This window comes from Saccopteryx leptura, chromosome 13 (assembly GCF_036850995.1).
Source record: "Saccopteryx leptura isolate mSacLep1 chromosome 13, mSacLep1_pri_phased_curated, whole genome shotgun sequence".
NCBI lineage: Eukaryota > Metazoa > Chordata > Mammalia > Chiroptera > Emballonuridae > Saccopteryx > Saccopteryx leptura.
The window spans coordinates 1,260,403-1,327,918 of record NC_089515.1 but is presented as its reverse complement, the minus strand read 5'-3'; the positions used below and the strand labels follow the sequence as shown (position 1 = coordinate 1,327,918).

At 52.8% G+C, this 67,516-nt stretch overlaps 5 protein-coding genes across 12 annotated transcripts; 2 read left to right on the top strand and 3 right to left on the bottom strand.

Annotated features, from left to right (window-relative positions):
• Window positions 1–9,415: 9,415 nt before the first annotated feature.
• LOC136384833 (uncharacterized) lies at window positions 9,416–13,666 on the top strand. The gene is made up of 2 exons (XM_066355458.1): window positions 9,416–9,957; window positions 11,588–13,666. The coding sequence occupies exon 2, from the start codon at window positions 11,632–11,634 to the stop codon at window positions 12,853–12,855; it is 1,224 nt and encodes a 407-aa protein (XP_066211555.1). The 5' UTR covers window positions 9,416–9,957; window positions 11,588–11,631; the 3' UTR covers window positions 12,856–13,666.
• Window positions 13,667–19,325: 5,659 nt separating this feature from the next.
• On the bottom strand, window positions 19,326–30,765 carry CALY (calcyon neuron specific vesicular protein). Of its 3 annotated transcripts, none has more exons than XM_066355495.1 (6): window positions 30,662–30,765; window positions 23,149–23,303; window positions 21,978–22,091; window positions 21,189–21,302; window positions 19,844–20,158; window positions 19,326–19,571 (listed from the first exon to the last, which is right to left on the bottom strand). In XM_066355495.1, the coding sequence occupies exons 2-5, from the start codon at window positions 23,281–23,283 to the stop codon at window positions 19,844–19,846; spliced, it is 678 nt and encodes a 225-aa protein (XP_066211592.1). In that variant the 5' UTR covers window positions 23,284–23,303; window positions 30,662–30,765; the 3' UTR covers window positions 19,326–19,571. The 3 variants fall into 3 exon arrangements, with proteins under 3 accessions (XP_066211592.1, XP_066211593.1, XP_066211594.1); XM_066355496.1 differs by having other exon boundaries at window positions 30,627–30,743; XM_066355497.1 differs by lacking the exon at window positions 30,662–30,765 and adding an exon at window positions 29,505–29,644.
• A 752-nt stretch (window positions 30,766–31,517) lies between these two features.
• FUOM (fucose mutarotase) lies at window positions 31,518–38,238 on the bottom strand. Of its 5 annotated transcripts, none has more exons than XM_066355194.1 (7): window positions 38,139–38,238; window positions 37,519–37,574; window positions 37,065–37,141; window positions 35,486–35,556; window positions 35,214–35,312; window positions 34,494–34,567; window positions 31,518–34,239 (listed from the first exon to the last, which is right to left on the bottom strand). In XM_066355194.1, exons 2-7 carry the CDS (start codon window positions 37,548–37,550, stop codon window positions 34,173–34,175), a joined length of 420 nt encoding a protein of 139 aa, XP_066211291.1. In that variant the 5' UTR covers window positions 37,551–37,574; window positions 38,139–38,238; the 3' UTR covers window positions 31,518–34,172. The 5 variants fall into 5 exon arrangements, with proteins under 5 accessions (XP_066211291.1, XP_066211289.1, XP_066211290.1 ...); XM_066355192.1 differs by lacking the exon at window positions 38,139–38,238 and adding an exon at window positions 37,703–37,923; XM_066355193.1 differs by lacking the exon at window positions 37,519–37,574 and having other exon boundaries at window positions 37,065–37,133; window positions 38,139–38,237.
• A 3,983-nt stretch (window positions 38,239–42,221) lies between these two features.
• On the bottom strand, window positions 42,222–49,438 carry ECHS1 (enoyl-CoA hydratase, short chain 1). The gene is made up of 8 exons (XM_066355179.1): window positions 49,268–49,438; window positions 48,193–48,390; window positions 47,562–47,689; window positions 46,671–46,770; window positions 45,329–45,433; window positions 44,742–44,861; window positions 43,413–43,480; window positions 42,222–42,368 (listed from the first exon to the last, which is right to left on the bottom strand). Exons 1-8 carry the CDS (start codon window positions 49,353–49,355, stop codon window positions 42,303–42,305), a joined length of 873 nt encoding a protein of 290 aa, XP_066211276.1. The 5' UTR covers window positions 49,356–49,438; the 3' UTR covers window positions 42,222–42,302.
• A 3,051-nt stretch (window positions 49,439–52,489) lies between these two features.
• On the top strand, window positions 52,490–66,015 carry PAOX (polyamine oxidase). Of its 2 annotated transcripts, XM_066355608.1 has the most exons (7): window positions 52,490–52,755; window positions 53,281–53,767; window positions 54,491–54,690; window positions 56,697–56,949; window positions 61,747–61,859; window positions 62,405–62,562; window positions 65,646–66,015. In XM_066355608.1, exons 1-7 carry the CDS (start codon window positions 52,572–52,574, stop codon window positions 65,787–65,789), a joined length of 1,539 nt encoding a protein of 512 aa, XP_066211705.1. In that variant the 5' UTR covers window positions 52,490–52,571; the 3' UTR covers window positions 65,790–66,015. The 2 variants fall into 2 exon arrangements, with proteins under 2 accessions (XP_066211705.1, XP_066211706.1); XM_066355609.1 differs by lacking the exons at window positions 56,697–56,949; window positions 62,405–62,562; window positions 65,646–66,015 and having other exon boundaries at window positions 61,747–61,854.
• Window positions 66,016–67,516: the final 1,501 nt, after the last annotated feature.

Genomic DNA, 67,516 nt, shown 5'->3' with positions numbered 1-67,516 from the left:
ATGAATCCTGCCTCGAGAAGTATGTGTAAAGAACAATGGTGTTGGTTCCTGAAAGTGGCAAAGTTGGAGGCAGTAACTTAATATTGGGAGCCAAACAGGCCAGCCCCATAGGGGGCAGCCTCTTCCCCAGGCCTGGTCACGGGGAAGGAGGCTTTGTGCTTCTTGGGCCCTGTCCACCCTCCACAGCGGCTGCTGAGTAAATGCCTCCACCTCTCCAGGGACAGAGTAAATGAAGGCAGGGGTGGGTGGATAGCCACACTAGTGCACTGCCCACACTTCGGGAAACACTAGGGTAGGGGAACTCAAACAGTAAAATCTGAGGAGAGACTCTAATGCCAGGAGGGTTTGTGGGGTCAGGGATGCCACATGCCACATGTCGGGAGGGGATGAGGCCAGAGGGCAAACGGGAGCACAGGGTCATGAAAACTATGGTTGGGACTTTGAGTTTTGTCCTACATGTGTGTGTGTTGGGCAGAGGTGGCGGTGGGTGGGGAGTCAGTGATCACTCTGGTGCTCAGATCAGAGGGCTGTTATCTGCTCCTGCCTGAGAGATCACTCCAGCAATTGGCTAAGACTTGGCCCAGAGCCCTGTCCCACCCCCTCCCTCAGTGGGTGGGAGGAGGGGGCTGCAATCAAGATTTCCTCAGGGAAGTAGGGGCCAATTAGGGCCTGATGGGGTCCTGCGGAATCCCTCTTGATCAAAGAGACCAGGCAGTGGTGTGTGTCTGCAGATGGTTCGTGGCCCAAGTCTTGTTACATTTGAAAACAATCTAAGATACAGGGACATTTACAGTCGAGTATCTAATTTAATTCTGGTCTAAAAGACCACTTAAGACTGAGCAGTCAGGGAACATTTCAGCCCTGGGTCTGCCTGCCCACTGCTTTTCTTCCCCAGTCCTGGGGCAGGGATGCTGCTGGGTGCCTGTGCAGGCAGGAGCTGGGGACAGGCACACTGTGGTGCACCCAGACTCCAGTGGGGATGGGGTGACAGGCACTTCATGGGGAGAGCTCACTGCCAGGCAGCATGAAAGGTGGCATCTGTCTGCCAAGAGTGTTTAGGCTCCAGGTGCCATCCCGTGTTCCGGACCCCTGACAGACCTTGTGGTCTCTGTGTAGCTAGCACCCAGCGGCTGGCAGTACCTTTGCATGTTGGGCCAACTGTGGACTGAGCCTTGTCTAGAGTCTAGGGTCTGAATCATTCTTCACTCCCTTGGTGGCCAACCCTGAGCTGGGGTCCCATTCCTTGTGCCCCTGTTAAACCGTTGCCCCTGGCCTGGTACCAACTCACTGGACTAACTCTGGGGCACACTTGAAATCCCCAAGGTGCTCATCTAATTGAAGGCTGGCAGTGAGGAGCCCAGGATGCTGGGGGTGGCAAGGCCAAGGCCAAGGGCTCCCTGTGCTTTGAGGGGGGGAGACTTGCTGGGGACCAGGGGCAGGGGCAAGGCCTTCAGCTGAGGTATTTGAGGTTCAAAAAGGGACTGAGGCTTAAGCTGAGGGATGTCCCAAGGCCAAGGCTCTTGCTGCCAAGCATGTCCCACTCACCCTGCCAGGACAGGGCTGGGTGGTCTGCGGTCACCCATGACCCAAGGAAGGACCCAGGTTCTTGTCTGTGAGGCAGGCTGACAACAGGTATGTTGCCAACAGGCAGACAGCCACATCCTCTGCACCTCCATGCTCGTGGGGCACCCCACCTGAGCAGAATATGGTGAGTATGGGGGACAGAGAGCCCAGCTCAGGGAGCAAGCTGAGGCTGGGTCCCAAATCCTGGGGGAGGAGCACAAGCTCAGGTATCCCTCCCCAGGGAGCCCCCTCTCATGTCCCCAGTGAGGACACTTTGGTGAGAAGCATTTCCACTGTCTTGCTCTCCCCAGAGCCTCCAGGCCAGTCCTGGTCCTCCTCCACAGGGTGTGGGGCTAGGAGGCAGTGGTGCTGAGCTGTGGGAGGTAAGCCCCTTCAGGTCCTGCATACCCGGCTCTACTAAGTGTGTTGGGGAGAAGGGTTGCTTTCCTGGCCCTCAGGCTCAAGTTGCAGAAAAGCTTCGGCACTTTGGGCCTTGGGAGGCCCAGGACTGACTGGCTTCTGAGGACAGTCAGTTTCAGGAAACAGAAGAACCAGGCTCCCTGCTTCAGGGCACTTGTGGCCACCAATTTCAAATTCTCCGTTGTGATTACTAAACACGCAGTTCTAGTTTGGGCAAAGACTGGGACAGTGACTCTGGAACCGCACTGGCCTGCTGTGGCCCGGGACTGCGCTGGGCCTCTTTCGCCGCTTCCCGAGGGAGGCAGGAGCCCGGAACTGTTGGCTTCCCGGCAGGAGCGCCCTGGAGTGTGGGGATCGGAGAAGCACCCGGACAGGCCCGGGTCATGGCCGGGCACAGGGCCGGGCTCCACCTTGGGATGGACCCGCCACACTTGAGCGCACCACCGCCAGGCCGGGACTGTTGCCTCACGGCCCGCGCCCGCGGCCCCTTTGTCATGCACATGAGGACGTCGCGGCTGAGAAAGGGTCCCCTTCAAACACTGAGTCACCGATGAAGAGCACTTTTCTTTCCCAGCCTGCGGGCTTGGCACAAGCCTGCTGTTTCCAAGTGGCCTCTCATTCATTGTCCCACTAGGTGCCCCGCCGACAGCCCCTGGCAGCTGCTGCACTTTCAAAGGCTCTATAGAGCCTCTCTGCAGGTGAGCCCTCCTGCCAGGGCGCGCCCCGTCAAAGGCTCTTTGAGACGTCACCAGGCAGCGGGCTCTGAGCGTGTCGCCGCTCACAGCGCCGGCACAATGGCAGCGCCACTCAACAGGCGACCCGGCGAGCCCTGGCCGCGCGTGCTTCGGTGGGGAGGGCGGGCAGTCGGGTGGAGGGCTCTGGGCCTCCCCCTCCCCGCGCCCCCGGTCTCGCCCCACCGCGCCCCGCCCACCTCGCCGCCTGCCGGGGTAATTGCTACTTTGAAGCCCTTGTCGGCGTCGCGGCGCCCGGAGTGCTCCCACCCTGCGCGCGGGGCTGCCGTCAGGCCGCTTGGTTTCAGCTCCTTTTCATCCTTTCCTTTTCAAGTTTATTAAAACCAGTCCAGGCCTGACCTGTGGTGGCGCAGTGGATAAAGCGTCAACCTGGAAATGCTGAGGTCGCCGGTTTGAAACCCTGGGCTTGCCTGGTCAAGGCACATATGGGAGTTGATGCTTCCTGATCCTCCCCCCTTCTCTCTCTCTGTCTCTCTGTCTCTCTTCTCTCTCTCTTTCTCTCCTTTCTAAAATGAATAATAAAAAACAAACAAACAAACAAAAACCAGTCTAAGGTCCGGGCCTGCCGCTCTGCCCAGCTGGGCGCTCGCTGGAGGGATGGGCGGGGCCGGGGAGGGGACAGGACGCGGGCAGAGCCAGTGGCTAGGAGAGGCGGGCCCCTCCCGGCCCCTCCCAGTCCGCGAGTCGGGGCGCGGTCCATGGACTGCAAGGTGACCAGATGACCCTCCCAGGACTCACTGTCCAGAAGCAGCGTGAAATCACACTGTTCTGATCCTCCTAGTTGTTTTCTTTTTTGTTTGTTTGTTTGCTGAAAGAGTCAGAAGGGGAAGGCAAGAGAAAATTCCAAGAGCTTTTGGAGACAATCTCACCAAGACCCCCACCCCAATTGTTCTGGATGGGATCTCAGGCCTCAGAAGCTGTGCTAGACCCACCTGGAGGGGATGGGTGTGAAGGACCCTATAGTTTCTGCCCTTGGGACGTGAGCTGGTGGCTGAAGGGGGGTTACCTCCTTATCCCCTCAGCACCCAGCTCTGTCCTCTGGGGAGAGGTCTGGTCAGCAGAGACGAGGTGGGGGGAGACGAGGAGGGGTGGCATTTGCTGCTGCACGCATGTTCATATCTGTGTAGCTGGAACAAGTCAGTTCTTCCTGCAAGTGGACCGAGTGTGTAAGTACGTGCTGAAAAACCTGTCTTCCACTCACTCATTAGCCAACAAACACCTGTGAGACCTCTGCCTGGGTGTGTCCAGGCCCTAGAATGCAGCCCTGGACAAAGGGCTTGGTCCTGGCCCTGGCCCTTGGGGAACCCGGGAATGGCTCTGGACAAGAGCAACCCTTTGGGGCTTTGCCCTCGCCTCAGCTGTATGTGAGGTTCTCCTGCCCTGTGGTTTTGGGGTGAGGATCAGTCTTGGGCCTCTGAGAGCTCAGGTGCCACTGTCCAGGGACTGTGTCCCATGGTGAAGACTACTCCCTGCGCCTGAGTGGGTAGTTCAGATGTTGCTGCTGCAAGCCCAGTGGCCACTTGTAAAAAATGCATCCTCTTAGCCCTGACCGAATAGCTCTCAGTTGGTTAGAGCATCATCCCAAAGTGTAGAGGTTGCTGGTTCAATTCCTGGTCAGGGCACATACAACAACATGGTCCTGTCTTTCTTCTGCTCTCTTTCTCTCTCTAAAATCAATAAAATAAGCATTTAAAAAAAGGGAGAAGGAAGGCAAAAGGAAGGTTTTGGTGAGCACTGAGCAGATGTGAGCTATCTGGAGGTTCAGACCTGCGTGCAGGCCGGTGAGATGCTCTGGGGCTTTGGACCTATGCAGCCCAAGCAGGAGTTTCATATAAGACTTAAAATCTCCTGGCTCGGGGAGGAGACGGAGAGTCTGTAGCTGCCGGCTGCAGCAAACACAGCCAGCAAGGAAGGAGGTGCTGGCCTTGGCCACGGGGTAAGACGGACACACACCTGGCCTTTGGGCTTTTGACCTCTTGAGAGCACATCAGGGACCAAATCTGGGCTAGGGTGCAAGGCAGGTGACTTGGTATAGTGGCGTTCTGCAGGGCCGTTGACAGAAGCTGTCCCTGGGCAGTGGTGGTAGAGGTTATCCCTGCATGGGGGAATGCGCCAGAACCAGGCCCACCCTCATGTCTGGCTGGGCCCCTATCACAGGAGGTGGACGTGCCCTGTCGCTGGCATTGGGAAAGGGGCACTGGGCCTCACCGAGGGCACTGACAAGCCCGGCTTCCCACAGGCCCGCATTCCTTGTTTGCAGCTGACGCTCCCCCAGGTGGAGCAGCGTGAACCCCCCCTCCCCCCCCAGCAGCTGCTGCAGGCTGGCTCTCGGAGCCCGGCCTTTTCTCTTCAGCTTTTCTAATCGCGCTCAGACTCGACATCCTGCTCTGCCACTAACCTGGTAGGTACCAACCTGCCCAGCAGTGCGTCAGGACAGTGCTGCAGCCTCTGACAAAGAGCCCTTCACATCTTTCCTGCCTTCTGACCTCAGGGCCAGGCCTGGCCTGCCCCCTACTGGCCCCACACTCAGACACAGGGCCACCGGGGCCCTGGTCGGGCAGTAGATGTCCTTGAAGACTTGGAGCAAATCCTTGGAGAGGCTTCCCCAATAGGAAAGACCAGGGACCACTGCCAAAAGGGACATCCCAATCATGGGCCTCCCACTCTTGCCCAGGGCTCTCCCTTTGCCCCTGTAGCTAGAAAGGACACCCAGCCCCCTGAGTGACCTGACGACCTTGGCCACACTCTACCCACCGCTGGAGGAGAGCCCAGTGCCCAACATCCCAGCTTGGCAGAATGCTGACTGGTGCTGCCCTCCAGGAAATGCCAGACCTGGGTTTGGGAGCAGCATCCTGCTGTGCCCTTGAAAACAGGAAATGAGTACCCGACTACCAACAGCGAGAGCTCTTTCAAAGCAGAAAAGTGAGAGGCAGTGCTCTTGGGGGGTGGGGGAGGGCCAGGCTGGGCTGGGATGCAACACCCATGCTGCGGACAGGGTGAAATACTGTGGGACCAAACCCAGAGACTGAACCAGGTATCTGGAAGCAAAAAGAGAAAGGGCAGAGGGAACAGAGGCTTGGCAGAATGGGTGGACCTGAGGACAGAGAATTTGGTGTGGCTGCAGCCCTGGGAGTGAAGAGTGTGGAGGAGGAGGGGCCACCGGACCCCCGGGAGCCCAGGAGGAGCCAGTTCTGGGTCCTGTAGGCCCACTACTCACCTGCCATGGTGCCCTTGGCTGTCCAGATGCTGGTCAAAAGAGTTTCAGAGAGCAGTGAGCTAAGGCCATCCATTCCTGCCTTAATGAGCTGGAAGGAAAAGTAACCATAAATCTTGGGAGGGTGTGGTCAAGAGAAATTCAAAGCCAGGATGGAACAGGAGAGACAGGCTGGTGGGTGGCAGGCCAAGCCCGTGGGGTGGTGATTTTTCACGTCCAGAGGGTCAGGGGTGGAGGAGGAGAATTGTGACCCTGCCAGCAACAGAAAAGCCCCAGCCCACCTGAAGTGAAGCCCTCTTGGCTCTGTTTTAAGAAAACATGCAAAGCCCCAGAAGGACCAGCTGGCTGGGCTCCAGCAAATGATACTTTCTCTCTCTGTATTCTGGAGACATCTGCATGGTCAGCATCTTGGAGGCCCTGTGTGTGACCAGAGTTGGCATTCAAGATTCTGATATGTCTTCTTGTTTTATTGGGGTTTTTTTTTGGGGGGGGGGCGGTTCGGTTGAGATCTAACACACATAAAATTTACTACTTTAAACTACACACTTTAGTGGTTTTGCGTGTATCAGCAAAGCTGTGCTAGTATCACAATGATCTAATTCCACAATTATCTTCTTGTGTCTAGGAAGGAGGGGGCATTCCCCAGTTCTGGGGCCTGTTCCCCATGCCCCTGCCCTTCCAGATGCCCCTTGCCTGGCCCCAGCTCCTCGTCTATTGCCTGACTGCTTAGTACCATCCCGATGTGGGCCCCAAGGCTCTTGGACGAGTGTCCAGACCAGTGCCATTTAATAGCAATACAATGCTAACCCTGCAGGTGAGCCTCTTTTCTTTCTTTCTTTCTTTCTTTCTTTCTTTCTTTCTTTCTTTCTTTCTTTCTTTCTTTCTTTTTCTTTCTTTCTTTCTTTCTTTCTTTCTTTCTTTCTTTCTTTCTTTCTTTCTTTTCTTTAGAGAGAGAGAGAGAGAGAGGGATAGATAGGGACAGACAGACAGGAACAGAGAGAGATGAGAAGCATCAATCATCAGTTTTTCGTTTTGACACTATAGTTGTTCATTGATTGCTCTCTAATATGTGCCTTGACTGTGGGCCTTCAGCAGACCGAGTAACCCCTTGCTCAAGCCAGCGACCTTGGGTCCAAGATGGTGAGCTTTGCTCAAACCAGATGAGCCGAGCTCAAGCTGGCGACCTCGAGGTCTCGAACCTGGGTCCTCCGCATCCCAGTCCGACGCTCTATCCACTGCGCCACCGCCTAGTCAGGCCAGGTGAGCCTGTTTTAAGGCATGGGGCACCATGCCCTGACCCTGCTCCAGCTTCCGAACCTGCCCCACACAGCACACAGAGCTACAGATAGCTACAGGGGTGCCCACACCATGAACATACACACACACATACCTATACACATGCATGTGCATGTACAAACACTATCTGTCAGTCACCAAGAGAGAGGTACTTGTGAAGAAACTCTGTTCTGATGACAGTGTCCATTTCCCCTTTTAATTCTGTCAGGTGTTGTTTTACCAATTTTGACACTATATTATTAAGCACTGACAAGTTGAGAATTACAATACCCTCCAGGTGAGTTGAATCTTTGTCATTCAGTACTGATCTGTATTGTTCCTAGTACAGCACTGATGTTTATATGGTTTGAGGGTCACACAGCTCTCTTCCTGCTCATAGTATTTGCTCTGTGTTTTCTTTCCCCCACCATTTTACTTTCATCTCTTTTGTCTCTGTTTAAGTTGGGGCTCTCATAAATGGCAGGTGGCTGAATTTTACTTGTCAGCCAATCCAAAAATTATGGTTTTTTAAAATTTTTTTTACAGAGACAGAGAGAGAGTCAGAAAGAGGGATAGATAGGGACAGGAAGACAGGAATAGAGAGAGATGAGAAGCATCAATCATCAGTTTTTCGTTTTGACACCTTAGTTGTTCATTGATTGCTTTCTCATATGTGCCTTGACTGTGGGCCTTCAGCAGACTGAGTAACCCCTTGCTGGAGCCAGCGACCTTGGTTCCAAGCTGGTGAGCTTTTGCTCAAACCAAATAAGCCCGCGCTCAAGCTGGTGACCTTGGGGTCCTCGGCATCCCAGTCCGATGCTCTATCCACTGCGCCACTACCTGGTCAGGCCAAAAATTATGTCTTAACTGATATATCAAATACACATTATACTTAATATGATTACTGATATATTTGGACATAGTTGTATCATCCTTTCTCTGCTTTCTGTTTGCTCCACTTTGTCTTTGCTTCTTTTCTCTTCTTTGATTTTCTTTCTTTCTTTATTTTTTTTACCAACAGAAAGAGAAGGGGAAGAGAACAGACAAGAACAAAGCGACAGGAAGGGAGAGAGATGAGAAGGTATTAACTCACAGCTGCAGTATCTTAGTAGTTCATTGATTGCTTCTCATATGTGCCTTGACTGGGGGATTTCAACTGAGACAGTGACCCCATGCTCAAGCCAGCGACCTTGGGTTTCAAGCCAGTCATCTTTGGGCTCAAGCCAGTGACCATGGGGTCATGTCTATGATCCTGAGCTCAAGCTGCCCACCTCGGGTTTTTGAACCTGGGTTCTAAGTGTTAAATAAATAAACAAACACATAGGTCCTGGCTGGTTAGCTCAGTTGGTTAGAGCATCATCCCGAAAAAACAAGGTTGCAGGTTCGATTTTCGGTCGGGACACACATGGGAAGCAACCAAAGAAAGCGCAACTGAGTGGAACAACAACTAAATGCTCTCCGTCCCCCTCCCCTCTCTCTCCCATCCCCTCTCTGTCTCTCTAAAAATCAATCAATAAATACAAACAAACAAACAAAAAAGCCTTGGTTGGATAGCTCAGTTGGTTGGAGCTTCGTCCAGAAGCTCAGAGGTTGCAGGTTCAGTTCCTGGTGAGGGCACAGACAAGAACAGCTTGATATTCCCCTCTCTCTCCCTGCCTCTCTCTAATAAGTAAATAAATACCTAGAACAAATGATAAAACAGGCTAGTTATCTGTCTGAATGTTGGAGTGACCGGCGCACAATGCCATGTGCAGATGATGTGTTTTTGAGTTGTATACTTGAAACCAGCACCCCCATAAATTCCATTTAAAAAGAAATTAATTTAAAAAACTGTCCCAGTATTTAATTTTAAATAAATATATTTTCTTTATTGCTAAAAATTCTGTTTTAGTCTTTTTTTTCAAATTTGCCTGTTTGTTCTTTGAATGCATTTGAATCCCACCCCACTCTCAGGCACAGGTAACAGGAGCAAAGAGCAGTGCCTCCTTTCCCAGATGAACCCTACCCTCACACCTGGCCTTCTTCCTTGGGTGCCTGCTGGTGTAAACCACCCCTGACCCCCGTCAGCCCTTGCTGAGCAGATGAATGAGGACATGGAGGCAGGACCCAGAGGGACATCACAGCCAGTCCCTTGGGTTACTAAGCAGAATTGGTGAAGGGGCCAGCTCCAAGCTGTGGGTGGGACTGGGAGAGCCACTGGGCGGGGCAGAGGTCCCAGGCTGCTGCCGGCCCTTGGCCCAAGGGGGTAGGAACCCAGGGTGTGGCTGTTTGGGGAGGGTCACCCAGGAGCCAGGATCTTACCTTAGAGGACGCAGCCAGCCTGGGGGAAACTAAGGGTGACCCCCACCCCATCCCAGGTGGGTCTGATTTCAAAGCGGTCTTTTCGGTGGCTTCTCCCGGTCAGGCCCCGCCCCTCGCTGTCCTGCCGCCGCCCTCCCGCCAGTGGTCCAGTTCCTGCTTTCACTTTCCATTCCTTAATTTCCTCTAGGAAGTGACTCACAAACAGCTTTCAGTCTGGGGATAGCTCTGAGGCAGGGTCTCTGGCTGCCCCCCAGCCGCTCTGAGGATGAGGTGACTGGTGGCCAGTGCTGCTGCCTGAGAGCCTGTGACATTTCAGCACTTGGTGCCAGACTGTGCCTGGTCTGGCGAGAAGACACCCTGGCAGCAGGATTCCTGCGTGGAGGGCTGGGACAAGGCAAAGGAGCACTTGCCCTTCCCCACTCGGAGGGCGCGGTAAGAACGACAACGGGAGAGCTTTCCCGTGTTCCTAGGAGCCTTGCTCACCTGACGCTCACCTGCCACCTCCTGCAAGGGACAGGGTGGGAGTCAGGAGAGTGGCGCTTGAGGCAGGTGGGCTCACTGGGCCAGAAGGGTGGGCGTGGTGGCCTCTTACAAAGACTCTTCTTGTTGGGCTGTGCTGAGTGAGCTAAGGGAATGAGCTTCTCCTCATCACCACCCTTGTAGGCATCTTCCTCCCAGCTGTCAGGTAGAACAGGTGGGGATCCAGGACCCTGTGAAGGCAGAATGGGCAGATGGCTTCTTCTGCCTTTACTTCCCAGAGCTGGTCATGGGAGTCATGAGGGAGCAGAGTGGCTAGGGGGCATGGGACCTTGCAGGGCTAGCTGACCACTACTCACGACCCACTGTTGCTCACCCAAGTGGGGAGGGTTCTCAGTTGAGGGCCACCAGGAAGAGTGATGTCACAGCCTGCTTTGTGCCTGCAGAGCTGGCCCTGAAGCCAGGGCCACTTGTTGGGTCCAGCATAGTTGGTCATGGGCACATAAGAAGCTCCCAGACACGAGTCCTGGGCAGACAGACAGATCCACGGTGGCAGCTCACATACAACCTTCTGCTCACAGGGTTTGAGCAGCAGGATCTCACTTGAGGGTCTTGAGCTGTGCAGAGAAAGTTTTAGTGCTTTCTGGAAGGTATGACTGTTCTTGCCAGAGCAAACGTTATGAAGGAAGACCTGTCTTGGTCCCTTGAGCTCCTTAACAACCGCAGTCTGGGCAGTTTAGACAACACACATTCATTTCTCACAGTTCTGGAAGGTGGAGGTCTGAGATCAGGGTGCCTGCATGGCTGGGTTGTGGAGATGTCTGCTTCCTGGTTTCTAGTCCTGGCTGTGTCTTAATGCGGGGGGCGGGGATTTTCAGAGAGCTCTCTGGGGCTTCTTTTACAAGGACATTAACTCTATCATGAGGGCCTCACCCCAAGACCTAATAAACTCCCAAAGCCCATCTCTTACTGTCATTACATCAGGGGGTAGGATTTCAACATGCAAATTTTGGAGGACACAAATAGTCTGTCTATCACAATCCCTATGACCACATGAGCCACATCTGAAGAAAAAGGAAAAAAACTGGAAAATGTAGCCTCTGTATGCCTCAGCCCTTTCAAAGTCAAATGTCCGGTAGGCATGATCAAAGCCCCCAGGTGAGGACAGCAGAGGCTGACTCCTTAAGAGCTGCTGTGGCAGGAGTCCCCTCCCCTGTCATTGGGTTTAGCAGGGACCCAACAGCAAGGAGGGAAGTAGAAAACTTCATGGTGGAAAGTGGGCTTCAGGTATACCCTGATGGAGGCTGGGGGTCCTGGGTGGCTGGGGCTCAGGAAGTCTGGTCAGGGAACTTCAAAATGGGTCAGGGGAGCATTTTTGCTTTCTCTGGTGGGTCCTGTGCAGTCACTAGGGGAGCTGGCAGTCATTTACTGGTCCTGGGGGGCTTGGGCCAGCTATTAGATCATTATAGGAGTATTTTGTGGCTTCCTGGGCTGGTTGCTGCTGATTCTGGCCTTGGTTCCACCTTTATGGTTGGTCTGCCTTGCCTGTCTGCATAGCCAATCTGTCTGTCCTATTCTCTTACAGCCTGAGGGTGGTTTTCTCTGCGGGAGACCAGAAGCAGCGCCCCCATGGATTCTAGCTCCTGTGAGGAAGGGGCAGCCCCAGCCATCCCCACACTGAGGCCCAGTGAGAAGTTCCACTTGTTTGTCAGTTACAGCAGCATGGATGCCACGTGGACGCATGGGCTTATCAGCCGCCTGGAAGCTGAGCACGCGGGGCTAAGGGTCTGTCTGCATGAGCGGGACTTCACCCCGGGCAGGAATGTCCTGGAGAACATGGCCGAGTGCATCTATCAGAGCCAGAAGGTGCTGCTGGTGCTGAGCCAGGACTTTGTGCAGAGCAGGTGGTGCCTCCTTGAGGCCGACCTGTCCCTCTTTGGCTACTGCCTGGAGAGGAAGCCAGTCATCCCCATCCTGCTGAGGCCCTGCCAGGTCCCGCTGCACCTCAGCCACCTGACCTACTTGGAGGCCACGGACAGCCGCTTCTACAGCAAGGTGGTGCAGCTCCTGTGCACCCCCAGCCACTGCATGGCACGCTCCCTGCCCGGCCTGCGCCCGGTCCCTTCGCTCTACAGCGGGAAGACCCTCCTGACTCTGAACTGCATCAACAAGGACAGCCTGCCTTCATGGAAGGCAGGGACCTTCAGCATCCTGGGGGTTCCAGACCCCTTGAAGGGGGTGTTGGAGGACCCTGAAGTGTACAGACATGCTGTGGGCATCCTGAATAGTGTGCAGTCTCCCAGGTCCTGCCTCCGGTACCTGGGCTGCAGGGTCACGCTCGGTATCTTCTTCCTTTTACTCTTTTCGGTCTCAATCTTCTTGCTGGTAATAGATTATGTCAGCTCTGACACACCACCGGTTTCAAAGATCCCGCGATTCATCGCCACTATGTTTTTAGGCCTCCTCCTCTTCGTCTTAGCAGTGAACAGCCTGTGCTGGTTCAGAAGGTTTTCCAGGAGGAAGATGAAGGAGTTAGCCCTCAGGGTTGGGGAGGCCAACCTGTTGCTGGCGCCGCACTCGGTGCTGATGGGCTGTGAGACCCTGAACCAGCTGTCCTTTGTGTTTGTGCAGCTGGAGGATTGCAGGCGGGCCTTCCTCGAGGCCCCCGATGGTGAGGCTCTGTTCCAGGAGGCCCTGCTGCGTTTCTCCTGCGCCTACGCCTGCTGCCTGGTCCAGGCACACTTCCCCTCTTGCGGGGACACAGCGGGAGCTCTGGGCCACTTGGAGCCTGGCTTGTGTTTCTGCCAGTACGTCTCTGTGCAGCTGGAGGGACCTAGAGGCACTCAGAGTTAGCCCCATTTGATAGTCGGAAGGCCCCGGGGCAGTGCCTTGTGGTGGACCCCCACCCACCCTCAGCTGGTGTTGTGGACATGGTGACTCCAGACAGATGTGCTCTGTCTGCTCTGCTCTGGCCCCAGGTGCTGAAATGAAGACCTCCCCTTCTGGAGGTGGTTGTGCCGTGGGCTGCAGCACCACCTCCTGGAGCTGAGGATGAGTGTGGTGGTGCCAGCATCTTTGTTCTCACTGCTGACACCAATCAAAGGAACAGGGCATCCCCGGGAGGTGACCAAGAACTGGTTCTGGACTCTGGGGAGAGAACAGGGAGCAGCAGCAGGCTGAGCTGTCCCTAAATTGCAGTAGAAGTAAGAAAATGTTCATGCATTTGCTTATTTTTGCAAAAAGACATAGAGAAGGCTGAACTAGAAACTGATGAGATGATTTACTTTAGGGTGTGGGAGGGGTGACTTCTCTAAGACACCTTTTGTATAATGTTTTGCCTTTTGGAACCAATGTTAATGTTTTACATAGTAAAACACTAGAATAAACTCAACAGCAATGGAGGAAAGACCCTGAACTGGAGTGCAAGGAGCAATGTGACTGCATTATATTCCAGAGGAAGGACATACTAACATTGAGATGAAAAGAGGCCCAGACCCGGGTAACTCTGAGCATAGCATGTGCCTATGTAGCCTCAGATTGAAGCCATCTATACACAAACACCAGCTAGTTGTGGGTTTGCTTTGTGGTGTGATGGGTTATCAGTTCTGAAATGAATTCCAGTGAATCCTAAGACTGAGCAAATAAATACATCGAAGATAAAAGGAACCAGGCTTTTTTTTTTTTTTTTTTGTATTTCTCTGAAGCTGGAAACGGGGAGAGACAGTCAGACAGACTCCCACATGCGCCCGACCGGGATCCACCCAGCACGCCCACCAGGGGGCGACGCTCTGCCCACCAGGGGGCGATGCTCTGCCCCTCCGGGGGCATCACTCTGTTGTGACCAGAGCCACTCTAGCGCCTGGGGCAGAGGCCAAGGAGCCATCCCCAGCCCTGGGCCATCTTTGCTCCAATGGAGCCTCGCTGCGGGAGGGGAAGAGAGAGACAGAGAGGAAGGAGGGGGAGGAAGAGAAGCAGATGAGCGCTTCTCCTGTGTGCCCTGGCCGGGAATCGAACCCGGGACCCCTTGCACACCAGGCTGACGCTCTACCACTGAGCCAACCGGCCAGGGCCAGAACCAGGCTTTTTCTCTTAGGAGAAGATGGTTATCAATATGAGATGGGGGAATTAGAATAAAGCCTGAGGTTTGGGTTGGGACTGGTGGAGATCATGTATATTGAATGTGCATATAGTGTACATATAGATATTGTGTGGATACACTATAGATTTATGTACATGGTGTCTACTAATTGTGTGTGCACACACAAATATATACTTCAAAGAGGAGGGAGATGCAGGCTGTGTGTGTATGAGTGTGTATATATTCCCTTCCCAGCTCTATCCACTGAGAGCGCCTAAGAGCAGCAAGCACCCAACCGGCACCTGGATCTGGGCAGCACAAGATGACCTGGAGCATCCTTATCTAAGGGGACAATGGACATATTCCCAATATGCTAAACTTACACTCTATCTTGTGGAACTGTTGGAGTATTTTATTTCTCAGGCACAGGGATGCCAGCTGAACTGCTTCCCTAGCCTGGATAGTAGGCCTTGAAAACCAGATCAAACGCAGTAGTCCTTGGACAGCATGCTTGGACCCAATCCAAATCCTTGAGAAAAGTAACAAGGCCAGAAACCTTATCTCCAAGGATGGTGAGCATGCTGAGGCCTAAGGAAGAATAGGATCCGGACCTGAGAAAGCACATGGCGCCCTAACCCTATTCCTTCCCTGTCCCCTCCCTGGCTAGCCCTGACTTCCCTATAACAGAGGACCACACACTGTGGGTGTGAAGGCCAGCTTCAGAGCCGAAGCCCCTGCCTTAGAGTTGCTGGCAGCTCAATTACAGACATTTCTATTCACTTCAGTCCTCATCTCTGGTAATTGGCTTTATAGCAACAAGCAGCATGAGCTTAGGCTTTGCCCAGCAACACTTGTGCCAGAGATGTAGGAAGCACTCAGGGGGCAGGGACATGTCAGAAGGATGACTCTCACAGCCAGATATGCAATAAGGTTAACATAAAAATAAGTGACAATAATAACAGATGTCAACCCACCGAATAAAAGGAATCCATGGGTCACACCGGTATAAATAGGTGACTAAATAAATAAAGGAGGAGGAAGGAAAGCTTTTCCTCACAGTCAACTAACACAGTATCAACCAGTAAGTGTAGAGAAAATGACAAACATAGTGTCACCACTTGGAAAACAGTGCTACTGTTTCAGACAAGAATTAGCAGTAGATGAGAAGCTAGGTGGGGCATGTGTGGTGATGAATTAGATACTTCTATAGTCTCAAGGCACCTTCCCACCAAATGTGTATTAATTTACAAAGGAAAAATGATAACTTTCCAGGGAAAAACCTCTCTCAGACGTTACCTCAGCCAATTGAGCCAAGTTAACCTCTCTAGTGGTGGACAGCAGGCCTCGGTGGGTTCTGAGTGTCCTCCGTGACCCTGAGGAGGACACAGCAGCACTTCCAGGGATGCAAACCTTATAACACAACCTCTCCAGCGGATCGTGACAGCGCACTGCACAGGTCAAGGCCAGTCTACAGAGTATCTGCACGCTTCAGCACTGCCCAGGGCCATGACAGCCTGAGCTGTTCCTGGTGAGAGGGGCTGGGAGGCAATGCAGCGGGGGTCTTGAGTCAGAATTTTTTTTTTTTTTTTTTGCTACAAAGGACCTTATTGAAGTAATTAGTAAAGTATTAATGAGTTATGTATATTATATAATCGTAGTGTATTGACATTAAATTCCTGACTTTGAAAATTGCACGGAGTGATGTAAGAAAATGCCCTGTTTTTTTTTTGTTTTTTGTTTTTTTTTACAGAGACAAAGAGAGAGTCAGAGAGAGGGATAGATAGAGACAGACAGACAGGAACGCAGAAAGATGAGAAGCATCAATCATCAGTTTTTTGTTGCGACACCTTAGTTGTTCATTGATTGCTTTCTCATTTGTTCCTTGACTGGGGGCTACAGCAGACCGAGTAACCCCTTGCTCAAGCTAGCGATCTTTTTTTTTTTTTTAAGAAATGTCCACTATGGGCCCTGGCCGGTTGGCTCAGTGGTAGAGCGTCGGCCTAGCGTGCGGAGGACCCGGGTTCGATTCCCGGCCAGGGCACACAGGAGAAGCGCCCATTTGCTTCTCCACCCCTCCGCCGCGCCTTCCTCTCTGTCTCTCTCTTCCCCTCCTGCAGCCGAGGCTCCACTGGAGCAAAAATGGCCCGGGCGCTGGGGATGGCTCTGTGGCCTCTGCCCCAGGCGCTAGAGTGGCTCTGGTCGCAACATGGCGGCGCCCAGGATGGGCAGAGCATCGCCCCCTGGTAGGCAGAGCATCGCCCCATGGTGGGCGTGCCGGGTGGATCCCGGTCGGGCGCATGCGGGAGTCTGTCTGACTGTCTCTCCCTGTTTCCAGCTTCAGAAAAATGCAAAAAAAAAAAAACAAAACAAACAAACAAAAAAAAAGAAATGTCCACTATGAGCCCTGGCCGGTTGGCTCAGCGGTAGAGCGTCGACCTGGCGTGCGGGGGACCCAGGTTCGATTCCCGGCCAGGGCACACAGGAGAAGCGCCCATTTGCTTCTCCACCCCCCTCCCCTCCTTCCTCTCTGTCTCTCTCTTCCCCTCCCGCAGCCAAGGCTCCATTGGAGCAAAGATGGCCCAGGCGCTGGGGATGGCTCCTTGGCCTCTGCCCCAGGTGCTAGAGTGCTAGAGTGGCTCTGGTCGCGGCAGAGCGACGCCCCGGAGGGGCAGAGCATCGCCCCCTGGTGGGCGTGCCGGGTGGATCTTGGTCGGGCGCATTCGGGAGTCTGTCTGACTGTCTCTCCCCGTTTCCAGCTTCAGAAAAATACAAAAAAAAAAAAAAAAAAAGAAATGTCCACTATGAGAAGAAGTGGAATATTTTATTTATTTATTTTTAATTTATTGACTTGAGAGAGAGGAAAGGAGAAAGAGACAGAAACATCTCTCTGTTTTTTGTTTTTTTTTTTGTATTTTTCTGAAGCTGGAAACGGGGAGAGACAGTCAGACAGACTCCCGCATGCGCCCGACCGGGATCCACCCGGCACGCCCACCAGGGGTGACGCTCTGCCCACCAGGGGGCGATGCTCTGCCCCTCCGGGGCGTCGCTCTGCCGAGACCAGAGCCACTCTAGCACCTGGGGCAGAGGCCAAGGAGCCATCCCCAGCGCCCGGACCATCTTTGCTCCAATGGAGCCTTGGCTGCGGGAGGGGAAGAGAGAGACAGAGAGGAAGGAGGGGGGGGGGTGTGGAGAAGCAAATGGGCGCTTCTCCTATGTGCCCTGGCCGGGAATTGAACCGGGTCCCCCGCACGCCAGGCCGACGCTCTACCACTGAGCCAACCAGCCAGGGCCAAGCCAGCAATCTTGGGTCCAAGCTGGTGAGCTTTGCTCAAACCAGATGAGCCTGTGCTCAAGCTGGCACCTGGGGGTCTCGAACCTGGGTCCTTCGCATCCCAGTTCGATGCTCTATCCACTGCGCCACCGCCTGGTCAGGCAAAAATGCCCTTGTTTTTAGGAAACCCACCTTGAGGTATTTAAGGGTAAAGAGAAAACTGCCTGTCAACTGGCTCAGAAAAAACTTTAGATGGATGATAGCTAGAAAAATGATACAGGATAGATAGGTGATAGATAAATAGATGATAGATAGATGAATGGATAGATCGATAGTAGAGGAATAGATAAATGATAATTATTGACAGACCAAGGGATGGCTGGCTGGATGGATGGATAGGAGCCCAGCGATGAAGGACTCTGTGCATGGCCAAGCTTCCTTGACTCCCAGCCCCAGCCTCCCCCTCACACCCCCAAGTTTGCTCCCACCCTAATGCCTACCTTGCCCCCATTGTGCCCACAGTTTCCCTCACACACCCACTTCCTGGGCACTTCCACTGCTCCTAAGCTTTCCAGACCCCCACCTTCTCACCCAGGTCTGGAGGCTGTTCCCCTACCCAGACCCTGGTAACCGCCCAGACTCAGTGCCCAGCTCCAGGTCAGACTTTTTTTTTTAAAAGATTTTATTTATTCCATTTTCAGAGAGGAGAGAGAGAGAGAGAGAGAGAGAGAGAGAGAGAGAGAGAGAGAGAGAGAGAGAAAGGGGAGGAGCAGGAAGCATCAACTCCCATATGTGCCTTGACCAGGCAAGCCCAGGGTATCGAACAGGTGACCTCAGCGTTCCAGGTTGACGCTTTATCCCACTACGCCACCACAGGTCAGGCCAGGTCAGACTTTTGACACCAGCTCTGAATGGGTCCCTAGACACAACTCAGACCATTTTGGGCTCTCATCCAAGTCATGGGGCTCCACACTAGGCCTGAGGGAGGCCTCCCAGAAACCCTGACCTATGTGTGGTGTGCTCACCTGCACTGTTGGGGACTGGCAGGCACATTTCACTGCAGTGCAGGGAGCGCAGGCCTGTCCTGACCCCTGACCCCTCCTCCAGCTGTGTGAGCTCCCCAGGCTCTGTCACCCCCACCCCCAAACCCAGCTGTTAGGCCCAAGGCCTCAGCTCACTCCTGCCAGGTGGCATGTTTGGGCCCAGGTCTGGCTCATCCAGAGGGGGGCATACCTAGGAACTCCCACAGCCAGGGACAGTGGGGTGGGGACTGTGTTTCCGGAGCTGCTGGGTGAGAGCTGCCTGGCTAGGTGAGGACATTCCTGACAGCTCTGGGAGTTCATGGGCCCCTCAGACCTCCCCCCTCCCCTCTGAGGCCATGGGAGAGGAAGGTGCTGGGGCAGCGTGGGGCCCTCCCAGGCCCCAGGGATGGGTCTCCCCTCCAGGGGGCCCCACTGAGTCCCTCAGATCCTCATTCACTCCTCTCCTCTTTCAGTCACTCATGCCTGTGGCCACCAGGCTGGGGAACAGCTTGGGGTGGAATCTGCAGGTGCTGCTCAGAACCAGGGCACTCAGATGCTCCTGTCAGGTGGGGAAGGGACCAGGCCCAGGACAGAGATGGACACAGTTCCACTGGGCATAGGGTTTGAGCACTGTTAGGGGTGGACCCCAGACTCAGAGGCTTTCCTGGGTGCAGGTGAGGTTATTTTACTGTAGCCACTGAGAGAGAAATGACAAGGCCTGTCTGTGCCAAGGTGGCCCTGGCCCCCAGGCTGACCTCGAGGGAGTGGGGGAGCCTTTCCTGCAGCCTGTGAACCAGCGTGTCAAGGGCCCAGCTCACTGCCCCTGTTGCCCCCCCTTCTTTAAGGGTCCCTCAGGTGGTGGAAATAGGAGGTGGGGATCACCCACACTGCGGTTTGGGGGACAGGGAAAGGCCAACAGACGGAGGATGTTCTGGAGAAATGAGAGACCAGGTGGATGTGAATTTTTACTTAGAGAAAAGCAACAGAGCTAGAGGCTCCAGGCAGCAGGTATCAGCGAGGTCCTGGGGACAGGGGCACGATCACTTGGCGGGACAGCATGGGGCACGGCGTCATCACAGGTGCAGAGGGCGGGAGCGCTGTGGAAGGCTGGAGCGCTGTGAGGGGCTGGAGCGCTGTGAGGGGCTGGAGCGCTGTGGGGGGCTGGAGCGCTGTGGAGGGACTGGAGCGCTGCAGGTACCTAAAAGGGCCAAGGGGTGAGACTACCCACCTGCGTGGGAAACCCCGCTCTCCAGCCACTTGTTCATCTGACCCTCCCGCGCCAGCCCAGGGTGCTCTGACAGGTTCACAGCTGCTGCGTGGGGGGACAGCTCTCCTGGGTAAGGCTGGCAGGCAGAGTGGGTCCCCGAGGAGGGTATGTGTGCAGAAGGAGGAGGGTCCCTGACTTTGGGTGGTGGCCGGGGCCAGAATCCTCATCTAGGGACTTATCTGGGGGCTCATCTAGGGCCTCACCTACTGGGTTGCTGGCGCAGAGGCCATCACTGCGGGGGCCGGGGGCTGTGCGCTCCCTTCCGCCTTCAGCGCCGCCTTCTCTCCTCGCGCAGTGGGTTTCCCAGGGGGCTCGGTGGTTGTTGCAGCGCCCGCCTGGGTGGACACCTTGGGCCCCTCCTTGACGGCATGGTGGCCCTGCTTCCAGGCCGACGGCGGCTCGGTGCCCTGCTTGCGGCTCAGCGGGTAGGCTCCGATGGCCGCCAGGATGCTGCGGTGGCGCTCGGGGTCCATCTCGGTGTAGTACATCTCCAGGGTCAACGGGGTGCACATCTTGTGCTGCGGGAGGGGCGGGTCAGGGCGGGGGCGGGGCCAGAGGGGCGGGGCGGGGCGGGGCGGGGCGGGTCTGGCGGCACTGCCCCTGGGCTCAGGTGTACAAAAGGGATGAGCTCTCCTCAATGACATTGACCCCGACGCGGGAGCCACACTAGTGTGCCACACGAGGGAAGGGCTATCACCTCTAGGATTTCCTGTTCCTTCTGCTTTTGAGCAGTTCTGCAATACTGCACACAATGACTCTAAATACATTTGTTTCTGGACTAATTTCAAGTTGTCAAAGGCGGGCCTCCAAATGAGAAGTGGGGGCTCCACCCTCTCAGAACGAGGGTGGTCGCTCCTCCTCAGGAGTGAAAGGGAGGGGCTCCGCGAAGCACCCCAACCCATGTTCCACCCTGAGGACACCTGGGGGACTCCCAGGGAGTGGTGTGCTCTAACAGAGGGCGGGGAACCCCTGGGAAACACAGCAAGGCCTTCCAGCCCCTTATGGAGGCAGTGCTTCCATCTTAGAGTCGCTGGGCTTAGGGTGAAAGGAGATCTCACTATTGAAAAATTAGAGGCTTTAGAAAAATACATGAAAAGTTATTAAAATCCTTATTAAAATTAAGAGAAAAAAGAGAAGGAAGAAAATGTTTTCCAACTACAGGGAAAATGTTATGCCATATTATACAGAAGCCCCCGCACAGGGCAGTGAGGAAGAGACCAGGGATCGCTGGGGAACAAAGCAGGTGCTGGCCATCTAGCTCGCCTCTGTCCACTGCACCTCCTACCTTAGGTCCTACTTACTTCTAAATTACAGGAAAATAAAACCTCTTGCTAAAACACTTTTCCTTTTCAACTTTCCCAAGAGGATCTGAGTATGCTCTGGGAAGGTAACAGGAACACAAGGAGCTTTGGAGACCCCGTTCTCGCAGGAGCAGGACGTGCCCTGAGCTGCCCCTGGAGGCACCCATCCCCATGCTTCCACAGAGGATCCCCCTGGCACTCTGCTGGGGGTCCCTCTCCAGCCCAGAGCCAAACTCTTCTGCCTTACCCGCACCAAGAAGCCGTCGGGGCAGGTGAACTGGTCATACCAGATGGCCTTGTACATGATCAGGACACAGCCCATGAGTGCCATGACAAAGGCGATCATTCGTGCTGTGGGGACCTGCAGGGGGGCGGAGAGGAGAGGAACTCGGAGTCTGTGTGTGTGTAGGGGGCAGCCTCAGGGCGGGCAGGGCACATAGTTGAGCCTCTCCCCTCACCCTGCTGGCCTCTGGCAGAGGGCACTTCCTTTGCAGAAACAATAGGGAAAAGGGGCAGATTTTACTACTAAAAGATGAAAGGCTTTAGAAATAGTACAGGAAAAATGGAAAAAATCATTGTTACTAAAGTTAATAGCTAATAAAAAAAGATGGGAGAAAATATTTTCTAGAGAATATAGCTAGAGAAGTGGCTTTCCATAGTATGTAGAAAAACAATAAGTCACTAAAGAAGAGACAAATGACCTGCTGGGAAGACGCGTGCACAGTGCTGGAGCAAGCACCGCCCACCCACAGTGGCTGTCACCCTCTGTACAGCAGGACAGAGGCTGCGGGTCCCACTGGACACAGGTCAGCCTGGAGCTACCCAGCTGCCAGTCCCTCAGCACTTCCACCCCTAAGAACTGTCCTTAGTCCCCACTCCACCCTGCCTACGAATGGGTGCTTCCCTGTCCAACTTTCCTGACAGCAGGAGCCTGAGCAAGGGAGACCAACCAGCCTGGCTGCCTCAACACCTGGACCCTGATCTGAGTCCCCATAGGATTGACCTCAGCAGCACTGGATGAGGAAGGGTTAGTTACCCCACGTCCGTCTTCTGGGTTGGTGCAGGTCAGCTTCTGGGCTTCCAGGTCCGGGAACTTCTTCAGCTGGTCCATGGAGGACAGCTCATATTCCGTCTGTGTCTTGATGACTACCTGTTCAAAGAGATGACCCAGAAGGACCCTGAACTGGAGGACAAGGAAGGCAGGGGCCAGGGCTCAATTGCCCAGCAGTGGGTGCTAAACCAATTGCCAGGACTAACTAGTGGCTGGGTTCCAGGGGCTACAAGCTGAGGCCAAGGGAAGGTAGATGCTGTAAGTCTGCATGGCAGCCACAAAACCTGGCCAGACCAGGGACGGAGCCCTCCATCTACAGACAACCTTCAGCTCTGAGGGTGCCAACTCTCCCTGCCAGGAGCTTCCCCTCCAGCAGCCTTATAGCTTGGCCCCCTTTTCCAGAAAGTCGGCCCTGACTTCTCTTCTAGTTCCAAGTCTTGAGGGCCCTTTCACAGGGGCACAGGCAGGTGTGGTCCAGTGCTCTGTGTGCTCCCCAGGGGCAAGGACTAAGCCTTCCAAGGGTGTCCACTGAGAACCAGGTCCAAAATTTTAGTGAAGCAGTGGAAGCCCAGGTCACTGGAGAAATGCCCTCAGCCAATGTCTGGGAGGCCCCATGTCCTCATGGTCCTCAGCCAATAACTGATGGACATTGGTACAGATGGCCACCCTTTTGTCTGCAGCTAGGACAAGTGTTGATGCCACTTATACACTGGAGCTCACATGGCACCCAGTAGGGTATGCTGAGCTCTGCTTCTCATGGATGCTTGCTGATAGCTCCCTCTCCACCAGCCACTTGCCCCAGGGCCCCATCTCAGGCTTGACGAAAGACACAGTGTGCCCAGCAGGGGATAGTGGGAATTTTATTTGCTGAGCCCCTGCTAGGCAGCAGCATGGTTGGATGCTGTCTTTGAGATAGTGCATAAATGCTCAGTTACCTGTGGCCAGGTCACCCCGTTTACAGATGAGGAAAGGGTGACTCGGGGTGATGAGGGGGTAGATTGCATGTGGACCAGGGGTTTCTGCCCAGTGGGCCCTTCCACCTCCTGCTGTCCTGCACCTTAGAGGAGGCTACATCTAAATAAAAACCTCACTCTGTACCCCTTTGTTCCCAGGACAGGCTGAGAAGGATCCCCCAACCCGGGGCCAGGCCCCTCACCTGGTCAGAGAATGGTGGCTGGAGCTGGCTGACATCCAGGGGGCTGATCAGAGGGACGCTGTCCATGGTAACCGCGTCCTCATACACCAGGTCTTTGCCCGATTTCCCGTAGAAGTTGCAGCCCAGCCTCACCATGGTGGATGGTGGTCCTTGTCCTGTCCAGAGTCAGACAGAGGGTCATTGCTCACTGACCACCTATGAGATATCCCCTCTAGCTGGCTTTGGACAGAGACGGTCCAGAGAGGGTTGGTCCCAATGTTCCTCATGCTAGAGCTGGGATGGGCCATGGGTGGCCAGGTTGAATTCCTTAGGACAAAGCCTGCCCAACTACAGGCTTATAGTCCCTTCCTGGCCCACGGGTTCCTCTGGGCCCCACCGCTGTGCAGAGGATGACACCTCAGAGCAATGACATACAACAGTGACAGAGTCCTCCACTGGCCGACCTGCTAGAGGACATTCTAAGGGCAGCAATTCCAGTCAACAGAAAACAATCCCCGATAGAAGCCTGAGAGCAGGGTGGCCAGACCTAGCAAATAAAAATACAAGACACCTGGTTAAATACGAAGTTCAATCAAAAAGGATTTCTTTTCTTTTCTTTTGTTTTTTTTAGTATAAGTATGTCCCATGCAATTTGCAGTACAGAATATACTGATTCTAAAATGTTATTTGTTATCTATTTGAAATCCAAATCTGACTGTGTTTTAACTGGCAACATTCCTGGAGATGCAGGAAATATTAGGAGCTGCAGAAGAAGAAGTCAGCAAGAACACCCAAATGCTAACTGGACAGAACACGGGAACAATGGTGTGCATAGGGCTGGGCCTCCTGGACAGTGGGCATCATCCCCGACAAGAGCCAAGAGTCAGGAGGAGCAGTGGGAGATGGTGGAGGGGCCTGCATGGCATGGAGGAGATGAAGTTTTCCCTAACACTGGGGAGGTCGTGACGATTTCACCTCTGGGCCAACTGCTAAGAGAAAGGGAACAAGCAAATGACTTTCACACTGAAAAAGTAGAAAAACAAAATATAAAATATAGTTAATCAAAAGTAAATAAATAAAAATAATAAAGGTCCAACTCCCACTAAGAACTTAACTCTGTTGTGAACCCCCCCCCCCTTTTTTTTTTGTATTTTTCCAAAGTGAGAAGCAGGGAGACAGACTCCCACATGCGCCCAACTGGGATCCACCCGGTATGCCCACCAGGGGGCGATGCTCTGCTCATCTGGGGCGTCGCTCTGTTGCAACTGGAGCCATTCTAGCGCCTGAGGCAGAGGCCATGGAGCCATCCTCAGCGCCCGGGCCAACTTTGCTCCAATGGAGCCTTGGCTACGGGAGGGGAAGAGAGAGACAGAGAGGAAGGAGAGGGGGAGGGGTGGAGAAGCAGATGGGTGCTTCTCCTGTGTGCCCTGACTGGGAATTGAACCTGGGACTGCCACACGCCGAGCCGATGCTCTACTGCTGAGCCAGTCAGCCAGGGCCTGTTGTGAAACCTTTCAACAAAAAATTCCAGGCCTAGATAGCATTGCCTCTGAATTCTATCAATCATGTAAGGAGGAAATAGTGCAAATTTAATATGAAACTCTTCCAGAAAAGAGAATGAAGGAACAGCTCATGAGGCCAACATAACTTTGATCTCAAACTTGGCAAGGACAATATGGAGAGGACATGGCAGCAATTCCTCCCATGGACATCAGTGCAAAGGCCCCCCATGAAATGCAAGCAAATGGAATCCAGCAAAATATAAAAAGATAACATCATGAAAGGTGGAGTGTACTTTGGAAATGAAACTTAGTTTAATATCTGAAAAGTGATTAGTATTTTACACCATATGAACTGAATAAAAAAGACAAATCATCTCATCAATTTCAGGAGTAGCTGAATAACTATTTGATAAAGTTCAACATTTGTTCACGGGTTGTTGTTGTTTTTTTTCAGAGACAAAGAGAGAGTCAGAGAGAGGGATAGATAGGGACAGACAGACAGGAACAGAGAGAGATGAGGGAGATGAGAAGCATCAATCATTAGTTTTTCGTTGCGACACCTTAGTTGTTCATTGATTGCTTTCTCATATGTGCCTTGACCGTGGGGCTACAGCAGACTGAGTAACCCCTTGCTCTAGCCAGAGACCTTAGGTCCAAGCTGGTGAGCTTTGCTCAAATCAGATGAGCCCGCACTCAAGCTGGCGACCTTGGGGTCTCGAACCTGGGTCCTCCGCATCTCAGTCCCAATGCTCTATCCACTGTGCCACTGCCTAGTCAGGCTGTTCACTGTTTTAAAATCTACTAGCACACAGAAGGCAAGGTCCTTAACCTGAAAAAGATCATCCCCAGAAACCCATGCACCACCACTTCCTGAATAGGAATAATGAAAGCTTTGCCTTTAAGATCAGGACAGAGACAAAAAACACCTTTACTACAGTTCTGTAAATCATGGTGCTAGAGAGCTGAGCCACTCTGAGGGGGAGGGAAAAGAAAGTTGAGGAGAGGCCCGGGTGAGGGAAGGTCATGCATGCATTATTCGCAGATAAAAGTCTTCTGTGTCTAGAAAATCCAAGAGAGTCTATGGGCAAATTATGAAGAATGAAAAGTGGGTACAACAAGTTGATGGATTTATAGTATCCATAAATCAATTGTACATCTATCAGTGACAAAAAATTAGAAAATAGGCCCTGGCTGGTTGGCTCAGTGGTAGAGCGTCCGCCTGGCGTGCAGAAGTCCCGGGTTCGATTCCCGGCCAGGGCACACAGGAGAAGCGCCCATCTGCTTCTCCACCCCTCCCCCTCTCCTTCCTCTCTGTTGCTCTCTTCCCCTCCCACAGCGAGGCTCCATTGGAGCAAAAGATGGCCCGAGCGCTGGGGATGGCTCCTTGGCCTCTGCCCCAGGCGCTAGAGTGGCTCTGGTCGCAACAGAGCGATGCCCCTGGAGGGGCAGAGCATCGCCCCCTGGTGGGCAGAGCCTCGCCCCCTGGTGGGTGTGCCGGGTGGATCTGGTCGGGTACATGCGGGAGTCTGTCTGACTGTCTCTCCCCGTTTCCAGCTTCAGAAAAATACAAAAAAAAAATTAGAAAATACTTTTTTTTTTAAAGATTCCATTTAAACAGATTCAGAAATAGCAATAGGTCTAACAAGAGATGAGAAGGGCCTCCATGTGGAAAACTCAGTCAAAACATTATTGACTAAGGCCACATAAAGTCTGAAGTCCTTAAGTAAATGGGAAAGATACAGTCATGGATTTTGGAAGGTTTCATGTTTTAAAATATTATTTCCCCTTAAAATGTATCGGTGGAGCCTGACCTGTGGTGGCACAGTGGATAAAGCATCGACCTGGAAATGCTGAGGTTGCCGTTTCGAAACCCTGGGCTTGCCTGGTCAAGGCACATATGGGAGTTGATGCTTCTAGCTCCTCCCCCCCTTCTCTCTCTCTGTCTCTCTGTCTCTCCTCTCTAAAATGAATAAATAAAATGTATCGGTGGAATCAATAAATCCCAATCAAAACTCCAACAGGATCTTTATGTGTGACCTTGACAAGCACTGTAATCTTAAATGGAAGTCATAGGAACAAGAACACACCTGACATCTTGAGGACAAGGGGTATTCATGCCAGGTGTCAGTTCATTAAACACGGAGTAAGCTGTGTGGTTTTGATGCAGTAGACAAAGACCCAGGTGACACCTTTTTATTTTTTTCTTCTTTTTTTCATAGAGAGAAAGAGAGTCAGAGAGAGCTATATAGAGAGGGACAGACAGACAGGAATGCACAGAGAGATGAGAAGCATCAATCATCAGTTTTTCGCTGCGACACCTTAGTTGTTAATTGATTGCTTTCTCATATGTGCCTTGACCATGGGGCTACAGCAGACCAAGTAACCCCTTGCTCAAGCCAGCGACCTTGGGTCCAAGCTGGTGAGCTTTTTGCTTAAACCAGATGAGCCCGCGCTCAAGCTGGCGACCTTGGGGTCTCGAACCTGGGTCTTCCTCATCCCAGTCTGATGCTCTATCCACTGCGCCACCACCTGGTCAGGCAACCCAGGTGACACCTTATACATACAGACTATGGATTTGTGACAGAGATGTCACTGCAAAGGAAGGGGACAGCCAACTTTTGACGAACACACACTCATGTGGAAAACAGTGAGGCCGATCTGCACACTGCACACAGAAGCCTACTTGGTAAGCTAACCTAAGTTGGAAAAGTGTCTTGAAGATAATACAGAATATCTTCCTGGTCTCAGGCAGGAAACAAGTTCTTCAGTATGATAAATAAGCACTAACCATAAGGAAATGTTGATAAAAGAACTACATTAAAATTATGAACCTCTGCTCATCAAAACATAGCTTTCAAAGAATGGGAACAGAAACCAAGAAAGTATTTGCAACCAGAAAATGACAAAGGGATTGTTTTGGGTTCAACAAGCTCTTTCCACGTCTGGAGCCCTGGCACCTGTGAATGCGGACTTATTTGGAAATAAGGTTTCTGCAGATTTGGCCAAATTAAGCCGAGGTCGCACTGGATTACTGTGGGCCCTGATCCAGTGACTGGTGTCTTTACAAGAAGGGGGAAATTTGGATACAGACAGGGAGGAGGCCATGTGAAGACTGAGTCAGGCTGAGAGTGATGCAGTCACAAGACAAGGGACACGGGGGCCACCAGAAGCAGAAAGAGGTAGGCAGGGGCTTCCTCCGGAGCCTTAAAGAGCACCATTCTGCTGACTCCTTGATTTACAACTACTGGGCTCCAGATCCCTGAAAAAATAAATGTCTGTTGTTTCAAGACATCCAGTTGTGGTCATTTGTTCCTGCCAATGGTTTCTGAACATGGCCTTTCCCTGGCCACTGCCTGCACCCCCTACAAAGACTGCTGTGTTTCTCAACCCCCAAATTCCTGCCCTAGGGTGACCTCACCATCCCCGAACGCTCTCCCTGTAACAGCCCACCAGCACTGGAAACCCACGAGACCCTCGGGTGACCACTCTCTTAGGACCCGACCCAACGGGTTCCAGATGTGGGCAGGTGGAGTGGGAACAGAGGATGCCTGCCTAGGCAGAGACAAATAGGTGTGGGCAGTGTGGCAGGTGCAGGACAGGGAGGTCAGGGCTGTGCAGGGGGTGGCGTCGGCGTCAGAAACAGCCACGGAAATGTGGGCTAGAAGCAGCGAGCTGGACAGAAAGAAGGGAAGGGCCGCCCCCATCATGGACTTCCGGCGCTCCAAGGAGGAGGGTCCTCCTAGAGCCCTGAGTTGAGACTCTTTGTTGGATGTGTGTACCTGGCCCCCGGCCCCACAGGCCAGGGGTAGGGGGGACCACCCCTTATTCCCACCCCCAGGCAGGGCTGGCCGGGCCGAGGCATAGCCTAGGAAGGCGCGTGGGGGCGGGCACCTCCGCACCCGGACCAGACAGACCCGCAATCTTCCCTCGGGTCGTGGGAACGACGCTCGGGCTCAATGAGGCAGAAGTGGTCACGGAGCCACCAGAATATGAATAGAAAGAGGTTGGGCATCCCGTGCGGGAAGAAAATGGAGCTCCCGCCGAGCAGGGGCTGGGGAGGAAGGACCGAGGGGATCCTGAAGGGGAAGGTGTGGTGGCAGGTGGGGAAAGCAAGTACCCAGGACGTTAGGGGAGGCGGAGGTGCCTCCAGTCCAGTTCCCCAGCTAGGCGGAAGGACTTGGAGGCTTCATGGAGCGGACGCCCCGTGGCTCAAAAACCTGGCCTGTTTTAGATAATTGAGCGCGGTCAATCTCAGGTTGTCGGCCATGCTTGCTGGAAGGCTGAAGGTTTCCCCCCATCCCCATAACAAGAGCTCCGCTTCTGGGGTCGGTCCCCTTTGAGGCAAACGTAAGGTCGAACTCTTCTGACAGAGCATAACCTCTATATTGCATCTTTGCGGGTTTCCATGACAACGGAGATGGGCCGGCGATGACTACTCTTCATAAAGAAAATTAGCCTGACCTGTGGTGGCGCAGTGGATCAAGCCTGGACCTGAAACGCTGAGATCGCCGGTTCAAAACCCTGGGCTTGCCCGGTCAAGGCACATATGGGAGTTGATGCTTCTTGCTCCTCCCCCCTTCTCTCTCTCTCTCTCTCCTCTAAAATGAATAATTTTTTTAAAAATTAAAAAAAAAAGAAAATTAGCTATTGGGGCCCTCTGGGCCCTCCGTGTCCGGTTCCAGGCCCTGTGTCCCGGGCAGAATGCTGGAAGAGGGGCAGGGCTGTATGTGGGGACCCCCCCCCCTCCCCGCAACATGCCTTTTCTTCGCTGAGTCACGGGATCCACCGGGAAGGCTGGCTGAGCTAATGCACACGACAGGCACAGAACTCCATGGAATGAGGGGATCGTCCCTACCCCTTCCACCTTCCACCTACCCGTCTCCCTCCGCGTTGCGCTGTAATTATGTCTTTTCCAGCGGTTCACTTGCTCCCCACCCGCTGTTGGTTCCTGGTTCGGGGACGGTTCAGGTTGGGGGAGGAGGCACAGGATGAGAGGCAAGTCTGTGCTGATGGATGGTGGCGGAGGGGGGGGGGGCACGGACCCTTAGGTGAGAGACCATGATGCTCGCTGTTGGTCACGTCACCGGCTCGCTTTCGCACGCTCCCGCCCCGGGAGGATGCTGCGTCAGGAAAGGTGCGCGCCAGTGCGCGGGCACGAGCATCCTGAGAGCGTCGGGCACGTGTATGACTGCAGAACGCAGGGGGCTTGCAAGATTTGCTGAAACCCAGGAGACCCCCCAACCCCCACCGTGGTGCTCTCCTGCTCTCGCCCTGTAGGCCAGGCGTGGGTTTGACCCCTGTTTCAAGGGCAGGTGGACTGCGGGCTGGCAATCCAGCCCTGAGAGGCCCAGAAGAGGGGGGGGGGCGGGGGAGGGAGGGGGGGAGGCCCAGGGTTGCACCCGGCTTCGGCTTCCCACATATCAGTCACCTGTGGGCCCACATCCAGAGCCTGCGTGGGGCAGGTGGTTCTGAGAAAGGCCCCTCTCCCTGTTCCTGGCCGTCTCCAGCCTTCCACGCAGCCGCCCCCACGCCCCCCTCCGGATGCCCGCGACGTTTCTCGGTGCTATGGTATATTCGACACCTGTTCTACCAACCCCCTTCTCCCCTCACCCTGCTTCCCCAAACACAGAGCTGGGGTCCCGGAACTGGCACCCACTCCCCATCTCAGCACGCCCAGCTCCTACTGGTTCTCTTAGATCTGCAGAGGTGGAGCCGGCTCACCGGTAGGGGCTGCAGTTACCGTAGAGGCTGATGTCCAGCAGCCCTAACCCCACCCGAGCTTCACCACTATGTTGAAGACGGTGGATGTGTGCAATGCTGGACACCGCGGCCCTTCTGGAAGGTCCAGAGAGCAGCTTGCCCCTCAGGGTCAGCGGAGACCCCAAGCGAGGACTGTGGCTCGCCCTGCCCGTCCCCGGGTCAGTCGCAGTGCCCCCCTCATACACTCTACCACCCCTGCACATTCACATACACACACCCCCCCCCCAACACACACACCCGGTTCCACAGGGAGAAATGTGGAAATGGCTCACGTGAGGCTTCCACGGGCTGCGGCGGCAGGATACGGTCTCCGGACCAGGATGCGGTTCCAGACGCTTCGCAGCCGCAGCTGGGGCGGGGCGGGGGAGGGGCCGAGCCCCAGACCGAGGCTGCTGTTGCCTGGGAGACGCAGGCTGGGGGAGGGTAGCCGGGCGCCTGACCCCCACCGGAGCTGCACCCGAGCTCCACAGCCTCACACCCCATCAGATGCTCACACACATCCCCCACTGCAGGGTACAGGCACTCTGGCCGGCTGAGCCCCAGCTGCTCCTTGGCCTGGGTAGATCGGGCGCTCAGGCTTCCACTCCCCTCCCCTTCGGTGAACTGGGTTGAGGTTCATCTGGGTTTGGCCCCCAACCACTCCAGAGGAGGGCCTCCTCGCGTTTGTGTCTAAAGCTCCTGGGCTGTCAGCTTACGTTGGACAAGCCTGTCATTCGCGGTCACTGTTGGACCCCAGCACCTGGTCAGTGGGCAGAGAAGGCACTCAGCAGGTGTTTGCTGTCATGGCAGACGTGCCCGCCCCCCCAGGGCTCAGCCTGGCTCACAGCTGGAGGACAGCAATGGCAGCAGCTGTAACACAGCCCCAACCCTTCTACTGTTGAACGGCGTCCCATGGTCGGATGTGCCTCCATTTTACCTATGCGTCCACACAGGCCTCTGGACTGTTGCTGGTTTTGTCTGTTAGCGTTGCTGTGGGCACTCTTGCAGTCCTTGTGTGAACACAGCCTTTCATTCCTCTCGGGTAGGTACCTAGGAGTGGTGTTGCTAGGTCAGATGGCAGTTCACGTTTCACTTTTTAAGAAAACGCTATACATCTCTTTCTTTTAAAGATTTTATTTATTGATTTTTGAGAGAAAGAGGGAATGGGGGGATCATCTACTGGCAGTTGCTTCTGGATAGGCAAGCCTGAGGTGTTGAATCAGTGATCGCCACCAAAGTCAGGCAAAAATGCTAAATATGTTTCCAATGTGGCTGTACCCCGGTACAGTCCCGCCAGCAGCGTAAGAGGCTTCAGTTTCTCTACACCTTCGTCAGCACTTGAAACTGTTTTTAAAAATCTGTATGTTTGCCAGTCCCACCCCCATTTGGCCATGGATTTAATCACTCATGCCCAAGTAATGAAGCCTCCATAAAAACCCCAAAAGGACAGAGTTCAGAGAGCTTCCGGGCTGGTGAGCACATGGAGATTTGGGGGGAGAGGGGCTCCCAGAGAGGACATGGCAGTGCTGTGCCCTTTCCCCAGACCTTGCCCATGCGTCTCTCCCACCTGCTTGTCCTGCACATCCTTTTATAGTCAGCCTGTGAGCTAGTGAGTAAAACGTTTCTGAGTTCTCTGAACCACTGTGGCACTTTGTAGAACCCGAGGAGGGGGTCATGGGAGCCTCCAACCTACAGCAGGTGGGTCAGAAGCCCAGATGACAACCTAGACTTGTGACTGGAGTCTGAAGGTGAGGCTGGGTGGCAGTCTTGTGGGACTGAGCCCTTAGTCTGTGGGTTCTGAGGCATCTCCAGGTACATGGTGTCAGAGTTGAGTTGAAGTGGGGACACCCAGCTGGTGTCGCAGAATTGCTTGTGGTGTGGGGACCCCCCCCCACTTTGTTATTGGCGACCAGATTCATTGAAGGCTCTGGTGCCAATACTAAACAGGCAAGAGACTGAGTATTGATGTCACCAAAGAAAATAGATGGAAGGCAAACAAGCCCATGAGAAGATGCTCCACATCAGTAATCACCAGGGAACACTAATCAGAGTCGGAGGCAACACCACCACACACACACTCACCAGCAGCAGATGGGAAAGACCAGCACCCAGAGCTACCAGAGTCAGGACGAGTCAGAATCTCACTCCCTGTGCTGGCGATGTCAGCTAGGACAGTGACTTTGGAAAACAGTTTGGAAGTTTCCTAAAAGGTTATACATCATGTGACCCAGCCATTCCACTCCAGGCTCCTGTCTGTCCGCAGACTTGGCTATGCACACTCACAGCAAGTGTACCTCATAGCCACACACCAACACAACCCAGCTCGTGTGTGCACTTGATGGGGAACCCTTCACTCAGCAGCAGAAGGGAGTTATAGATACAACACAGTCTCATGAGAACTAGAGTGAAAGAAGCCAGCCAACAGAGCACACACTGTCCCATTTGTGCGACATTCCAGAACATGCAAACTAACCTGTTCTGACAGAAAGCAGTGTGTGTGGGGGGGGAAGGCGTGGGGTGACAGTGGTGCTGCATGGCTCTCTTGAGTGTAGACAATTTCCAAACATATTTAACTGTACACTTGAAATGTGTCAAGTTAATCATATGTCAATTAAACCTCAATAAAGCTGTTTAAAGAAAGGCCCTGTGTGGCTAGTAGTAGCCATGGGGTCTGAGGGTAAACCCTGGCAGTGATGGCCCAGAACAGGGTCCCTTACCCAGGCTGAGGCCCAGATCTTCACCCAGTGGGCTCCTGACTCTCTTGAGATGTCAGTACACTAGCCCTCACAAAGGAGCAGCCTCCCCCTGACCCCGAGAGACAGGGACCTGGAAGCCCACAGTCATCCAGCTCCCACATCCACGTGACGATAGAAAGATCTGGAGGAAGAGGAACCTTAGGGGGAGATCCTGGAGTGCAGGACAGTGGTTGGTGAGAATTTCTTCCAGCCTAAGACCCAATCTGAGCACCATGCTGGAAATCACTGCAGCCTCACAGGCACCCCTTTCAGCCTAGCCCTCTGCCTGGGCAGCACCCCCCCCCCCACACACACACCTTTCTTTCTCAGGACAGCTCAGGCTTCTGTGTATTAGTAGGCACCCAACCACTGGGCTGAGGGAACACAGGTATGGGGTTCAGCCAGCACCTCAGGTAGCTCACGCCCTCCACCAGGGGCCGCCCCACCATCTCACTAGCACCCCAACACATGACCACCTCCCAGAGTCTCCAGACCAGCCCTTGCCACCTGTTCTGTCTTTGGGACTGAAGGAACAGCCTTGGTCCCCTCTGTAAGGGTCACCTCAGCGTCTGCAGTCCAAGGGACTGATACAGAAGCGCCCACCCCACTCAGGGCCACCTAAGGAGCCGCTGCACCCACCTGCAGGCCTCTTGTGGTATGCTGAGTCACCACAGCCCCCACCTGCAGGCCTCTTGTGGTATGCTGAGTCACCACAGCCCCCCCTGGGGCCCCTGCTCAGGTCCCCAGATCCTTAGGCTGCAGCCTGCATGAGGTGGGCCCTTGTCTCAAATCCAGGGGCTTGCTGAGCAAGGTTACTTTCCACCTAGGGGTCCATCTCGGGCAGGTGGGGGGTGTGCTCTGGGAAGCCAGCAGCAGCCTCCCCGCGCTCAGCACAAACAAGCCTTTGTGAGTGAAAATGGCGTTGTTGTCTCAAACTTTGGACTGAACCGTGACAAGTCATTATACTTTTCTATCATTTTTCAGATTGGGAGAATCCCAGAGCTTCAGCAGCTCCTTCAAGCCCTGCTGATGGTGTTGTCGGGTTCAGGCGTCCTGACTCTTCACCAGCCTAGACCAGAGCTTCAGGGGCCAGCACCCCCTTCTTCAGGATGAGGTTTCCGTACAGGGCCGTCTCCCTGCACAAGGAACTGAGTTGAGCCCTGAGCTGGGCCAGGGCACCCAGATCCCTGCTCTGCATCACCCACTGGACAGCTCAGGTCCTCCATTCCCTGGAGGACATCTGTCTCAGTGGGCAGGGGCTGAATGGAGGGTGGGGGACCTTTGGAATGGGGAAAGAGGTCCATATTCAGCCCAGACCCAGTTGGATCCAACTAACCCATCAGGATCCATTAGGACCCATCAGGACCCGGTGAACCCAGCAAGAACTCACCCAGTTGCTACAACAGCAAAAGCCTTCTTGGCCTCCTCATAAAACTCAAACCTCTCTATCTTTGTCAGGCGGCTCTGGAAGACAAACCAGGATGGTTGAAGGACCCTGCCCAGAAATCCTCACGGGCCCAGCAGGGCCATAGGAAGCATGGTCTCTCTGAGCTTCATTTCTCTGGTTCTTCCAGGCATGCTTTGCCTCCTACCTGCAAGGACTAGGGACCCATGGGGCTGTGAAGAGTGAGGTGCCTGCTGCACTTGGTGGCCACCTGCCTGGAGTCCCTGAGTCCCTCTGATTTGCCCTGGGGCAGGGATAGGGGAGCCACTGTCCAGGACAGGAGCCCCATGTGTCCTCTCCTTGGGTAGGTTTTGCCCAAGACCTTCCTATGTGGGTGGTCCCAGGAGGACAGGCTGCTCTCCTTGCCTGGGGTAGGGGGTGGGGAGATGGGGAGTGACACACAGAATGAGGCTAGGCCCTGCTTGCCCCTGGCTCCACTTGGACAGGCTGAGATGGATGAGGGCCCCCAGGCAGACAGGTCAGACTCTAGGGGGAGGTGAGAGGCTGGGGGCAGGGTGTGAGCACCCCCCAGGGTCTTCCACTGCCAGTGAGTTGGTGCTCAGACAACCGTGGGGCATAGTGTGGGGTCCATCTTTTCTTCCTCCCAGGCTTTTAAGGAGGTTCAGAGGGTTCCAATTCCATTCTCAGTGTGGGCCACAGGCTCACCAAGCAGCCAGCCTCCCAGAGGATGGACTGATAACTTCTCCACACTGGAGTCTGGAGGCCCTTCTCCTTGTCGCTGGACACCAGCTCCATGACAACAGCCTGAGGACAGAGGGGTCAGCTCTGCAGTCCACCCGCCCAACTTCCTTGGGTGCCTTCAAGCCCCCCTTGTTGGGTGATGGTTAGGGCTCCTCTGATAAGGATGAGAACCCTTTGGGGACACATGCTGCCCCCAAGGCAGGTGGACCCTTTGAGGTCTGGTAAAGGGGCCTCACCGGGTTCTCCACATAGGTGTCCAGTGGCAGCAGCTTCAGAATGGCCTCCAGGAGCTGTGGGATGCCCAGACCTGAGGGCAGAGTGCTTGCCTCAGACTCGGGCTCTCTTGCCCAGCTGCCCACAGTGCCACCTGACCACTGGGCCTGGCCTCACCTTTCACACTGGGCCACACTAAATTAGCAGGGACAGACCTGAGCTAAGAACAGAGGGACCACAGGCAACTGCCACCCACTTGGTGACACTTATCAAGGTCACACTGGTGTTTCCTTACTCTGGTTGCTGCATCTGCCACTGTCCTGGCACTGGGCCAACTCTGCCCATCTCCTGCCCTCTGCACCTTGCAGGTTGTTGGTTGTGACCTCAAACTCCCATCCACCAGGTGGGGCACTTGGCCACAAACAGTGGGGTCTGGGAAGAGGCCTCTGTGCCCAAGGTGTACTCAAACCTGTTCCACTTGGCTTCCAGGGCCCTGCTCTCCCTTAAAGTGCGTTTCTGATTGTTAAAGTAACACCTGCTCATGGTACAAAACTGGGAAAGACAGAAACCTATGAAAAGAAAGACCTGTCTGTGACCACATAAAGGAAACCCTGCCACCTTCTAAATGCATTTTCTTCTGCCCTTTTTCTTTTTGTTTCTACCTGATTAGGCTTTTCTGCATGTTTGACCCTGAATCCTAATTGTTCTCCACTAATGAGTTCAGTGTGAGTGTCGCTTTAGTGGCTACACCGTGATTTACTTGGACACTCCTCATCTTTTAACATTCTGGCTTTTCCTACGGCCCACCTTGTGCCACCCTCCCTGGCGGGGAGAGCACCCGGGGTCACCTGGCCCAGAGTCTAATCAAGGCACGGCTGGTTCAGCTGAGTGGGGCATGGTTGCTAAGGCTGCTGGGTCAGGAGCAAGTGACCACTGGCCTCCTCTGTCCAGAGGGACTGGGTTTAACCTGAATTTTATTTCTGTGACACAGTGGCCTTGTCTCTGCAGGGAGAGCCTGTTTCTGCCTCATAGTATCTCAAGGCAAGAAATGAGAGTGGATGGGGAGTGTGGGGGGCAGGCACGGTCAGAGCCTGGCACCAGCCCAGCTACGGGGCAGTCTGGGGCCCCACGGTCCCATCACTCTCAGTACTCTGCTCCTACATCACCTCTGGGACCTGGCTCAAAGCTCCTCCTGACCTCACTTCCCATCCACCGTAAGGATCAGGGGGTCTCTGAGCATGTGGACACCTGGAGCCTTTGAGGCCAGTACTGGGATTTTTACATCAGGTAAAGGCTGAACACCTGACCTGACCGGGGGGAGGAGGGGGACACCCCTGCTCAGTCAGCCAACAAGGTGCCTAGCTTCTGTTTCCCCACTTTACAGAAGTCATCAAGTGGTGTCTGAAATGGAGTAGGAGGTCCGGGTCACCTCTGGGGGCTGTGGACTGCAGTGAGCACCTTGAGGGTTCTGGCACATGGGTCGCTGGTGTGGCTTGGGGAATGGGTGGAGGTGGCCACAGAGCTGTAGCCCCTGGGGAGCAGAGCCAGGACCTCCGCACTTTTCCCAGCCCGGTCTGCCAGGGGTAGAGCCGGCGTGCTCACCATCCGCGCGGATCTCCTCCGGGCCACACTTGCAGATGGAGGCGGTGGGGAAGTTCACGTCTGCAAGAACTGAACGGGCCCTGGCCAGTTGGCTCAGTGGTAGAGCGTCGGCCTGGCGTGCAGAAGTCCCGGGTTCGATTTCCGGCCAGGGCACACAGGAGAAGCGCCCATCTGCTTCTCCACCCCTCCCCCTCTCCTTCCTCTCTGTCTTTCTCTTCCCCTCCCGCAGCCGAGGCTCCATTGGAGCAAAGATGGCCCGGGCGCTGGGGATGGCTCCTTGGCCTCTGCCCCAGGCGCTAGAGTGGCTCTGGTCGCAGCAGAGCGACGCCCCGGAGGGGCAGAGCATCGCCCCCTGGTGGGCGTGCCGGGTGGATCCCGGTCGGGCACATGCAGGAGTCTGTCTGACTGTCTCTCCCCGTTTCCAGCTTCAGAAAAAAAAAAAAGAACTGAACGGCTAGCTAGATTAGACATCCTGGGGGTTCGCATGGGTGGACGCAGACAGTGGGTCACCTACGGAACGTTTGACCACGCCGGCTGCCCTCCCCAAGCCCTCCCGACAGGGAGAGAGGGAGGGGTAGGAAACCCACGGCCTGGGAGGTGAGGCAGTTACCAGGTGCTGGAGAAACTGCAGGGATTACCAGGACGAGGGCGGAGCTCCAGCCACAGCCTCCACACTGAGTCCCGCCCATGGCCGGAAAAAGGAGAAACAGCCCCAGACACAGGCGGATGTGACCCCCTCCAGGGCCATCTGAAGTATGAGCAGCACACAGGGCCCGAGGCCGGAGAGGGGACCTTGCTCCTCAGGTACCCTCTTCTATCCCCTTCACTCTCCTGCCACGCGAAATCCAACCCGAGCCGAGGGCCACGCGTCCTCGTGACCGCCTGAGGCCAACCAAGGCCCGGGCTGGAGCCTGGGCTTGCCGGGAGTGGGTGGAGACCTACTCCGAGGAGGGGCCCTGTCCCCACCTCAGGACAGCTTGGGCCATGACCCCTGCGGGACCCCCCCCCCCCCGCCTCTCCCGACGTCTGCCCTGAGGGTGGGGGTTCCTGAGGCTCTGTCCCTAGTCGGCTCACCAATCGTGTCCCCGTGCCCCATCCGCGCAAGGGTGTAAAGCAGCTCTGGGGACAGCAGCGCTGGGACACCCTTCAGCACCACCATGTTCGCGGGAGAAGCGGGGCGGAGCAGCAGGGCGGGGCCGCCGAAGGTGGGGCGGTGCTAGGTGTGGTGTGGGAGGTGGGGCAACACCGGGTCCATGGCACCCTTCAGAGCCTGCATCCTTCTCCAGGTTCAAGACCCGGACACCCACGTGTTTCTGGTCAGAGCTCCCTAACCCCTCCCCACTTACGCCCCTAGCCCGCGGGATCCCTGGGGAGACGAGGTAGTGGACTTACTCCCTGGGCCTGCCCTGGAGGGGACTGGGAAGGTTAGCAGGTGGGGCACCAGGATGTGTGGGGGGAACACCTGAATGGGATTCTCTCCAGCACCGACCACCAGAGAGTGGTGGGTCAGGAGCTTCCAACTGAGACCCACTGTGGTGTATCTGGACTCCTGAACCACATAGACTGTCAGAAATAACTAATGATTGCTGTATTAAGCCCCTAAATTTAGGAATCATTTGTTATGCAGCAATAGCTGACTAATGCTGATGGCTCTTGTGCCTTACAGACACTGCCCTTGGCATCCAGCCCTTTGTATGCTCTCTCCCAAACCCCTCTCCCCACTCAGGCTGGGGGGCAGACACCAGTGCAGGTGCTTGTGAGTGTGCTGGCTTAGTCATACCCTCGCTTTGAACCCACCACCAAACTCACTGCCCAGCCTGTAGACGGGCTCTGGCTCAGCGCCAGTGAGTCCTTGACCCTCCGTGCACTGGCTCCTCAAGCTTTACCCTGCAGGGCTGCTCACTTGCCCAGCTACCTGAGTACTTACTGCTGCCTGCCCGGCAGGAGACTGCCCAACCCAGAGCCTAGACAGGCCAGCCCAGGCCAGGCTGTCTCCCTCCAGAGCCCACCATTGTCCACTTCGTTTCCAAATACACATCGAGCTGTGTGGCCAGAGCTGTGGCCAAAGCACTCAACCCTGAGGTGACATAACATATTCAGAGGACTGGCAACTCCTGGGAAAGTTCTGTACATGAAAGTCAACAAAGCCACCGCAAAAAATCAGAAGAAAACAATGACGTCTCCATGTTTTACAACTTGGCCCCTGGGAGCCTCAGTTGCTTGAGGGAGTCAGGTTGTAAACACAGCCTGTTGTCCAGCAGTGCCCTGAACACACAGCGCTGGCTGGGCCATGCTGGACAGAGTGGAGTCAAGAGCAAGCCGGGGGAGGCCAATCAGCAGGGCCAGCACCCGGGCCACCGAAGCAGCCGACTGCACCCAGGGTGAGGGTTGTGCCAGAGCAGTTTCCACTCTAAGATTTAAGTGAAGGCTCACAGTTAACATTCCCCAAAGCTTTGTGTTTTTAGTACAAGTATATGAGGGGAAAGCCAGTTCTACATAGATGAGAACGAGAGGTTTCAGCTTCAAATACAAATTAAACTCCCAAGACAATATGGGGCCAGAGGTCAATGAACTCAAGAGGGGGGGTGGCTTACTCTGGGGTTTGTGGTCCCCAGACAGACCCATTTGGGGTTTGTCAGCAAAGTCATCAGTCACAGAAAAGCACATGGTCACACTACAGTCTCCTGACAACTGAGGTCCCCCAACACCCTCAAGCTCTGGGACTAGCATGATACCTGGGAGGTCCCATTCTACCAGGCCGAGGGGCATGGGCTCCAAATAATGGAGCTAAATAAAGTTCTGGAATCCAAATAATGCTGTGGTTATAGACCTCTGAGATGCAGAGATTTCATGCTGGGTGTGGTGTGAACCATTCTTGGCTTCTGGCTGAGCACAGCTGCTAAGATAAGGGTGTAAAATCTCAATAGGATCCTAGAACTGGACCCACTCAACTCCGGGCACCTGCTGCTCAGAATAAAAGTACCAAGGCCATTCACTGCCCAATGCATCGAAAAGTAGACCAGTGAACAGCTTTCTCGATTTATGGCTTCCTCCCTGGGTTCTTCGCACATCCACTTGAATCTAGGGCAGGTGGCATGCCATGAAGCAGATCCCTGGTTCCACATTCAGCTTCAGTATTCCACATCTACCGCAATGCAGAACGCCTGGTCTCTCCACCCCATGGGGACGGCCCAATCCAAGCAGTCAGCCTGAATCCAGTTCCCTTTGTACCTGTTGGAATCCATGGGAGTCCGAAAGACCAGAGTAACAGGCTTTATTGAAAGGAAGAAAGGAACCCTGCCGGGCACTTCTCCTGGGGGAGAAGAGCACCAGTTACAGACTAGGGGCAAGTTATATAGTGTTTGGGAGAGCCTGAGGGGATACTGAAGCAAAAGTCCTGGTATGTCCGGAATGCTCCTCCTTGGGGGGCTTCAAGCATGTGGGTGTTGAATCAAAAATCCTGGTATGTCCGGAGCCCCTCCTTGGGGCAGCTTGTCAGCTTTTGGAATTCCTCTGTCTCAGGGGCAATAGTCCAGTAAGGGTGAGGTCTGACAGATAAGCGGAACAGCAAGAGGGCAGTTTGGAATTCACGTATCTATCAGTACCTACTTCTGTAATATGTACATGCCAAACAGAAAAGATCCTGAGGCTTATCTGAAAATAATGTCACCATGCCAGTGTTCAGGATGGCCCCAACAGCACTGTCTCTGCTGTTGGCACTGGGGTATGTGGCTGATTTCTCAAACTGCCCCCTTCTGAAGCCTGATCTGGATTCTGTATGACAACACAACAAAGCTAATACCTGCAGGCAAACGGCCTGCACAGTGTGTCACTCACGTTGGCCAGGGCCTCACTTTGCTGCATGAATATAACCAAAGCACAATGGCACATGACCTTGGGTGTTCAGACAGCCGGAGCTTTGAAGTCATTTTATTTCAAGGTGGGTTTCTCCTTGCTGTTCAGCTCAGGTCCAGGCAGGGAGTGTACATACTTCTGGCCCCACCCCACCCCAAGGCCATAACCACACATAGAAATGACCTCAGCCATGTTCCACTCATTGGACTATTTGTCCACACCTAGCGGCAGGCACGATGGAGGAAGCACCCACATCTGGTGCTCTCAGTTCTTCACTGAGCTGGAGGGACAGTGGGCTCCCAGGGAGAAGAGCCCTGAGGCTCAGCTCCCGGAAAAGGCCAGGTGCATGTCTTATAGGCAGTCTTTGCTTTGGCAGAGTTCTGCCCTGGGTTTAGAGGTGGTATGAGAGGTTGGTCCATCTTCACAGTGCAAGACTGATGTGTAACACTGGGGGGTCATGTGGCAGCCCGCAAGGGCTTTGCCCCCCTTGCCTGGGCCTATCTGTTAAGTGGCTTTGCTGTGTGCACCAGTGTAGAAAGCCAGTGGAGTCCCTCACTTTGGGAGAGTCTGAGGGTGTTCTGAGGCCTGGGGGCTGTGACCTGAAGCAGTAATTGGATGCAGTCTAAATAAATCCTCAACACCTGGGAAAACGTAAATTACAGTATACCAGTACCATAAAACATTGCAGGGCCATTTAAAAGAATGCTAATAGGAACACTGTTTAGCAATGAAAAGAAACTATTACACGTTTCTACCTTGAAAACATGTACTAAATTCAGAGACAGGAGGGAAGTAGTGCAGACGGTGCCAGGGGTGGCACACGCGCGGGGGGGGGGGTGTGATGGGGGAGAGAAGCGAGAGTTAACGGGGACACATGGGGGGGTTGATGAGACAGTTTGGGGGTGGATGGCAGTGACAGCTGCAGGACTCTGCAGATACAATGCCACTTCAACGTACATTTAAAAACTGTTAAAAGTCAATTTCTTATCATACACATTTTGCCATAATTAAAAAGACTTCTGGTCAAACGAGAGAGGGTGCACTGGTGTGACAGACTTAGAAAGATAACCAGTGCACTTTGCAGGTGAACATGGAACCTCCTTTCTGTAAAATGAACTATACCTGCGTGTGTGGACATGTGTGGATGCATGTAGACATGTGGGTACAGAAAGATCTCTAGAAAGCTATATGCCTGTTACCAGTGGTTACCCTGGGGGTATGCCAGGGGTAACTGACTTTAAGGACTTCTGTGCGAGTCTCATGACCCTGCACAGCTGAAGAGAAAGAACACGTCACATACACTGCCCTTTGACAAACAGGGTTTATTGGCTTCTAAATCTGTGTCTCCTTTCAGTGGAGTTTTTAAGGCTGAGGCGGCAGGTCTCACTGGTCTTTGAAGTTGGCCTTTCTCTTCTCCACAAATGCCGTCATCCCTTCTCTCCGGTCTTCCTGTTGGGAAAGGGAATAAAGCAGAGCTGAATGTCACATGTCCCCGTGGGGCAGGCACAGGGCTTCCCCACTCACAGGTGGGGAGAGGGGAGGGGTCTGCAGTGGGACCACCTGGAAACCTGGGAATGGGTATTTCTACCCATATTCCCCTTTGTGCCCCCCACCAGGTGATGTTTATTCAAGAACCAAACGTGTGTGTTAAATAATCTACAGAGACTCTCAGATGCACATTATTTGAGTCACTCACCAAATTGTCCCCTTAATTCAGAAGCTCCCTAGGTGTCATAGGCAGGAATCCAGACTCATTCTGCATCCTTTTCTGTATGTATACATGTGTGTAGGCAAACATGTGTGCACATGCATGCATATACACATCTTTGCTTCCTCAAGAATCAAAGCCATTTTTTTACCTTTCTTTTATAAAAGACCCAGATATAATCTTCTGATAATAAAAGACATGCATCTGAATGACTATTAGAAGAACCACTTACTTTAAGTCACTGTCCGAAATCCTAGAAAACATTGCTCTAAACCCCATTTCAAGTGACTGCAGTGACAAGATACTTTAGGTAAACAAACTGCATTTAAGAGCCAACTTGGAAGACCTCTCATGACAGGACATGGCCCTTTTCCGTCCGTCTTTTTGAACTTCTACTCACTGATGGGCCCCTGACCCAGCTATGGGATGCTAGCAGCTCTGACCAAAGGGGAGTGGGGTTTGATGATAATATCTACCAGGAAATTCCCAGCAGCTTTTATTGTTGGAACATGTGTGATTTGTTTTTTTATTTGAGAGGGAAAGGGAGAGAGAGAGGGAGGGAGTGAGAAGCATCAATTCATTGTTCTACTTAGTTATGCACCGACTGATTGCTTCTCCTATGTGCCCTGATTGGGGTTTAAACCGGCAGCCCTGGTATGGAGCTGGCACCCAAGCCGGAGACCCCATGATAGAGCCAGGAACCTGGGCACTCTGGATGACACTCTATCCACTGTGCCACCGGCAAGGGCCAGGTGTGATTCTTCATTTGAATGTTGTTTACTTACGGTCGCAAAAGTTAAATAGAAGAGCTTCTTCTCCAACTTATTTCCTTCTGCTAATGTCATTTCGAAAGCTAGGAAAGAAAACCCTGGTGTTACGAACTGGGCAGCTGTAGCTGGGAGCACTTCTCTGTGGTGTCAGTAAAGTCTCCACAGCTCTATGCACTCGCACCTGATTTAAAATGTGGCCTGGGACGGCCCAGCCCCCCAGCACAGGTCCCTGCCCAGAAAGAGGGGCAAGAGAGTGCATGAAAGGTGGGATGCACACTCTGTCCAATCCCAGAGGATCTGAGGTAGCCCATGAAACTGTATTTTAATTAAAATTTTCTTTCCCGTTTAATTTTTCCATTGATTTGAGAGCGAGAGAGGCATCAGTCGTTCCACTCAGTTGTTCCATTGAGTTGTGCACTAATTGATTGCTTCCCCTCTGTGCCCTGACCAGGACAGAACCCGTGACCTTGGCATGCTGGGAGGAAGCTCTATCCACTGATCCATCAGGTCAGGATCGAAACCATATTTTAACAGTATTGAAAAACAACAATTAAGTACGAAAAGCATACGGATCCAGCAATACTAATCGCAGGGGCCCTGGGCTGTCTTTCTTTGGTGGCACCTGGAGCCACAGGTCTTCTGGGGAGGGTGGAGCCAGAGCAGGCCCCTTGACAGGCCTCACCAACACACACACACACACACACAGCCACACTTCCTAAGTGGTGCTCTGTGTGGTTCCTGTGCTGAGGCCTCAACTAGCCCGGAGGCCGGCCGGCTGGCTCTCTTGTGTACGAACACAGACTCAGAGGGCACACATCTGTCACAGGCTCCTGTCTTCTCAACAGGCAATGCTGAGAATAAGGGGCAATGCTAAAACACTGGCCATTTTGAGTCGGAGCTGCTGTGTTGGCAGAGAATGGAGAGCAGGGTGACAGTGAGCTGTGGGGTCCAGGGAGCCTATGCCCTTTGGGCCAAGCCACTAGCCATTTGCAAAGCCCCCTGACCAGCTGCAGAGTCTCTTTACCCAGGCTCCAGAGGGGAACTGAGTTTCTCAGGAGCCAACTTGTTTCATGTCAGGAACCATCTGGACCTCCTCCCTGCACACCAACCTGTCCCAGTACGTCCCCCCGGATGACGGATTCTCAGATCCAGTACCAGCGGGAGCTCAGAACATTTCAACAGAATTTATGAGCATGCAACTAGAAACTAGAAATCTACAAAGAGCCAAATCTGAAATACTGAGTCCTAGTAATTTTTACCCAGGATGGGTACCTCATTTGGGGCCAAACCCCTGAAGCTGCACAAGTCTTGGCAGCCTTCCCCTTCCTCCCCACGCAGCCATACCTGCATTCACAGATTCTTTGGCTACCGCTGTTATAAATTTAGAATTTCTGGCAATTTTTTCTGCACAGTGGATGGCTTCTTCGACCAGTTTCTCAACAGGAAAAACTTTGCTTACGAGACCTGACATGGGAAAAGGTGATTGTGAGAAACAGCACTGGTTTTATTTTCCTTTGAGTGATGACGACCCTGTGAGAGCAGAGGTCTTTCAGGTGTGAGCAAGGGGCTGCAACACAGGGTAGGTTCCTCCTCATCCCCAAGAGGGGGCGATGCTCTCGGCTGTATTCCACGGTCACTTGACTCTGACAGACGCAAGTCACCAAGCCATGGGTCAGGGTGTGTCTGCTCGTTCTCAGAGAATTCCCACTGCTTATGTTAAGCTTTGGGGAATGACATGGTTTAGTAGTATTCTGTAACCTGTGCATATGTTTTAGCTACTGTTTTTACATCTAGGACACCTAACAAGGGCAGTGGTCCCCCGGGTTGTCGAGACCCCTGGAAGCACTGTGCTGACTGCCTGCAGGAGCCCCTGGAGACCCCCCCCCCCCCACTGTCCATGACAGGCTCCAGGGGGCAACCCCTGCCCATACCTGCTTCCTTGGCCTCCTGGGCTGAGATCCTGTCACCAGTGAGGACCATCTCCATAGCCAGAGACTTGCCGACAGCACGGGTCAGCCTCTGGGTGCCCCCCATACCTGCAGGGGAAGAAGGCAGTGGGTCACAGCTGGCTCTGTGGCCAGTATAAGCCAAGATGCACAGACACTGCTGGTAAGTTCTGAGGGGCCGAAGATGGGCCTCTCAGGTAAGGCAACCAGCAGGAGGACTGGGCAGGAGACAGGAGAAACCCTGGGGGGACCTCCTTTCTATGCTCAGTCCTTGCACCTGCAGCTCAGTCCCCAACATCAGTACCTCTAGTACGGGAGTCATACTCTGGACAGGTGCGCACAGAGCTCACGCTTCTAGCCTCAGACCTGACCTGTTCCCCTCAGGATCTAGGCCAAAGACAGAGTGCTCTGCCTCCTGGAACTCTCTGAATGTGCCCTTCTCTTCCAGCACTCTGTGGCTACCCAGCACACAATGTTCCCCTCCACGAGCTGGAAAGAGAACAGTCTACCTAGTCATCTGCCCCATGGCACCAGGGTGAGTCAAAGAGACCAACCGAGGGAGACACCCACAGTGCAGCAGACTTAGGCACTGTCTCAATGAAGTAGAGACCTTAGACACTGGGACAGGAAGAACCCAGTGATCAGTGGAGCTCAGGCAGGGCTGCCCTTGCCCTCAGCCAACGGGACACACTCGCCTGCTCACCCAGCTGGCTCAGGAGATGCCCTGGGCTCCAGGCTCTACATGCAGGGCAGAGACCTTGTGAGGACATAAGCCCAGAATCCTGATCAAGTGGACCCTAGGGGCGGAAGCCATACTGTTTGCCCATTGATTGTGTTGACCTCCATATGTGGGGGTCTGATCTCCTGCTCTGCTGACCTTGGATGAGGCCATAACTTGCTCTGGTCACTTGAATATGAGGAGATGTGACATGTTACCTCCAGACACAAGCTCTCAGGGCTGGTCCTCTGTTACCATGTTTTGAGCTTCTGACCTAAAAGGACCCTAAGCCAGTGTGTGGTCAGCCATTCCTAACAGCATCTGACATGGGATCTAGCTGTCACACAAGGAGCTGGCATAGCTCAGTGGCCTGTGGCCATTTCTGAGTCTGTTGTAACCACTCATTCTTAGTGTGCTGGGAGGCAGAGGGAGCAGTGAGCATAGCTGGTGGCTACCTGTCCAGTGCTCACAGGACTACCCAAAGCCTCTTGTCTCATGTAAGCGGCATGTTTCTGTCTGTTCCTGGAAAAGCCCACAAGGTCCTAATAGGTGGGCAGATTCTAGGGAGTGACCTGAAGAGCTTCTGTTGGAGATATCACCCCTCTTTACCTGGGATGGTTCCTAGTAGGATTTCTGGCTGTGCAAACTGGGCTTTCTCTCCAGCATAAATGATGTCACACATCATAGCAAGTTCACAGCCACCACCAAGCTGCAAAACATGAGATATCACCAGGGAAACCTTATTCGTTTATTTAAATCACTCTATTTATTTAAATAGTCTTTTAAAATGAAACAGTATAGCAAAGTTTAACATAGCAGTGCAAAGTTTAGTTAAGTGTTCCCATGAATTACCTACAAATGGCTGATCTGCCCAACTGTTTTTGTAAAGGGCCAGACAGCAAACACTTTCGGCTCTGTGGCTTGTAAGGTCTCTGCTGTGGGGGCTCGAAGGCGGCCACATGGAGTGAGCAAACCAATGGGCATGCTTGTTCCAATAACTTTCCTCACTGACCCTGGCTTATCCCAAGGGACCTTTGTTATTAGTCACAAACTGAAACTCTCATCCCTTCTCTCCAGGCTCTGCCCAGCCCAGCACCTCTGAGCAGTCTACATGCCTGCAGGAGACCCCAGTGCACCAAGACAGGACACAGAACTTTCCATGGTAACTAAAGAGGTTAGTTTACAGGTGCTGCGTGAGTCGGAAAGTCACTAAAGTTGCACAAATAGCCAACACGTGCCCCCTTTACACGGGAGAGGGGAGAGACATTCTGGAGCAATACAGGGGTCACCATGAACACTGGGGGGGGGAAGGGTTACACTGACAAAATCAGATGCTGAAACACCTCCTCTCCCTACAGTCCTTGGCTCTTTAACGTCGAGTGGGAAAGGCCCGCTTATCTGAACACTAGACTTAGGCCTTTTCACAATAAACGTCAGTTATACGTCACACAAGTCCATTCCGTAAAGAAGTCTGAGAGGGAGACTCGGGCTGACACTCACAGCGAAACCGTTGACAGCAGCTATGATTGGCTTCTTGACCTGGCAGACTTTATCCCAGTTGCTCAAGAACTGCCCGGTGTAACAGTCCTGGAATGTTCGGTTCTGCATCTCCTTGATATCGGCTCCAGCTAGTGGAAATGAGGTCCCAGTTACTGGAGTGCAGAGATCCCAATAGCAGCTATTAGATGTCCACCATGAGCAGACACTGGGGCTATTGGGGATACCTGGCTTGTGCGGTGATGGACACTGGCAATATGCTGAGATTTGTGTTCACAGCGGTGACACGGAAGGACCACGGGACAAGAAATGGACTGGAGTTGGACTTGGAGAAGGCTGGGCTTATTCATTAGTTACCTGAGCCTTCAATGCACAGCACCTGATTGTGGAGGACCTGAGTCACTTTGAACTTACTTTGTTTGCAGAGAACACCAAGATGTAAACACACACTGCAGCTCACCCAAGCAGTCTCCCTGACCCTTTCCACTCTGTGTGTAAATAAACCCCAAGCCCTAGGAGCTTTTCTGATGCAGCCTCGGAGGTGTAAGTCTGAGCGCAAGGTCACATGGGTGTGATCATGGTCAGACTGCCCCTTGCACACTTGGGTGACCTGCCACCATGCTGCCCACCACACCTGCAAACGCCTTCTCCCCGCCGGTGAGGACGATGGCCTTCACGGCCGGGTCCTTCTCGAAGTTCTCCAGCGCCTGATTGAGCTCCACGAGAAGGCCGTCACAGAGCGCGTTGAGTGCTTTGGGGCGGTTCAGTTGGATCAGCCCCACATTGCTGTCCTTCCCCTTCTTTTCTGTGATGATGTACTCAAAGTGAACCCCTGGGGCAAGAGAAAACAGGCATCAAATTGGGGGGATACTCCGTCAGTAGACATAGTGACCTGGACAGACTTAAGGAACCCCTGTCCAGTTCCTAGTGGCTGCAGCAGGCAACTCTCAGTCACGTGGGTGACCTCTGCACCACTCTCCGCTTTGGCGGATGTTTGAACCTAACCTTAAGTTTAAAAAAACAAAAACAGCTATGAGCAGCAGTCCATGGCAGCCTTCCTTCTAAATACCTCTGTCAGAGAGACAACCTGTGATTCCACAGAAACCAGGGAGGGAGCCATTCAACAAATTCTTTCAGCCAATGCCAGCTAGGTGAGCGGAATGAAGTTGTGAACAGAACAGAGTTCTGGCTTTGCCAGGTGGACGGTCGGGGGGGAGGGGGCACACACAAGCTCAGGTGGCTTTCACCGCCCCGAGGGCGGCCCGCGCAGGCGTGGGGTCAGCAGCGACCTAGAGAGAAAGAATGACTGTCCGCACGTGGAGTGGCTGCCTGCCCCGCGGGCTTGCCGGGGAGTGCCTGGAATAACACAGTCGAGTTGAGCGGCAAGTGCCTGCCAGGAGACCCGGAACCGACCGCTGATGGCAGCCGCGGTGCAGCAGCGGAGGGTCGGAGAGAACAGGCTGACACCGACACGACTGGGAACTGGACACAGAGGTGAAGGAACAGGACCGGGCAGGGCGCGGGGAGCGGCGCGGGCTGGCAGCGCAGGAGGCGGCGCAGGACAGAGCGGCGGCCACCTGTAACCTGAGTGGCCCCACAAAGTCCTGTGAACCCACCGGGATTTGCCAGCCAGCCCCCCACGCGCCGTGGCCGGGGGTCTGCTCGCTCAGCTCCGACCGAGTCCCGGGGCGCGGCCCACCCGCACTCACCAGAGGCGAAGGGGCGCCGTGCCGCGCAGCCGAGCCGGGGCAGCACGAGGCCGCGGGCTCGCGGCAGCAGGACGCGCAGTGCGGCCATGGCGCTCAGAGGACACCTCTCCCGGACCCCCGCGACGCCGGCCTCGGCTGCCGCGACGCCTCGCGAGATCAGCCCGGGAGGCGGAAGGGGCGTGACGAGACTGGGGCGGGACCACGAGTCCCGGAGGAGGGGACGAGGGTCCCGGGAGAGCAGGTGGTTCTGCGGGCTGCGGGTAGACCTACTGGAGTGGTAGGAAGCAGACCTGAGGCTCTGAGCGCGGACCCCTCGTGACCCGCTGTACCGTGGGGGTCGGTTCGCGCGTGGAGCCCACGCCACCTGCCCAGGGCCGCCCGCGCGCCCGAGCCCGGCGAGGTCGGAGCGCCCGCGGGGACCCTCGGCGACGCCGGTGGGACCGAGCCGGGGGTCCCAGGAGGAACACCGCAGGGCACGCAAGCCCGCGGCCTCCAGCCGGCGTCGTCGCCCCCTCTCTTCGCCTGACCAGTGGTGGGCGTGAGCTTGGCCTTCGGTCCTTGCCCCACCGTGTTCCCGGGTGTCCGCCGGGCAGGCACGCTCCTCCCACCTCCCTCTGACAGCCTCCAGCCACACCTGGGTGGGCTCCCTCGAGGCCCAGACTCAGCTACCCACAGGCTGCCGGGCACACAGATCCGAACCCTGGGGAACGACTGGGCCCTGGAGCTCCCCCAGTGCTGGCGGGACACACCAGGGACCCTGAGATCCGCTGTCGGCCGACAGCTCATGCCCCGCACCTCCCTGCGCCCTCCATGAAAAGCGGTTTTCGGTAAAAGAAGCCAGGTAAATGCGCAGTGCGGGGAGTTGAGTGGTTAGACAAAGAGAAGACAACTTTTCCTTGCTCCTCTGCCTGCCTGTCTCCTGCTCCGGAGGTGCTCGAGAGGCCTGCGCCACTCGAAGCAGGGGCACAGGTGATTGAGGAACACTGAGCAGTCATGCTACTCTGAGGATTTTGTATTCATACCTCTAAACGGAACACCCGTGAAGCGCAATGATATTTTTTTTAATTTTTTTTATTCATTTTTAGAGAGGAGGGAGAGAGACAGAGAGGGAGAGAGAGGAGAGAGAGATAGAGAGAGAGAAGGGGGGAGGAGCTGGAAGCATCAACTCCCATATGTGCTTTGACCCTGCAAGTCCCAGGTTTCGAACCTGCGACCTCAGCATTCCAGGTTGACGCTTTATCCACTGTGCCACCACAGCTCAGGCAGCACAGTACTGATTCTTCACATTGGCAACTAGGTAGCTATTGAATATTAGGTTATGAATAGTTTTATTTCTATAAAAATTAAAATTTAACAATTAATGAAAATTTTATTTAAATTATTTTCATGTGTAACTTTTACATGTTTAGACATGTATTATCAGGGCTCCGTTTGTATTCTTGCCCAGATTCTGCAAATGCCCAGGTGAAGATAAAAGACATCACCTACAAATGAACACCAAAACGAATGTTCTCCAATAAACAGTAATAAAGTTCAAACCAGAATTTAATGTTCAGCAAGGTTTATTTCAAAGCTGAGGATAAAATAAGGACATTTTCATGCAAAAAGAAACATCACCAACAAACCCTTCCTAAAGGAGGTTCTGTGTTCACAGTGAAGTGTCTCCAACATAAAGGATTTTTCTAACACCTCAGGGCTCATGTTGAAGTCGCTCGGCTGCTGTCCTCCCTGAAGTAATTTAGGGACAAAAACATGTGACAAAACAAAATTATATAAATTGGACTTCACTAAAATTAAAAACTTCTGTTTCAAAGGACACAATGAAGAGAGTGAAGATAACCCACAAGAGGAGAGAAAATGTTTGCAAATCGCGTATCTGATAAGGCTCTTGTGGCTAGAATATGTAAATACTTTGAACTGAATATGAAAAAGATATATGAATTAGAAAATGGGCAAAGGGCTCTGCTAGGTGGCTCACTGGATAAAGCATCAACCCAGCATGCCAGATGTGGGTTTGATCCTGGTCAGGGCACATGTGAGAAGCAATCAATGGTGAACAAGTAAGTGGAACAACTAAATGAAATGAGTTGATGCTTCATTCTCTGCCCCCCTCCCAAATCAATGGAAAAAGTTTTTTTAAATGGGCAAGCAGAAATATTTTTTTAAATGGCAAAAGGTTGGAAAGACATTTCTCAAATAAAGGCTAATAAGCACACAAAAGGATGCTCAACATCATTAGTCATTAGGGAAGTGCAAGTCAAAACCATAATGAGATATCACTTCATACCTACCAGCATGGCTGTAATAAAAAAGACAGACAATGCACTAAGTGTTGGTTAGGGTGTGGAGAAACTGGAATCCTTATACACTCCTGGTGGGAAGGTAAAATGATGCAGACATTTTGCAAAACAGTATGGCAGTTCCTCAAAAGTTTTACATAGAATTATTGATGACCTAGCAATTCCATCCCTAGTTGTAGAATACCTAAGAGAAGCAAACACTTATGTCTACATAAAAATTTGTACATGAATGTTCATAGCGCCATTATTCGTAATAGCCAAAAAATGGGGGAGAATTGTCCATCAGCTTATGAATGGATAAAATGTGAGATTCCCATACAATGGGTGCATGAGAATATATAATGGAACATTATCTGGCAATAAAAAAGTTTGATTGCCTATATGACCAGGTACAGAAACTGCTCAGTGTCAGCTTTAAGTCTCTGGGCATTCTGCAGGAATTTTCAGACTGCTTCAGGAATGTGGACAGACAGACAGGAAGGGAGAGAGATGAGCAGCATCAATTCTTCCTTGGGACTACAGCAGACCAAGTGACCTCTTGCTCAAGCCAGAGACCTTGGCTCAAGCTGGTGAGCCTTGCTCAAACTAGCGAGGCCCTGCTCACGCTGGCGACCTCCAGGTTTCAAACCTGGGTCCTACGCATCCTAGTCCTAGGCTCTATCCACTGCGCCCGGCCTGGTTAGGCTCTCATTATTCTTTGGAAGCTCACATATCCCTTGTATGCACATTTCACTGGAGAAAACTACCATATATTTATTTATGTCTATTTTCTGCCTATCCCCGATGACTTCCATGAGTCCTCAGCACTGAATTATTTGAATAGGTACCTTATTCTCAGGCTTAAGAAGTTGTTGGATTCCTAGGCCCAAGTCCACTTCCAACCCCGAGGCTTCCGCCCCGCCCTTGGCCCGCCCCGCCCCGCCCCGCCCCCGCCGAACTTGGCTTCTCGGGCCTGCCTCGGGTCTCGCCGCGATCTGCACCTTCTAACAGCCCGGGACAGCGCGATGGAGTTGGGTGGCGGCAACGTGGAGGCCCCAGGCCGCGGGCCACGGGTGCTGGTGGTGGGCGGCGGCATCGCCGGGTTGGGCGCGGCGCAGAGGCTCTGCAGCCACCCGGCCTTCCCGCACCTGCGGGTCCTGGAGGCCACGGCGCGCGCGGGAGGCCGCATCTGCTCGGAGCGCAGCTTCGGTAACGACCTCTCCCGAAACTCCCTCCCGGAGCTCATTCCCGGATCCCAACCGGTGCCGCCTCCTGGCCCGGCCTGCGCCAAGGGTTAACCGACCCGGAAGCCTTATCTGGCCCCTGAGTGAATCCCACCGCGTCCCAATTCCTCACCTGACGTTCGCTGTTCACTCTTCCCCGAAACTCGGCTGCCCATAGTGGGCAGTGCCGACCCTTGCGGAGAGGTGACCTATGACTGTACCCATAGCAGGCTGCGCTGGCTCCAGGCCAGGCTTCTGCTCCCAGGACATCCCTCCAGTGTCCTCCCCAGGCAGGTGCAGGCCAGCACCCCCCCCCCCCATCAGGTGTTCCCCTTAAACTAAGTCTAATCAGATCCTTCAGTGAGGGACTGTTCCTCAGGGACCTGTGGCCCTTGGACTGGTTTTCAGAGCATATTCCGGCAGGGCAGAGTTGGCTGTTGTCAAGGAGAAGAGCTCAGAGGTCACCTTTGTGGGGACAGAAACTCAAGGTGGCACATCTGTTTCCTCTCAGGTGGTGTGGTGGAGATAGGCGCTCACTGGATCCATGGGCCCTCCCAGGGCAACCCCGTCTTTCAGCTGGCTGCCAAGTACGGGCTGCTGGGGGACAAGGAACTGTCAGAGGAAAACCAGCTGATTGAGACCGGAGGTCATGTGGGCCTGCCCTCCGTGTCCTACACCAGCTCGGGGGGCACTGTGAGCCTTGAGCTGGTGGCGGAGATGGGCAGACTGTTCTACAGCGTCATAGACCAGACCCGGGAGTTCCTGCGTGGGACTGAGGCCCCCGTGCCCAGTGTGGGGGAGTACCTCAAGAAGGAGATCAGTCAGCACATGGCCAGCTGGACAGAGGGTGAAGAGACCAAAAAGCTCAAACTGGCCATTTTAAACAACTTCTTCAATGTGGAGTGCTGTGTGAGTGGCACCCACAGCATGGACCTGGTGGCCCTTGCGCCCTTTGGAGAGTACACCGTGCTGCCAGGGCTGGACTGTACCTTTCCTGGGTATGTATATGCTGCGCCCACCCAGTCAGCCTCCTACTCGCCCCAGGCCCCCTCCATGTACCCCAGGCCCCTCTATTTACCTCAGGTGGAGCTTCAAGAGGCAGGGGAGCAACAGGAAGGACAAGTGGGCCTTTTGTCTTCCCTTTTTAGAGAGTTGGTCATTTTTGTTTCTCTAGTTTTGCTCATTTAAGAAAAAGTGATTAAAAGAAGGAAACAATTGTGTAATGGTTTCTTCCTCCCATGTTTACGAGGCCCCTTGTGTGCTAAGCACTGTGTGAGGGGCCCTTCCCTGTGGCCTGGTGGCTGTACCCCTACTGGGCACTTGCAACACACTTCCAGGACTATCCTGCTGGGCTCTCCCGGGTGTCCCCCCAGGCTTCTGCACAGGGGAGGGCCTTTGTGATTCTGAATGCTTATAACCAGTACACTGGGCAGGCAGACAGGAGGGACCCTTGTTCACTACCTTGGGATCTTTGAGTCCATTGCCCATTTAATCCTCCCATTAGCCATGAGGCAGGTATTAACATTCCTGTGGTGGATCAGAAACCGCAGGGTGGAGCCTCACAGGAGCCCATCCACCTTTGCTCTCCCTGTCCTCTTCCTAGCCTCCTCCTTCTGAGCCATGCAGTCCAGGACAGAGCTGCTGTAACTCCTTGGGGGGCTGTTCCAGTGTCTTACCTCCAGGCTGGTCTTCTAAACAACCCAACACCCTGTCTCTCCCAGGGGCTACCAAGGACTCACAAACCACATACTTGCCTCCTTGCCCCAGGATGTGATGGTTTTTAACAAGCCTGTGAAGATGATTCACTGGAATGGGTCCTTCCAGGAAGCTGAGTCTCCTGGGGAGACGTTTCCAGTGTTGGTGGAATGTGAGGATGGAGGCTGCTTCCCAGCACATCATGTGGTCCTCACAGTGCCTTTGGGTAAGGACACTTTCCAAGCCAGGTTTTTCTCCCTTCCCCGTCCCAGATGCCTTTGCCTCTGGCTGTCTCCCACCCTAGTTGGCTCTGGGGCTTCCTTGGCTACTAAGTTCACATTTTCTTTTTTTAAAATTTTTATTTACTTATTTATTTATTTTACAGGGACAGAGAGAGAGTCAGAGAGAGGGATATTCAGGGACAGACAGACAAGAACGGAGAGAGATGAGAAGCATGGGATATACAGGGACAGACAGACAAGAACGGAGAGAGATGAGAAGCATCAGTTATCAGTTTTTCCTTAGGACACCTTAGTTGTTCGTTGATTGCTTTCTCATTTGTGCCTTGACCGTGGGCCTTCAGCAGACTGAGTAACCCCTTGCTCGAGCCAGTGACCTTGGGTTCAAGCTGGTGAGCTTTTTGCTCAAGCCAGATGAGCCCGCGCTCAAGCTGGCGACCTTGGGGTCTTGAACTTGGGTCCTCCGCATCCCAGTCCAATGCTCTATCCACTGCACCATCGCCTGGTCAGGCTAAGTTCACATTTTCATTATAAGTTTTGGCTAGGATTACTCTATTGTGTGTTGTAGGAATCATATGCTTTGCAAATAGGAGTTTCACAGAGAAAAGGTAAGTCTGCTCCTTAAGAGGTAATTTACGGAAAGGTTAGGAGATTTCAGATGGCGTTCCCCTGAGAGGCAGTGTTAGAGCCACACCTCACCCTTAGGTCCCAGCAGTCATCCAGGAAGGAGTCAAGTACATGATCTAGTTAATTCTAGATTAAGTGGATCTGATGCTTTAGATAGAGGCTTTGAGTAGGAGTTGGAAGTTTAATAAAAGGTGGAGATGGTCGAAATCAAAGTTGTGCACGTGTTATCTCATTCACTCCCTAGGCAGCCTGAGGACTCACCTGGCCCCATCCCCTATTTGACAAATGTCAACAGAGATAAGTCACTGAATTGCCCAAGTTCATAAAGCTGGCAGGTGCCAGAGTTGACATGAGATGAAGAGTCTCCCCTGCATCCCACAAGTGGAATCATCCAGACACATCATTGACATGTTCTGCTGCTCCATTCACCTTTTCTTTCTTTTTTTGGCTTAATAAATTTTTTGGCTATTGTTTCCACATCAGCACACACAGATCTATCAGTCTTTTTTTTTTTTTTTTAACCCCAATGGCTTTGTTCATTCATAGTTGCTGGTGCTTTCTGAGCCCCTGCTGTCATCAGTAGGTGCATTGTTATGACTTTCCTATATGGTCACAGGGAGCCAGTCCCTTGTCACACTTGTTCTTTATAGCCACATAGAATTTTCTTGTATATAGGTGTCATTACTTAATATTACTCAATATGGATGGAAATATAGGTTGCTTTTACTTTTTGTTTCACACAGTGTTTTATTATACATGTGCATTAAGAATGCTTATACGGCTATGTCTGTAGGATAAATTCCAGTAGCTGGACCTGAGTTGAAGATCTGGACTGTGGAGGGCATGCTAACCCCTTCTGGGTTCTCACCACGCCACGCCTCACTTCCTGTGGGCTGTCCATCCTTTTCTCACTGACGTGCATCTTGAGAAATTGGCTTGTGCTGTGAATATTTCTTCTAATTTTTGTTTGACTTTGGGCTAAAATAATTTCTTTGCCAGGCAGGTTAGTTTTTACGTAGGCTCTGGTAAGGCCTATGCCTGTCACCTCTTTTCCCCACAGAGGGTTTCCAGGGGTTGAGAGGCAGAAAGATCAGACATGACATCCCATCCCTACAGAGCATTTGGGATGGGGTATGTGAACTGTCTCTGCTTGATCAGGTGACCATGGGGTTTTTCATGTCCTTCCACTGTTGTGCTGGCCACATGAGGCTGAGTCCCAATGGCTAGCCTCTCATGGGTCCCTAGTGGTAAGTTGGCAGTATGTTGAGAGGCACTCCTCTGATGGGGTCAGGGTGGGTTCCTGTGGTTGTTGGTCCAGTTTTAGAGACTTATGTGATGTTAAGTCGAGTCCAATTATGAATTCTAGGTTTTCTTAAAGAACATTTGGACACCTTCTTTGAGCCGCCATTGCCCACTGAGAAGGCAGAAGCAATCAGGAAAATTGGCTTTGGGACCAACAACAAGGTGTTCCTGGAGTTTGAGGAGCCCTTCTGGGAGCCAGGCTGCCAGCACATCCAGGTCGTGTGGGAGGACACGTCACCCTTGGAGACCGTCGCCCCTGCACTGCAGGATGCCTGGGTCAAGAAACTGATTGGCTTTATCATCCTGCCTTCCTTTGAGTATGTGTGCTCCATTTTCTCTGAGGGAGCCTCAAGCGTGAGCGCTGAGACGGGCTGGCTCGTCGACCTTGGTTTGGTTGAGGATCCCGCAGGTGTCAATTCACTGTGAGGTGTCTGGAGGTTTTAATGGTGGGGATCTCTGGGGTACCCCAAAATGCTGATGATAGACAGACAGCAACTCCTGCAGGGCAGATGGGTGCCCACTGTGTGCAGCTCATCAGCATATCCCTGGGGCCCAGAATGTGCTGGTGGACAGGAAGGCATGTCCAGTCAGTAAGAAAGTATTTGCTGAAACTCAGGAAGCTGGGGCTGGTACATGAGAAACCTGAAACATGGGAGGCTGTACTTAAACCTGAATGCAATAACTGAACAAAGCATCCTGGTGAGTCATGGGATCATAGACCCACCAGTGGATCTATGTTGTGTGGCCTAGACATGCAGCGTAAATAAAGCAGTGTATGTGGGCTTTGTGCTAACTCAGAAAAAAGAAATCATTAAGGCCCTGGCTGTTGGCTCAGTAGTAGAGTGCCCCCCCCCCGGCCCCCCGCCCTGGGTGATGTCCTGGGTTCGATTCCTGGTCGGGTACACAGAAGAAGTAACAATCTGTTTCTCCATTCCTGTCCCTCCCCCTTTTCTCTTTCTCTCTCTTCCTCTCCTGCCGCCATGGCTTGATTGGTTTGAGCCATTTGGCCCTGGAAGCTAAGGATGGCTCCCTGGCCTCAGGTACTAAATAAATGGCTCGGTTGCTGAGCAACAGAACAGTGCTCCAGATGAGCAGAGCATCGCCCCCTTGTGGACCTGCCGGGTGGATCTCATGGGGGAGCATGCAGGGGTCTGTCTCAGATACCCCTCCTCTCATTAAAAAAAAAATCATTAGGGAGGGAGGGTCTGATTTTTTTTTTTTTTACAGAGACAAGAGAGAGAGAGAGAGACAGACAGGAATGGAGAGAGATGAGAAGCATCAATCGTTAGTTTTCCATTGCAACACCTTAGTTATTCATTGATTGCTTTCTCATATGTGCCTTGACCATGGGCTTCAGCAGACCGAGTAACCCCTTGCTCAAGCCAGTGATTTTGGGTCCAAGCTGGTGAGCTTTGCTCAAACCAGATGAGCCCACACTCAAGCTGGAGACCTCAGGGTCTCAAATCTGGGTCCTCTGCATCCCAGTCTGATGCTCTATCCACTGCGCCACCACTTGGTCAGGCAGGGAGGTCTGATTTTTATGTCAAATTTATTTATTTATTTAAAAAATTTTTTTCAGAGACAGCGAGAGAGTCAGAGGGACAGATAGGGACAGACAGACAGGAACGGAGAGAGATGAGAAGCATCAATCATTGCGACACCTTAGTTGTTCATTGATTGCTTTCTCATATGTGCCTTGACCATGGGCCTTCAGCAGACCGAATAACCCCTTGCTCAAGCCAGTGACCTTGGGTTCACGCTGGTGAACTTTGGCTGAAAGCAGATAAGCCCGCACTCAAGCTGGTGACCTCGGGGTTTTGAACCTGGGTCCTCTGCATCCCAGTTCGATGCTCTATCCACTGCGCCACCGCCTGGTCAGGCTGATTTTTATGTCAAATTTAAAAGACACAGTTAGCTTGTGGTCAGCTGGCAGATATGATCCCAGGTTTCCACAGAGACATCGTGGGCCTGGGGACCCTGTTCTCGGTCTGGGGGACTCAGGGTAAGAAGGGAAGTGCAGGCTTGTCGCCAACACTCACGAGAGCGCATGCTGCTCCAACCTGTGAGGGGACCAACGATGTGTCTCCTTTGCAGTGAACATCAAGCTGACATCCAGGGGTTTGGACAGGTGCCCCGGGTTGTGGGTGAGCAGTAGCACAGTCACCGGGTAGGTTTGGCCACCTGCTTCAGGCCTGGCTCTGTAGCCTGTCTGTGCTCAGAACTTGTGGGGATGACAGTCCCAGGTGACCCTGGTGGTCTATTTTTTTTTTCATGGGACATTCTGTGGGCTGGGACAGTGGCTCCCACACTTTGTGGTATCAGGATCCTCCCCCCCTCTTTTTTTTTTTACAGAGACAGAGAGAGAGTCAGAGAGAGGGATAGATAGGGACAGACAGGAATGGAGAGAGATGAGAAGCATCAATCTGGCCTGACCTGTGGTGGCGCAGTGGATAAAGTGTCGACCTGGAATACTTAGGTTGCCAGTTCAAAACCCTGGGCTTGCCCAGTCAAGGCACATATGGGAGTTGAAGCTCCCTGCTCCCCCCCCTTCTCTCTCTCTCTCCCCCCTCTAAAATGAATAAATAAATAAAAATAATTTAAAAAAAGAAGCATCAATCATTAGTTTTTTATTGTGACACCTTAGTTGTTCATTGATTGCTTTCTCATATGTGCCTTGACTATAGGCCTTCAGCAGACCAAGTAACCCCTTACTCGAGCCAGCGTCCTTGGGTCCAAGCTGGTGAGTTTTGCTCAAACCAGATGAGCCTGCACTCAAGCTGGCGACCTCAGGGTCTCAAACCTGGGTGCTCCGCATCTCAGTCTGACGCTCTATCCACTGCGCCACCACCTGGTCAGGCTCAGGATCCCCTTTGTGCTCTTAAAAAATATCAGGGAATAAGTTACATTCAGAAAGAGGTTTTGTTTCTGTGGGTTATATGTATGTACACATTTACCATATTAGAAATTAAAACAAATTTCAAAATATTTATTTTCAATTGTTTGATTTTAGAGAAACAGAGGAAAGAAGGGAGAGAGATAGAGAAAAAAAGAGAGATGGGGAAGCTTTCATCTGTTGTTCCACTTATTTATGCATTCATTGGTTGCTTTCCATATGTGTCCTGGCTGGGGACCAAACCTGCAACCTTGGTGTTTCAGGACGATGCTCTAAATCAGTGGTAGTCAACCTGGTCCCTACCGCCCACTAGTGGGTGTTCCAGCTTTCATGGTGGGTGGTAGCAGAGCAACCAAAGTATAAATAAAAAGATAGATTTAACTATAGTAGGTTGTTTTATAAAGAATTATTCTGCCCAACTTAGCAAAAATTTGACATAAAGTACTTGGTAAGTAATTATTATTATATGCTTTAACTTGCTGTAACTCTGCTTTATAAATTTTATTAAGTAAAGATACTTCCCTACTTTATAAATCACCATTACTATGGAACTGGTGGGTGGTTAGAAGATTTTACTACTAACAGAGATACAAAAGTGGGCGGTAGGTATAAAAAGGTTGACTACCCCTGCTCTAAATGACTGAACTACCCGGCTAGGGCCTGAAGCACTCAAGCTGACGACCTCGGATTTTGAACTGGCAACCTTGGTGTTCCAGGTCAATGTTCTATGCACTGTGCCACCACCTGTCAGGCCAAAATATTTATTTTTCACAATGACAGTAAACCTATTCCATGTTGGCATAAATATTTTTTTAATGAAAAACACCTCTATTACTAAAACAAAACAATGAGAAGAGGACCACTGTTCTGCTTTGCAGCTGGCTTCAGGTCTCTGGTGCAGTCCATTCTGGTTCAAGTTGTGAGGAGGGTCTGGACTTGCACAGTCCTATGGGGAGGGTGTGATGCTTAAATGTCTTTAGGTAATTGTGGGTGTTCTTGGACATGGCACCAAAACTCAGCAGTTGTCTCTTTTTTCTTTCTTTCTTTTTTTTTTTTTACAGATACAGAGAGAGAAGGACAGATAGGGAAAGACAGACAGGAACAGAGAGAGATGAGAAGCATCAATTATCAGTTTTTCGTTGTGGCACCTTAGTTGTTCATTGATTGTTTTCTCATATGTGCCTTGACCGTGGGGCTACAGTAGACCGAGTAACCCCTTGCTCAAGCCAGTGACCTTGGGTCCAAGCTGGTGAGTTTTGCTCAAACCAGATGAGCCCACACTCAAGCTGGTGACCTTGGGGTTTCGAACCTGGGTCCTCCGCATCCCAGTCCAGCGCTCTATCCACTGTGTCACCGCGTGGTCAGGCAGCAATTGTTTCTTGAAGTTTGGCCATGGTGTGGGATCTGAAGCCACATCAGTGGATTTTTCTGTTCCGCCAAAATTCAGTTGTCTGTCTCACACTTACTTGAATGGATCTCTTACCTGTCCGTGCTTTGGGTCATTCGGAAGAGATGGTCATGGGGTCTTGACAAATCAGTGCATTTCACTTTACAATATCAAAAAATTAATGTCACCACTGACCTCAAAAAAGTCTTAATATTGGGATCCTATCTAGCTGTTGGTGGCAGATGTAGGTTTTCTAAAAACTAATTTTTTCATGAAAGCTTAAATTTTGTCATCCACAGTAAATACTTATAGTTGTTTTTGGGTGACAGACACACTTTCCTCATTTTTGAGCAAAATGTCTTCCCCATACCTAAGCCCGAATACCACAGTTTGTCAATCAGTTGTTCTAACCCAGTGTCCATGTGGTCCTCCAGCAGGATGGCCGTCACACTTCCTATGCAGAAGAAATGCTTTATGCTGTTTCCCATTTCATGATGTGGAACATTAAAGTCAAGATTTCATACAACTAATAACTTTTACTGCTGGATCAGGGACTTTGGCATTTTTATTCGGCATATGTGTGTGTGGTGGAAAACACGACTCGTACCGGCTGTTGTGGCCTCGGCACTGGTTCAGCAGTGTCCCCACAGCTGCTCTCACATGTGGGCACAGCAAGTGGCGTCCAGTGTGATGAAGGACCCCCAGGAATTTGTGACCTGAGGAAAGCCCCCTGAGGGACACTGAGTGGTTGCTGTTGGGTCCTTGCTAAGAGACCCCTGACAGACGGAGGTTGGGCCCAACGTGGGTTGTCTCAGTGGTGTGTTCTCCACGCAGGTCTGCCCACGTGCTGTGCGGGTTCATCGCCGGACTTGAGTCTGAGTTCATGGAGACGCTGTCGGATGAAGAGGTGCTTCTGTCTCTGACCCGTGTGCTTCGCCAGGTAACAGGTACTGAGCATGCACAACTGAGGCTCTTCCTTGTGCTACCTGTTGGCTGATCTCTAAACAGGAACCAAGCTTCCTCACAGTGAAGAGCTGAGTCTGCCCTTGAACCCCATGGACAATCCTTCCTTGTATCACTGGGGTCAGTTATCTGAGTTCTTGTTCCAGAGGAACTGAAATGGCTTTATAAACACTTTCAACTTCTTTTTTCTAAAATATGCCACCAAAACAAATACAGCTGTCCTGAATCAGGGCTTTACAGATGAGGACATGGAGGCTCAGACTGAGCACAGTGGCCATCACAGTCACACGGGGTGAGGATGTAGCTGCTGAATGGTGGTGGCCTCCCGAGGTGGGCAGAGTAGATAAGGAGAGTCTTGACAGACAGACAGGGGTCTCGAACAGGGAGGCCTTATTCATACACTCTGTGGCTTGGTTTTCTTCCCTGGTAGTTTCTTTCATTTTAGACTGTTCAGTGTTGGAAACGAAGACCCAGTTTCAGATGTATGGGCAGGAGTTCTGGGCTCACGTATGGCATCTTTGTGGTTCAGGGAATCCACAGCTTCCTGCACCAAAGAGAGTGCTGAGGTCCCGCTGGCACAGTGCCCCGTACACCAGGGGCTCCTACAGCTACGTGGCCGTGGGCAGCACAGGGGACGACATTGACCTGCTGGCTCAGCCCCTCCCTGTGGATAAAGAGAAAGCCCAGGTAGGATGTGACCCGTGGGCGGCCCATGTCCCCGGGATCTGCTGGAACACAAGGGAGTGCAGGTGGGGCTGGGGCGCCTGAGATTCAGAACCCCTTTTCTTTTTGAAATTGAGAATAATTCAAAGATGTGTTATTTTCATCAGAATTATACACACACAATAGCTGAAAGCATCAAAGAATTCTAGAGCCATCTAACATAGTATCACAGTTTAAGAAGCTGGTGGAGGGGATCGCTAAATTTATCATATCTAAAGAACAGGTTTCTGCCACCACTTTTTATAAAACATTTAACTGTGGAGAACTTCAAAGGTAGACAGAAGTAGCCTAGCCTTCGGGTTCTTGGCATGTGGTTCCCTTTCCCTGCCCATGCCTCTCTTCAGATTGTCCACAGGTGACATTTTATTTGCATATATGTCATCTCCAGAAGGTAAAGGGCAGCCTCTTAAAATACGTAACTAAAACACTGTTTTCACACTTAAATTAATTAATTAAAATGAACACATTACCCAACACTCAGTGTTGAGTTTTCCAGGGACTGTGTTACCTCTTTTCAGTGTGCCCGACTGAGGGTACCACTTCGGGCATTTTCAGTTCTGGTGTTACTGACTGGCTTCTCACACTGGCGTGTAAGGTTTTAGGTGTCTTCCACCCTCTGCCCATTTGGTGCTCTGATGGGGGCTTTTGGTGAGAACACCACTCATGGTTCACATTTCCTTGTTTGCTTGGGTGCTGCCCACACCTGAGCTGCCACAGGGTGGCTCCCCTCCCTGCCCGCTTGTGGATGTGTGTGCATGTGTCTGTGAGCAAGTGTGCAGATGTGTGTGTGTACAAGTGAGACAAGTAAGTGTGAATATGCACGTGTGTGTGCATGTGGAGCGTGTGTGAGTGTGAGCACGTGTACGTGCGAGTGTGTAGATGTGAATGTGTGAGCAAGTGTGTGTGGGGCTCACTTTTCTGTGTACTTCTTTGCTTGGGCTCTACCAGCTGTCTGCATCATCTCTCCCTTCCTTCGCTGGCCCTGGTCATGGTCAGCTTCAGCTCCTGAGGCACAGACAGAGCCTGTTTCCTCCTGCCCCACACCCTGCCTGCCCCTGCTCCTGCCTCACCTTCCCCGAACCCTGTCTACCCCATGCCCTCTGCCCACCTGGGACTCGCCCAGGCACCCTCTTCTACCACCCTCACCTGGTGCTCCCTGTGCCTCTCCTGTTCTGGACTCCTTTTCCTGTGTTCTACGTCAGCTCTTGTTTTGCTCCTTTGCTTTGTTGGAGCTTTTATTCCAGTAGCTTCCTGAGAAAGGGATGCATGAGAGGTAAATTTTTAGAGAAAGTTTGCCTGTGTGAAAAGACCTTTTTTCTACCCTCACACTTCAGGTAGTCTAGTCCTGGGAACAACAGATTCCACAGGTGGGCACTGTGGAGTGGCTTGTTTCTGCCACACGGTATCTGTGTTTCAGTGGGAAGACCTAAGCCCCTGGGGGCGACTCTGGGCAGGTCTGGGGTCATCTGAGGCTCCTTCTCTTCTGTGGCTGCCTTGGACTGGGCTGACTTGAAGGCTGAGCTTTTCCTAGGGCCTTGAGTGGAGTACCTGGCTGTAGCCTCTCTTTGTGGCTTGGGCTTCCTTGCAGTATGGTGGCCCCAGGGCACTTGCTCACATGGCTTCTCAGGGCTCCAGCACAGGGGTCCCAGTGGAGCAGGCAGCTGCATCACCTCCTGTGACCATGCGTGGAAGTCAGAAGGCTCCACCCTGCCCAGGGGCAGGACACAGACCCCACCTTTCTGTGAGAGAAGTCTCCCAAGAACTTACAGCCTCATAAAAGCCCACTTTGTGCATAAAATCCTAGTTTGAGGGTCATGCCCCTCAGGGTTTGGAGCATCTTCCAGGCTGCTGTTGGGAAGTCCAAAGTCATTTGGACTCCTTTCTTCCTTGTGTCCCATGTTCCAAACTCTCAGTAAGCTTGAAAGAGCATTAGGCTCCCACACCTGCTGAGCCCCGGGGCACGACACCCTCAGCATGTCCACTCACTCACCTCACAGGGCTCACGTTGTGCCCCTCTGTCAACTCGAAAGTTCTTGGGAACTATCTCATCTTCTCTCTGCTTTCTTTTTTTCTTCTTTTTCTGAGATTTCTGTTGTTTGGACATTGGACTTCTGAACTGGTCCTTAAATATTCTTATCATTTTCTCTCCTAATTTCTATCTTTTTTTTTTTTTAATTATATTTTTTATTATTATTATTTTATTTTATTTATTCATTTTTAGAGAGGAGAGAGAGAGACAGAGAGGAGAGAGAGACAGAGAGAGACAGAAGGGGGGGAGGAGCTGGAAGCATCAACTCCCATATGTGCCTTGACCAGGCAAGCCCAGGGTTTCGAACCGGCAACCTCAGTATTTCCAGGTCGACACTTTATCCACTGCACCACCACAGGTCAGGCTATCTTTGTTTTTTTTTTTTTCATTTTTCTGAAAGTGGAAACAGGGAGAGACAGTCAGACAGACTCCCGCATGCGCCCGACCGGGATCCACCCGGCACGCCCACCATGGGGCGACGCTCTGCCCACCAGGGAGCGATGCTCTGCCCATCCTGGGCGTTGCCATGTTGCGACCAGAGCCACTCTAGCGCCTGAGGTAGAGGCCACAGAGCCATCCCCAGCGCCCGGGCCATTTTTGCTCCAATGGAGCCTTGGCTGCGGGAGGGGAAGAGAGAGACAGAGAGGAAAGCGCGGCGGAGGGGTGGAGAAGCAAATGGGTGCTTCTCCTGTGTGCCCTGGCCGGGAATCGAACCCGGGTCCTCCGCACGCTAGGCCGACGCTATCTTTGTTTTTTTGATCTGCATGTTGGGGGATGTTTTCAATGTTGTCTCCTAGACCTCTGCTCTGTTTCTGTTTTGTGGTCATGTTTAATCCCGTCTGAGGCTGGTTTCTGTGAGTAACGCCTGCTGTTGTTTTGTGGACACATCAGGATATGAGATTAGGTGAAGAACAAAGCCATAACCTCACTCTTAGCTCTGTAGCCACAAATGGAAGGTGTGTGGTGGCTTGCAGCCCAACCCCGGGCAACCGGATTCTAACTCTGCCCTTCTCTGCAGCTCCAGGTACTATTTGCGGGAGAAGCTACACATCGGACATTTTACTCCACCACACATGGGGCTTTGCTCTCTGGCTGGAGAGAGGCTGACCGGCTCATCGCTCTGCAGGACCCCCAGGCACAGCAGCCCGGGCCCAAGCTTTGAGCTGGCCCACTTCTCCCATGCGAGGCTGCCACCATCCTTTCCTCTGTTCAGCCTGGCTGGAGACTGGGGATGTATTGTAACGGGGATCAACACTCTCATTTTTCACAACTGTTGCTTGGTCTGGCCAGCCTTGAGCTATAGCTGAGTGGGAAGTCTTCCTGGAGCAGTGAGACACAGATGCATCCACTGATGCTGGTGGCTCACACATAAAGCCTGTTGAAGCCTCTGTGTCCAGAGTCATCCTTAAGCCTCAAAGCTGCAGCACCTGTGGCTTCTGTCTTCAAGTTGTTCCAAGCCCAGGTCATTGCAGGGCCCTGTGCCCCTGGTACGAGGCCCACCTGCTCCCTTGTCCTGTGGTCTCTGGGTGCTGTGGTTGCACCTTGTCTGGGCACCTTCAGGTGTTCCCGAATTCTTATTGCTAGTGGCTTGGACAGTAGCGTAGCCAACAGAACTCCCTGACAGCTCTTTGTCAAGCACCTGCTGCTTGGTGGACTGGACAAGGGGCAGTGAGTGGGAGACGGGGGGGTGGGCGGGGGACAGGGGACACCCATCCTGAAGATTTCTGGAGGAAGTGAATAATGAGGCCTCAATAATGCAGAGGAACAGGGTATTCAGGTGTGTCAGGGTGAGCATGGAGTGTGTTTGGGGTGTGATGGGCAGTGTTGGGGTGAGTGTGTTGGCAGAGTGCCTCATCCTTCCTGTCTTTGGTCAAATCACCCACCCAAGGGGTTATATGTGTGTCTACTGCCTGTGTTACTGGAATGGTTTTACCTGGACACCTGCTCATCAGATACCTGTGAGAGGAATCCAGAATTCAACAGGGTTTTGTTGGTTTTATAGTCCTAGGCCTATGAAACAATGCATCAGATGCACAGCTCCCATCAGATGCACAGATCCGTATTGTTGACACCCATGGTTTCATCAAGCTGTGTGTCTTGGGGAGACACATCTGCATCCCAACAGGCAAAGGCAGAACCCAGGCTGCCCTCTGGGGAAGGGAGGCTCAGTGAGGAGGGGCTAGGGCTGGGTCCTCACTGGTGTCTGACTCATCAGGAGGCTACATGGTCTCACTGAGCCAGGAAGCCACCTGGCTGGGCTTGTCTCCAGTGGTGGGCACTTGTCTGAGCACCAGGAATGTTTAGTGTATAATTGATATCGGCTCTGATATCAGTTGTGATGTTGGTTGATGTGAGGCTTGTGTATGATGTCATATAAAAAGCATTTCTAACACCCGTACTTGGATATGCTTAGGTTTTTGCAGTAGGGTTTATTTGGAGTTGAAATAGAAGGTTGTTCACAGATATTCAATGTCTCATTTCCCTTTGTCTCTCCAAGCAGAAAGTCCAGTCTTTTCATCATTAAGTCCAGTATAAAATCCAAAGTCCAGAATTCTTTTTTTTTATGAATAAATTTTTATTTTAATGGGGTGACATCAATAAATCAGGGTACATATATTCAAAGAAAACATTTCTAGGTTATCTTGCCATTTAGTTCTGTTGCATACCCATCACCCAAAGAGAGATCATCCTCCGTCACCCTCTATCCAGTTTTCTTTGTACCCCTCCCCCTCCCCCTCCCCTCTCCCTCCTTCCCTCCCCCCACCCCCCGTAACCACCCCACTCCTGTCCATGTCTCTTAGTCTTGAGTTTATGTCCCACCAATGTATGGAATCCTGCAGTTCTTGTTTTTTTCTGATTCACTTATTTCACTCCACATAATGTTATCAA

What these genes read in the sequence shown, in the direction of transcription:
- LOC136384833 (XM_066355458.1), top strand. Translation starts at nt 11,632, where the DNA reads ATGGATTCTAGCTCCTGTGAGGAAGGGGCAGCCCCAGCCATCCCCACA.
- CALY (XM_066355495.1), bottom strand. Translation starts at nt 23,283, where the DNA reads ATGGTGAGGCTGGGCTGCAACTTCTACGGGAAATCGGGCAAAGACCTG. An exon ending in ACCCAGAAGACGGACGTGGG is followed by an intron (nt 21,303 to 21,977) that starts GTAACTAACCCT and finishes GCCCCCCTGCAG; the next exon opens with GTCCCCACAGCACGAATGAT. An exon ending in CCGACGGCTTCTTGGTGCGG is followed by an intron (nt 20,159 to 21,188) that starts GTAAGGCAGAAG and finishes CCCCTCCCGCAG; the next exon opens with CACAAGATGTGCACCCCGTT.
- FUOM (XM_066355192.1), bottom strand. Translation starts at nt 37,753, where the DNA reads ATGGGCGGGACTCAGTGTGGAGGCTGTGGCTGGAGCTCCGCCCTCGTC. An exon ending in AGGATGTCTAATCTAGCTAG is followed by an intron (nt 37,142 to 37,518) that starts CCGTTCAGTTCT and finishes ACTGGCCAGGGC; the next exon opens with CCGTTCAGTTCTTGCAGACG. An exon ending in ACACCTATGTGGAGAACCCG is followed by an intron (nt 35,313 to 35,485) that starts GTGAGGCCCCTT and finishes CTCTGTCCTCAG; the next exon opens with GCTGTTGTCATGGAGCTGGT.
- ECHS1 (XM_066355179.1), bottom strand. Translation starts at nt 49,355, where the DNA reads ATGGCCGCACTGCGCGTCCTGCTGCCGCGAGCCCGCGGCCTCGTGCTG. An exon ending in CTGCTGTCAACGGTTTCGCT is followed by an intron (nt 46,771 to 47,561) that starts GTGAGTGTCAGC and finishes CATGTTTTGCAG; the next exon opens with CTTGGTGGTGGCTGTGAACT. An exon ending in CCAGGAGGCCAAGGAAGCAG is followed by an intron (nt 44,862 to 45,328) that starts GTATGGGCAGGG and finishes TTCCCATGTCAG; the next exon opens with GTCTCGTAAGCAAAGTTTTT.
- PAOX (XM_066355608.1), top strand. Translation starts at nt 52,572, where the DNA reads ATGGAGTTGGGTGGCGGCAACGTGGAGGCCCCAGGCCGCGGGCCACGG. An exon ending in CTGCTCGGAGCGCAGCTTCG is followed by an intron (nt 52,756 to 53,280) that starts GTAACGACCTCT and finishes GTTTCCTCTCAG; the next exon opens with GTGGTGTGGTGGAGATAGGC. An exon ending in TGTGCTTCGCCAGGTAACAG is followed by an intron (nt 61,860 to 62,404) that starts GTACTGAGCATG and finishes TTTGTGGTTCAG; the next exon opens with GGAATCCACAGCTTCCTGCA.